At 34.2% G+C, this 55298-nt stretch overlaps 3 protein-coding genes across 7 annotated transcripts; 2 read left to right on the top strand and 1 right to left on the bottom strand.

Annotated features, from left to right (window-relative positions):
• Positions 1-6022: 6022 nt before the first annotated feature.
• On the bottom strand, positions 6023-10334 carry LOC129895199 (uncharacterized protein At1g28695-like). The gene is made up of 3 exons (XM_055970881.1): positions 10051-10334; positions 9542-9922; positions 6023-6828 (listed from the first exon to the last, which is right to left on the bottom strand). The coding sequence occupies exons 1-3, from the start codon at positions 10324-10326 to the stop codon at positions 6325-6327; spliced, it is 1161 nt and encodes a 386-aa protein (XP_055826856.1). The 5' UTR covers positions 10327-10334; the 3' UTR covers positions 6023-6324.
• Positions 10335-28425: 18091 nt separating this feature from the next.
• LOC129894374 (polyadenylate-binding protein 1) lies at positions 28426-40364 on the top strand. Its single transcript, XM_055970041.1, has 6 exons — positions 28426-28774; positions 28871-28973; positions 36460-36527; positions 37487-37678; positions 37761-37885; positions 39965-40364. Exons 1-6 carry the CDS (start codon positions 28628-28630, stop codon positions 40008-40010), a joined length of 681 nt encoding a protein of 226 aa, XP_055826016.1. The 5' UTR covers positions 28426-28627; the 3' UTR covers positions 40011-40364.
• Positions 40365-43403: 3039 nt separating this feature from the next.
• LOC129896369 (mediator of RNA polymerase II transcription subunit 31) lies at positions 43404-50592 on the top strand. 5 transcript variants are annotated; one of them, XM_055972248.1, is made up of 8 exons: positions 43404-43540; positions 43625-43722; positions 43960-44056; positions 44238-44316; positions 44707-44987; positions 45143-45206; positions 45323-45457; positions 50166-50592. In XM_055972248.1, the coding sequence occupies exons 1-6, from the start codon at positions 43503-43505 to the stop codon at positions 45153-45155; spliced, it is 606 nt and encodes a 201-aa protein (XP_055828223.1). In that variant the 5' UTR covers positions 43404-43502; the 3' UTR covers positions 45156-45206; positions 45323-45457; positions 50166-50592. The 5 variants fall into 5 exon arrangements, with proteins under 5 accessions (XP_055828223.1, XP_055828221.1, XP_055828224.1 ...); XM_055972246.1 differs by having other exon boundaries at positions 45140-45206; XM_055972249.1 differs by lacking the exon at positions 45323-45457 and having other exon boundaries at positions 43960-44002; positions 45140-45206.
• Positions 50593-55298: the final 4706 nt, after the last annotated feature.

Below are 55298 nucleotides of genomic sequence, written 5' to 3'. Positions count from 1 at the left end.
ATAGGAGAATTCAAACATAATAGCCAAATGAACTAAACACGCTTGTAGTCTGAAAATGCCTCTACTAAACTAGACAGAGCATAGGACAAGCCCTAGCTCATCAAAACATAATGAAGTACATAAGTCCTGAACATAAAAGAAATACATGAAGGGCGAGACATGACAGACTCGCCCTCGAATCTTAAGGACTCACCAAACAAACTAACTCTGAGTAGGACTGGATCTAGCCATGTGGATAAGCGGGAGCATAAGAGGCTTGGTTGGATAATATGAATATGCATTGACCTTATCTCATAAACTTTTATACTTTCTTATAAGTTCTTAAATGATGTTTTATAATGTATTGACCTTATCTCATGATTTTACGTTTACTTCATGTGAGAAATATGCATAACATGAATAATCAGACATAAAAAACATGAACATGTGATGCATAACCAAATAACTTGAAAAGCATGAAGTAAACGAAAAATCATGAGATAAGGTCAATGCATCATAAAATATCGTTTAAGAACTTATAAGAAAGTATAGTCAGTTTGTGGGATATGGACCGTAACCGACACTAAGACCATGTGAGCTATAATATAGAATCTGGTGTAACTCCTACACCGAAAAAAGAGAAGCTACTTGCCAAGGTAGACTCTGTATCATTAACATCATGAGCTATATATGGATCCACTAGCTAAGTCATTTAAGACAACCTATGGGGGAAATGTAGTTTGGGAATAGAGGTTGCTACTAGAAGCTCCCTTACCAAGCCTCTACCCCAAGCCCTCTCGGTGCTAAGTCAAATTCCAATGAAATAAGTAAAACATATCATAAGAAAAGGCAATAATCATATATCAATCCTCATTCATAAAGTATCATAAGAGTAACTCCTTAAATCATGATTTCATAACATCGTTACCTTCCTAAGTATATAAATCATGATTTCATTCACACTATGAGAAAACCTTTCACAATTGATTTGTACATACTTGAAAACATACTTGAAAAATCATTCATAGCTTTTGTAAAATATTCATAAATCCTTCATAAAGTTCATGATCATAATTCATACTTCATCATTGAAAATCTTTGACATAATGCATGGGTCCATGTGAAAATAATTGGAAATCGTGTAGTAAAGTAAATTCATGCATAATCAAGTGAAATAACATCAATTAAATCAATATAAAAAAGATACATGAAAAATTGACATGAAGCCCTCATTGAATTGGGTGAAATTGAATTGGAGAATTGAGATTCTTTTGGAACCCAATGGATGAATAGAATCCATTGGTGAATTCCTACATACCTAAATATCAAAGCCCTAAAAGCAAAGAAGATTTAAGAACTTGAACGTGGGAACCCTAGCTTTCCTTTCTTGAACTTGAGAGAAAATTAAAGAAGACGAGTTTAGAGAATTTGAGTATTTTGAGAGAATGAGAGGTAACATGGTATACTTTAAGGGTAAAAGGGATTATGGGGGTAGTTGTAGGTCTAAAACGACGTAACTTAGGGATTAAAAGAGTGTGAAAAGTCCAAAACACTTGTAGCTTAAAAACTGTCGGTGTGACCTATGGATGGACCTGTGGTCCGTAGGTCCTCATACAGTTCGTCAAAAGGACCCATAGCAACTCATTCCCAAAAATCAGGTTTATTGGAAAGTGCACCTTTGACCTTATGACCCATTTCCTATGGGTCATATAAAATTGTCACGACCCAAATTCGGGTGTCATGACACTTGTCCATTCCCACCAGACAAGTCAGCCTAAACCCAATAATTTTGAAATATAATGTGGAAGCAGTTTAAAATAGACAGATAATAGAAAAAAATGGAAGTTTTAGTCAACTACAAAAACTCCCAAAAAACTGATTATCACATGTATAAGCCTCTAATACAACGATAATGAAAATACATACAAGTCTCAAAACCTTTGTCACTCGAATAGAACAAAGTAAAAGTAAAGAGGAACAAAGAAGATCGCCAACATCAATAGCTACCTCTCAAGTCTCCCTTTTAAGCTTCGGATGAAGGAAAAGAGAACTGAATCACGGTTCGGACTCGGAACCTACACATGTATAGATTGAAAGGAGGGACTACCATCGAAATGGTACCCAGGAAGAGAACAACTAAGACTAAGCAAAGCTAATAGAATACAAGTACTTCTGTCATACCAACCGAACCCCTCAGACTACAACGTGCATAGAAATCAGCCAGTCTTAAAGTTCTAACAACACAAGTATACACATATATCATCAACGATATAGCTTAACTCTCAGTCAAATCACACCAATCAATAATTTAAATCACGGGACTATCAGGGGTAAACACAGTCCTCAAATGAAAAAAGATGTATGATGTAATATGGTGCAATGCAATCTCACGTATAGTGATGCATGTCTGTCCTAGTGATACACATCTGCTGACTAGCATAAAAGAACTCATGGGGGTCACACATTGATCATGTATCCACCAGAACCATTTACCTTCGGCATAGATATTAATCGTCAAAACTATTTCCTTTTGATATTACTGAAATCATTTTCATTCGGCGTAATCATCACTCGCCGAAACTATTTCCCTTCGGCATAATCCTCAAATTAATGTCCATCTCAATATATATTGGAACCAATGCAAATAGGCAGTGTTCATGTAAATTACAATGATGGAATGATATCAACAATAATTCATAACTCATGTCACAACAATCTATTCACGTACCCATAATTAATCAAAGGTTTAATCGTATCGAACACATCATTTTAACTCATCAAAATTTTCGTTTATTACCTCATTTCTTCATTATCAAGTTCAATCAAGTAATCAAATAGTCCCAAAGCGCTTTTCATTATTTCTCAACATACAAAACAAGAATACATGATCCTATAAGCTTAAATAAAGGTTTAGAAGTTCACTTGCCTCGAATTTACTCTAAAATATGTGCATTGCCCTTACGCCGATGCTCTTACTCAAGAAAATCTAGTCAAAATTGAATTCACAATAAGAATACGAGTCTAATGATATCCAAATCATAATTTTTTAAAATCGGATCAAAATCGACCTAAAAATCCGATTTCAAAAATAAAGGGCAAATTTGAAGATTTTTGGATAGAAATGTTCCCCACAACCCAAGGAACCTTTTGGTGAAAACCATTTTGAAAAAGGAGTTAAAACAACTCAGAATCATCAAAACATTAGAAATTTGGTTTCTTGAAAATTCCAAAATTTGAGTTTGAAGTTCATGATTTAAAGGCTAAAAAAAAGATATAATTGATGGGTCATAACTAATTTCAGAAGAAAATACTTACCTAATCGATTTACTTCAAAAACCCTCAAGGAATTGCCTCTACCGAGCTCTCAAAATTCACAAATGGGAAAAAATGGCTAATTCCCAACCTTTGGGGGAAGAACATTGTTCAGACACACTTTACTCTTTGCGATCCCAATGACCAACACCTCGCGATCGTGATGAGTCAGAGGGGTCAACTTATTAATTGACCCTCGCGATCGCAATGACTAGGATGTCAACTCTACGCATCGTGACTCACTCAAAAACAAACCTTCGCGATCATGAGGAAGAGTACGCGATCGCGATGAACAAAAGGTGATGCACCAGATGACAACAAAACATAGTAATTTCACTAAGTTCAAGTCCTGAAATAGACCCTCGGGATTCGTTCGAAATTCCAAGCACACAAACATTATATGCCTCTCTACTGATTTCGATGTTCTGGACTCAATGGAACCACTGTAATTTAAATTTGAGGTCTCCTTGACCCGAAATCCAAAAAGTTACAACTAAACTAACTTTAAGCCTCAAAATATCAAAACAAGATCAGGACCTCCAAAAATTCAACCAAGACAACTCCTACACCTACAATCATCCCTCAAATCCAATGAGTCGTCAGAATTTCATTCCGAGTATCGGAACTCCAAAATTTAACCAAAGCTAAACCTTGGCCTAAAACCCTTCAAATTTCCAACTTTAGACCTCAAATCTTCAATACAACTCTAATTTCAAAAGCGACAACTCATCTAAACCAATTTCCACATTTAGGAGCTGCTAGAATGGATGGAATTCCGTTCCGAGACTCGTAGCTCCGGTTGGTCCCAAATACCACTTTTGAACACTTTAAGCCTTTAAAATTTTAAAAGTCAACTTTTTCAAAGAATTTCCCAAAACCAACACCCAATACTTATAAGAAATTACTTGGGGCAACTATCGAGAGGCGAAAAATGATCATTTTGCAAAAATTTCAAAAAATGACTTTCAGGGTCATTATAAAAATTCTACGAGCCGTATAGCCCAATCGTAGAATCCATGTACCAAGGATGGCCCAACTTCTACAACCCTAGCCCTATAGGTCATAGAGACTCTTATGGTTCGTAGAACCCCATCGTAGAAAACATGTACCCTAAATAGTAGCTACTGGAATTTCATATTGGACTTACAAGCCAAGTCTACGTGTCGTAGAAAGTTACACGAGTTGTCAAAAGGATTCCTGGAATCAATCAAAAACCCAAAGTCTCTGAAGTCACTCTAAAGGTTGTCTCTACGGATCGTAGAACTTCCTACGGCTCGTAGGAACCCCTCGTAGAATGATCTTATACTTAGCCAAATTTCCAATCTTTAGTGCCCTTCCTATGGTCCGTAAGACTTTCTATGATCCGTAGGTCAGCTTGCAGGATTGACACCAAATCATGTTTCTGCAACTTTTCTCTTATTTTGACTTTCTAACTTCTCGGATCCTACATGTCCTTATCATCATCATTTTTTTTTATCATCATCATTTTTTTTGTAACACATATGATTAAAACTCACCACTAATGAAAGGATTATACAACAATTTGTATAAAAGAATTTCGTATGGAGTTTAACAAAGAAGCTCGATTATGATTTACTATTAAAGTTCATAATAATCGAATGCCTATAATTCAAAAATAAATTGGTTATCAGCTAAACTTATTTATACAAATCTTTTACACACATGTGACCAAACTGCAATGACTGAATGAAAACTTTTTTCATTCTGTTAAAAAGGTATCTTTCCTTTTCTTTTTTTTAATAATAAGCATCATATGCCTTTTCATGGTTTGATAACTTTTTCACAGATTTTTCTTTTATCTATTTAAGAAGATAAAAAATTCAGCGTTAATGGAGACAGAGTATTACCATGAATACTAATTTCATTCATTATAACATACTTCAATAAAATATCATTCTCTGCAATTTTCATTTTGAGGACCACAAATATAATTTTAAAAATATGTGACATCATGATTTTGTTGGTCCCATAATATCAAGAAAATCACTCTACTTTTTTTTTCTGAGAAAATGTAAATCTGCCCATTCTTAATACAAATTAAAATCACTGCCAAGCCAATGGGATTTCTTACGGGGATTTCCATGCTTGTTTGGCAAAAAAGAAAAACTAAAAATAATTACCCACTGAAACTTCTTATTGAAATATTTGTGATTAGGGCTGTCAAAATGGGCCAATTCAATCGAAAATTCTAAAAGATTAGCGAGTTAAATGGATTAGGACGGACTGACCCTTTTAATTAAAGGACTTATAAAATAGCAATTCAATCCAGCCTAAGCGGGCTATGGGTTGGGACGGGTTGATCATTTAATCAAAAGATGGACAACATTGACCTCTTAGAAAAGACTATCGAACATTGATGAACACAACACCAATACGTCAAAAATTCACATGTCTATGAGTTACATACTTTAGTGGAATACTTACAAAATGACATAATAAGCAAAATACAACAGTCAACTTTCATAGAATTCATCAGAACAACATAGATTACATGATCATTTTTTTAATAAACTAGACAACAGTCAACTTTTATAGAATTCATCAGAACAACATAGATTACATGATCATTTTTTTAATAAACTAGACAAGTAACAGTCAATTTTCATAGAATTCATCAGAACAACATAGATTACATGATCATTTTTTTCATAAACTAGACAAGAAAGGAGAAACGAAAAATTAGGCATAAACACAAAAGTATAAGAAGTCAAAGATTTATAGTTATAATAACTTCAATTGCCTAATTACTGAAGATTTGGCAAAATAAAACACTATTTAAAATATATATAATAAATATTTTTAAAATTCACTACTCACGGGCTGACCTCTAAGGCATCCGGGTTGAACCTATGAGGCTAGCGGGCCAAATGAAGTTGGGCTAAAAAACCTCGTTCTTAAATAGACTGAAAAAATTTAGCTCAATCCTACTTAGTTCAAGGTTTGAATTAGATCGGTATCACGGGCCAAACCCATTTTAACAGCTCTATAGTATAATGAGGCCTAAAATTTCCATTAAATTTTCCAAGAATCCCAACAATTCATATGCTGAGTCCATCCAGGTGTCGATGCCTGATTCGCAGGTGGAGCGTTGTTAATTCTTGTCCAATGATGAAGGAGAGCCGTTAGATCAGCCAACTTGGCACTTATACTCCGACAACAATTGGCATGAACGGTAGCAACAACGTTAACATCTTTACTATCGTCACAAAAGCCGCTGAAATAAAGGGTGTCCAAGAACCTAACACTAAGCCCCAATTGTTTGAACATTCCATCTTTCATTAACTTTATCAAAACATCTTGTTCTTTCCATCCTGTGGCATTGTCTTTCCCAGCATACCAAGCATCCAACAATGCTATGGTTTTGGTATTTGATTTGATCATGTAGAAGCCTGTGTTTATTGGGTTTTCTTCAGACCATTGACTTCCGTTGAACTTGTCTGTACTGATTTGAAGGTCTATGCTTTGATTTGAGTACAAGTTTGGAAATGGATTCCTAAGCCATAGCACATCAGTGTCCTGTTTATGTGAATAGATTAAAACAAGAGTTTTGACTTGTATTTATAATAAAAATGAGGTCATATAAAAAATAATTTAACTATCAGTAAAAAAATGAAATTAGTAACAAGTTACTATTACTTGAACAAGTTAAAAATACTATAAATGATGTAAAAATAATCACACAATACCATAATTAAGTGTATTAATCTCAAGATGAGTTTAAAATGTATAAAGCATTAGAGTGAGATTTTTTTACACTATCGAATCATTAACCAGTAACACATGTCTTATTTTCAAAGTTACAAATATCATATTTTGAGTAATATTTGTTTATATGACTTAAAACTCTAATTCAAGTCCAATAAACAACAACCCAAAAGAAGGAAAAGTCCAATAAACAAACTAAAGTGACACACGTCCCATGGTTTGTGGTTCTAGTGTGTTACCAAGGAGAAGAATTTAGGAGAAGCATCTAGAGGGCCATATTTCACGGCGAGATTATATAGAAATTCAATTGAAGTTGAAGTTAAAATAATTGAATTGTTAAAATATTTTACACTTTTTAAAAAAGAATATCAAGATATTATAATTAGATATTATTTTTTATTTTTTTCTAAGATTGACCTCTTTTTCAAATAAATCAAAATCCTTATTAATTATTGTCAAATTACTCTTTAAAATGATTATACATTAACTATGATAACTACTCCTGATAATAACTAAATAAAGGTTAAAAATGGAAGAATATTCTAAAATCATTTTTTAAATTATATAATTAAGTTAATTTGAAATATAAAAAATGTTTAACCAATTCAATTATTTTGAAATGGAGCGAGTAATATAAACTTTTGACTTGCTTGTAACAGATGTTAGATCTCTTGTGTCAGATCTCGATAAAAGTAGTACAAGCAAGATCCACATGAGTCTTGAAAACGTATATATTGGCGGTATTAATTAGAGGTGTCAAATGGACGGGTTGAGTTAAAATTGAGAATATTAAATCTGGTTGAAATAAAAATTGGTTGGGTTATGAACCGTCCAAATTTACTTTGGGCTCAATTGAGCTAAAATTCAGATTGGGTCATGACCCGCTCAATTTGATCCGCTTAATCTCAATAATTTTAACATATTATTATTTACCTTGTATAACCACAATTTAAATTTCAACTTAAGAAGATAAAAATAAAAATTTACAAATGGACAGATTAGTCCTAAAAGATATAAATAGATAGTAATTCATGTCTTTAATATGAGAACATACATTACACTCATGCAAATAAAGAGTCTTAAAACGGATTGAAATTGAAAATTAAGTTGAACTCAATTAAAGATTTTTTAAAAATGGGTTAAGGCTTGAATGGGTTGAGATTGAACCCAACACATAAAAATTTGAACGGATTAAACTAATTACCTATATTTGGACTCATTTTGACACCCCTAATATTAATTAACCAAGTCCAATTAATTGAAGAGATTCGACTTGTCTTCCCCCAGAACCATGTGCACATTTAACTGAATCTGACCACAAAGTTGTCTCGAAATCAAATTATGCAAGCTTAATAGTATTCTTCTCCTGGAAAATGATTTTTTCCACCTAACACGCTACTTCAACTTTGTCCACGCTTTTAGTCTACTTTTTCCATGAGAAAATAGAAAAAAGAGGATGAAACCAAACAAGACGTGACTTCTTTTTTTTTTTTGTATAAAAACCTCCAATTTTAACGTGTTCAACATTCCCAAAATCCAACGGCAGTGTAGGAAACCCTTAGTTTCCGTAAAGGGTTTTACTTGGACACATACGACAACAATATACCTCGTAAAAATTTTGCTAAGTGGGGTCTGGATAGAATAAAATGTACACAATCCTTATCACTATCTCGTGGAGATAGTGAGGTTATTTCTCAAGTGAATCAAACCTTAGTAAAGAAAGAAGAAAACAATGGAGAAAATATAACAATTAATAAGAAAAGCACTGTAAAGTACGGGAAAAAAAACAATAATTGTATATGGCAAGAATTCAAGGGCACAACTAATACTACGACAAGCACTAACAAGCTTAAATCTTTGCAAGTTAAGACAATAATCTCCCCCTACAAATCTTTTATTCTAATACGCAACCTCTATTAATTATCATTTATAGTCATGTCTTCGTTGATACGAAGAAAATAGAAATATAGTTTTGAGTTATTTGTTAAAGTAGGCTTGACACTAATATAAATACAGGTGCTTATCTATTTTCTTGTAAATGATGATAGTGGAGAATTTTATACAAATATTTCAAAGGTTTATTGTAAAAACATGAAATGTGTAAGAACTACGAAAGTAACTTACCATAAAGTTTGAACAGACCCTTAATTACTTGGTTAATTACACTGTACAGATTATCGATATTTGAGTCTCTAAGTAGTAAGTATTACCAGAAATTACGGCTCGATTGACGTGAAAAAGGCACATGCTATAGTTTTTAACGGCAAACACATTTTGACTAGCTTGATCACTTTCTTTATATTCTCCCTAGACTAGTTAAACTTTAAATTAATTTATTATTTCCCATTTTTCACTTTCATTTCCTCGAAATAGGTACTATATGAAATATTCATGATGCTACGAGCAAACGATCCTCTTTGGATTATTTTTCCAATTCAAGGATAGATATAATGTCCTGAAGTTTTTTGTAACATTGTAAATTCAAAAATTAAAAAAGAAATTTTGTAGTAAGACATAAACATACCGTAAAGATGAAGTTGTAACCTCGCTTAAGAACATCACTCAAGAACAATGTTCTTCTCCACATCATCTTGATAAAATCTTGAGACATGAACATTTTTTCTCCTCCAAAATCCACACCGTCCGTTTCGAGCTTGTAACAATGAAGGTGTAGAAATTTACAACGTTCATAAGAGGTTTGATCCATCGAAACAATCAAAAGGTGATTCACTAATTCCCTAGTCCCTTCTCCATGCCAAAAACCATCCAAGAATAGATCTAGCATTGCCTTATCTCCTTCTACGTATGCTTTATTTACAATTGTTATTATTACCGTTTTGTTCTCCGTTGACGCTCCCGTCAATGCTCGTTCAAGATCATCTTTATAATACACTGTCTCATGTAACTGCATACACGAATTCAAGATTCAGAGTTAGTAGTGGATTCAAAATAAATATAGTCCTATATGCACTAACTACATAAGAGTTATATATATGGAAAAAAAACTTAGGTGGAGATTTTATTTTTTTATACCGGTTTTGAGGGGTTAAAAATTGAGAGTTGCAAAGGGAAGGAGGAGGGGGTGTTGGTTGGAGAAGTCAAGAAAATGGAAATAAGAAGTAGACCAAATAACAAAATCATATACATAATATGGTGACTATGATCAATTATGAGTCGATTTTTGGTGTTATTCATGGTTGTAGTGGGGATGATTGATTTGCAGGGCTTAAGAAGTGATGTTGGAAAAAGACTTGTGAAGGAGGAACTTTGATGGTAGAGTTTTCTCAATGCTAACTTAGTGAACATCATATGTTCTTTTTTTATATGTAGAGCAATAAGAATAATATCAACTATGCTTGATTTATTGGACACCTATTATAGTCTAAGTGTCCACCAAGCTTTGACTCTTGTATTTTTTTATTTTTATTTTGGAATAAATAATGGCACAAACTTGAGACGAAATAAACAGCTGTCCCATATTTTTACTAGCTAACATTTGGCAGATACTCCTAATAAAATAATATTGACGAAGTTTTCTTCTTTTTTTTCACATTCAAAATTGTAGCATTACTTGTTAATATGATTCTTATTATTACCTGCAAACTATCGATTCAGTTCCTCCCAATTTTTCATTGTCTCCATTTTCTCATGTTCTTTTTTAAAAAAATTAAATCAGAGACACATATCCAACTTTAAAATTAATGGTTTAAATTTATCTAACTAAAAATAAACTTTAACCATAGTTAGAGTAAATTCTTTAAACAGTCGTCCATGTTTGAAAATTTGCACTATAGTATCACTTTTATTTCTTTTAGGACCACAATATCACTCAACTATTCCTATTTTTCTCAAAATATTCTCCTCTCTCCTAATGAGATGACATGTCACATTATTTTATTTTTCTTAACAATTTTTTTTAACAATGCAATAAAAACTTTGTTTAATGTCTCTATAAACAACTTCTTTTAGCATCTACTCATTCTTGAATTTTATAAAAGATAATCAAATTTTAAATTAATATTTATTTTTTATTTGTCAATATTTTTAAAAATTAATTATAAAAAGTTACTAACTTATTTATTTGAGTACATTAAAATAATATTATTAGTACACAACTTTTTTGTTATGATATATATATATATATATATATATGAATTATGATAAGCTACACTTTTAAGTTTTACAACATATTCCGTTGAACTATTATCAAGGCAAATTTTTATTTTTGATTATTTACCTTGGACAAAAATTAAATACTTCATTTATTTTAACTTATTTGTCGTAATTTTTTTTAAAACTTTTTAATTTCAATTTTTCACATGACAATGTTTAAGACAAAAAATTAAAAAATATTTTAGTATATTTGACATATGTTTAATTTATAATCACAAGATTCAAAAAAAACTTTTTTATTTTCTTGAATTTTGTGTCAAATTAAAATAGTAAAAATAAATTAAAATAGAGAGAGTAATAAATAAATTACTACAAAATACAAATACAGACATACAAATTTAATGCATGATTAATCTATGCATTTCATACCCGCGCAATGCACAAATATTATAAAAATCCATAAAGACAAATATATTGATTCAAAATTCAAATATTTTATTTTAATTTCAAATTTTATGTTAATTCAAAAAAAATTATCTTTATATTCAAGTTAGAGCAGATTGATACGGTTGGAAGAATATATAAAGATAGGACTCTTTTGAGTAAATACTACATATATGAACTCTTACAGGATGGAACCTATAGTTCAATTTCAATATGAATTATTATTTTTTATAATTTTTTTTAGTAAATAGTCTACGACTAATTAGTCTGTGAATTTTATTTTCTTACATTCTTTACTTATATTTTTTTATAATTAATTTTGAAAAATATTGACAGATAAATAATAAATATTGGTTAATTTTATTTCAAACTTTGATTACCTTTAAAATTCAAGAATGGGGTAAATGCTAAAATAAGTTATTTATAGAGACATTAAACAATCTTTAATTTTATCGTTAAATTTTTTTGTTAAAATAAAATAAAATATAACTTACATAAATCCCATAGTGTAAGGAGCAAATTATATTTTATATCTACTCTTTCCTTAATTCCAAAAATCCCTTATTTTTGTTGGCTTACGAATACATAGCATGCCTTCCGGATACATTAGTGCATGATACATTGCCTTTTAAGATTGTTTCGTTAATTAAGCAAATAAAATGTGAAATCTAATTAAGATCCCATAATACATGTTATCACGTAATTGAAACAACTAATCAACCCTTCCCATCTCGTAATAGCTTCAACGAATTTAAATTTCAAATTTCTTCAAACAGCGCATTGAAGATACATCATTTTCAAAATTTCTTCAAGCAGCCTGTCAGCCAGCCTTTCAATTTTGATTCAAAACTTTCAAAAACTGCAGATACATCACATCAATGATTAAAACAAGACAATTTGACATAATTATGTATCAAATATGTAACAAAACAATGAACATGATACATAACAACGAACTTGTGTATCATGATATGTGATACATTCACCCCAATTCAGAATAAGGCATTCACCAACCCATACCAAATGCAACAACATGATACATATTAAACTAGAAAATTTGACATAATTATGTATCAAATATATAACTATTGAAAAAGATAAAATTTACAAAAGAGAAAAAATTTGTAAACTTGTATATCAAATATAAAACAATGAACATGATACATAGTCCAAAGATACACATTGAATATAACAAAATATACATTACTATGACAAAAGATGTAGGTATAGATACATTACATCATAAGATAAATGTACAAACTAGAGAATTTGACATGGCATCCCATTAGAAGAGAGGAATATAGTTTGAGAAAAATAGGAATAGTTGAGTGATATTGTGGTCAGTGGCAGAGCCAGAATTTTTTCTTAGGAGGTTCAAAATTTGAAGAAGTAGACAAATGAACTAGTTGAAGAGGGTTCAACACTACATATACATAAAAATTATTTTAATCATGTATAAATAATATAAATTTCTATCGAAAGAGGTTCAGATGAACCTCTAAGTGGCTCCGACACTGACTGTGGTCCTAAAAGAAACATAAGTGATATTATAAGGCAAATTCCCAAACATGGGTGACTATCTAATGAATTTAGTCCCACAGTTAGGATCATAGATTTATTGCATATGTTTTTTCCAATTTTTTTGGTAATCTCACAATTCTAATTTCTATCTATGATAAAAAAAAATTAAAAAAAATAGGGAAAAAGGCTTGATATACTTCTCAACTTTGTCATTTAGAGCCGATATGTCCCTCGTTATGAAAGTGGGTCATATATATTCATATTGTTACACAAATGGCTCACATATACCCTTTTCCTCTAACAGAAGTTAAATAATTAATTTTAAATTTATTTTTTAAAGTTTTTATTAAAAAAATAATACATATAAGGGTATATTTGATTCTTTTCACACATCAACGGCTAATTTAAATTTATTATTTTGATGGTCAAACTTATTTTTCTCACTACTTTTCTTGTGAAATTTATTATATTTGTCCCAATTTTTTTATAGATAAAAAACTAAATTACAATATAGCAGTAAAAAAAATTAGTTTTAAATTATAATATAGCCGCAAAAAATAATTTTAAATTATTTTCTTACTTTTTTCTCTTTTTTGCATTCACACTTCATTTTTTTTTATTTCTCTTATTTTTACACCAAAGAATGAAAGAAAAAATAAAATAAGAAATAGAAACTCAAATAATGATAATCAAAAAACTTAAAAAATTATTCATGTGTGAAAAAAAAATATACCCCTAAACTTTTCTATAAAAAAATTCATGTATGAATATATTTTATTTTATTTTACTAGTCAAGCGTACGTGTTTTGCACGTATGTATCGCGTTAATTAATAATAAAAAATATATAAAAAGAATAAATTATTGTGTGTATGATATTATTAAGAACAAAAATATAAATATAATATTCATTTAAATAGTAAAAAGAACATTATTACAAGATGAAATAATTGGAAAAGAAAATTGGACGCCTTGATGTCAGGACCCCGACTCCGCCGTGACTGGCACGCACACCAACCCTCCGGTGGGAGAACCATTCTAAACAACCCAACAATAATAATCACAAAGTATCCCAAATTTAAAGATGCAAAACAGGTGTAAAACCAGAATAAATGCTGAGTTTCCATAAACTCAGAAACCAACTAGTTATGAACCCAGATTATGCGGAAGTAAAATACATCCTAGGAACTGAAAGTCATCCGTACCAAAATTCTAACCAATTAGCAGTATAGGAAAGGAGAAACACTCCCAAAATGAAGTGATAATACTAAAACAGTTGTCTGAACATCTGAGTTCCGGACGAAGAAATACGATAAATGAGAAAGTCCAGGGCAACATGATAGAATAACTCACCCTTAGACTTAAACAGGATTTGTATTCCTCTAGGCGAGGTCTCTCTGCATCTGGCTGAATATGCCCTGTACACCGAGGGACTATTTTTAAGTCGAGATATAATTGTTTGTTTGCTTGACTGTGTATGGCTGTCATGCTCCTTTAGCAAGTGGCTCAGTAAGGCCAGCTTTGGCCACAGTTTTAGCAATAGGTGCCAGTTATGCCCCTTGAGTTTGCGGTGTGACACCCGTGTTATTTGTTTGGAAGAAGGATAGGTCACTCCAAATGTGTATAGACTACAAGTAATTAAATAAGGTCACCGTAAAGAACAATTTTTCAATTCCAAGGATAGGTAATTTGTTTGACCAATTACAAGAGGCAAGTTACTACTGAAAGATTGATCTTTGTTCTGTTTATCATTAACTAAGAGTAAGGGAGTGTGATATTCTTAAAATGGTATTTCGAACAAGGTATGGTCACTTTAATTTTGTAGTTTTGTCATTTGGATTTGATGAATCATATTTTCAAGCCATACTTGGATATGTTTGTAGTGGTATTTATTTATGACATTTTGATTTAATCTCAAAATGAAGAGGATCATATGGGTCACTTGAAAATTGTGTTGCAAATATTGAGAGAAAAGCAACTATTTGCCAAGTTTAGTAAGTGTGAACTCAGGCTAAGGGAAGTTGCATTCTTTGGTCATGTGGTGTCTGGTGATGGGATTAAGGTTGATCTAATGAAGACAGAGGAGATAAAAAATTGGCCTAGACTATTATCTCCTTTAGACATTAGAAGCTTTTTAGGCTTGGCCGGATACTATAGAAGGTTTATTGAAGGGTTTTCGTCTATTGCTTCACTTTGACTAAGTTGACTCAAAAGAAGGTAAAATTTCAATGGTTGGAAGCATGTGAGAAGAGTTTCCAAATATTGAAGGATCATCTTACATCGGCTCCTATATTAAAATTGCCCGATGGTGCGGATGGGTTTGTTATTTATTGTGATGCCTCACGTGTTGGTTTGAATTGTGTTTTGATGCAACATGGTATGGTTATAGCCTATGGTTCTAGGCAACTTAAGGTGTATGAAAAGAACTATCCAACCCATGATCTTGAGCTTGCGGCGATTGTGTTTGCTTTGAAATTATGGCATCACTATCTTTATGGGGTGCATGTTGATGTGTTTACCAACCACAAAAGCTTGGAATATGTATTTACGCAAAGAGACTTAAACCTTAGACAAAAGAGGTAGCTTGAAATCCTAAAGGACTACGACATGAGTGTGTTGTATCATCCTCGTAAGGCAAATGTTGTAGCCGATGCTCTTAGTTAGTTATCCATGGATAGTGTTACAGATTTTGAAGAAGGTAAGAAAGAATTGGTTAAGGATGTTCATATATTGGCACGTTTAGGAGTGCGTTTGGTTGACTCTAATGATGGAGGTGTTCTTGTACATAATGGCTCAGAATCATCTCTTATGGCAGATGTTAAGGCTAAAATAGATAATAATCCGGTGTTGGTTAACTTGAAGAAGTCAGTTTTCAAAAAAGCCATTGAGGCTTTCTCTCAAGGGCGAGATGGAGTACTATGTTACCAAGGTAGTTTATGTGTGCCTAATGTGGATGGACTAAGGGAACTGAGATTGAATGAGGCCCATAGTTCTCGATATTCAATTCATCCAGGATCCACCAAGATGTATCACGATTTGAGGGAAGTGTATTGGTGAAATAATATGAAGAATGACATAGCGGAGTTCATGGCTAATTGTCCTAATTTCCAAGAAGTGAAAGTTCAGCATAAAAAATCGACAGATTTAGCTTAAGACATTGAGATTCCTACTTGGAAGTGGAAAGATGTGAATATGGACTTTGTAACGGGTTTGCCTCGTACTAGAAGGGAATACGATTCTATTTAGATTATTGTAGATTGAATGACTAAGTTGGCACATTTTCTATTGGTTAAAACTTTCTATGATACCGAAGACTATACTAAGTTGTACATTCGTGAACCTATGAAACTTCATGGTATTCCTTTGTCAATTATATCAGATAGAGGAACTCAATTCACTTCACATTTTTGGAAGTCATGTCAAAGAGTTCTTGGTACAAAAGTTAGGCTAAGTACCACTTTTCATCCTCAAATCGATGGACCAGCGGAAAGAACGATCCAAACTTTGGAAGATATGTTAAGGGTGTGTGAGATTAATTTTAAAGGAAGTTGGAATGAGCATTTTCCATTGATTGAGTTTGCCTAAAATAATAGTTATCATGCTAGCATACAAATGTCTCTGTTTGAAGCCTTGTATGAGAGAAGATGTAGATCCACAGTGGGATAGTTTGAAGTAGGTGAGATGGCGTTGATTAGTCCTGATTTGGTAGTTAATCCAATGGAAAAAGTGAGGCTCATAAGAGAAAAATTGAAGATGTCTCAAAGTCGTCAAAAGTTCTATTCGGACATTAGAAAGAGAGAGTTTGAATTTGATATGGACAATTGGGTGTATTTGAAGGTTTCACCTATGAAGAGTGTAATGTATTTTGGTTAGAAGGGGAAGTTGAGTCCTAGATATATAGGACCCTATAGAATATTGAAGCATGTTGGTAAAGTGGCATATGAGTTAGATTTGCCATTTGAGTTGGCTATGGTTCATCCGGTATTTCATGTGTCAATGTTGAGGAAGTTTGTGGGTGATCCAAACTCTATTGTACCATTGGAAACTGTGAACATCGAAGAGAATTTGACTTATGAGGAGGTTCCAATGGAAATGTTAGGACAGCAAGTGAAAAGATTAAGGTATAACGATGTTGCGTCCGTCAAAGTGTTGTGGAGAAGTCAGCAACTAGAGAGTGCTACATAGGAAGCGGAAGTGGATATGATAAAGCGTTATCTATATCTATTTCCTTTCACTCAAGCCTAAGGTACTAATTTATTCATGATACAATCGATTAAACCCTTACGGTTCAGTTCCATATGTCATTCATATGCATGCATGTTCATAAAAGTTGATTTTCAAAGCTATGTTTTATGTTAAGTTTGAAGGTTTTATGTTCTATGAATTTTAAGGCGTCCTTATATTCATGTTGGGTTGCTAGTTCTCTTTTCATGTCTTTTCAATGCTAGTTGAATCTCATTCGAGGATGAATTTTCTCAAGGAGGAGATATTGTAAGACCTCGTAAGATGAAAAGTCAAACTAAAGAAAATTTTCAAAAGTCAACTGATCCCAAGTCTACGAGTTGGTCTATGACTCGTAAAGACTTTTACAGATCATAGAGATGAGTTATGGACATGAGTTCGAGCTAGAAAATTTACTAAGGCAAGATCGAGGCTGACGAGTCACTTGACGACTCGTAAAAATAATGATGACTATTAAAGACGAGTCGTGGTAAAACTTTAGAGACCTTCAAACTTGCAGGTTTCTCAGACCTTCAAACTTGCAGGTTTCTCAGACCTTCAAACTTGCAGGTTTCTCAGACCTGCAAGACAAGTGGTTTTGATGACTCGTAAGGAAGACTACGAATTATAACCACGAGTCATAACTAAAGATCATAGGCCCTTATTTCAAGGTTCCATTAGACCTGCAGGACGAGTCTAATCGATGACTCATAGAAGTGAAAATGAGTCGTAGTCGTGTAGAAAGTTCAGAGACTTTTTTTAAGTCATTCTCAGGGCCTGCAGGATGAGTCAGTCCTACGACTTATCACTGCTTCTAGAATTCGTAGAGCCAATTTTAGAGTTGCCTGACTTGAAATTTAATAAGGGGTAATTTGGTATTTTTCCATATATTGTATGTGGACATTTTCAAGGACTAGATTCATTAAGTATTATGTCCTAAATACTCCTAAATTCTTTTCTTCCCTCATTAATTCTCCACACAAATTTTAGAATTCTCTTCCAAGGTTCCTCAAGAGTTCATCAAGCTTTGGTTAGGTTTCTTCAAGATCAAGCCTTCTTTCTCAAATTCAAGTCCAATTTCAATCAAGGTATGTATGAATTGATCCATGAGTCCCTTCCACCTATGGAGACCAAGGTTTCTTTCAAAAATCTCATGAAATCTCATTACTTTTGAACTCCAATTTGATGAATTGTGTTGGGTTGCTTCAATTACATTTTTAATCATTATTAATGATCATTATAAGTATGTTTCTATGTAAATTACATTATTTTAAGTTGAATTATGAATGCATATGCATAAAATTATTTTCTATGATGAATTATATAAAGTATGAGTATGAAGTTCAATGATTTCAAAGTATTCTATGGTTTTCAATCAGAACAATTATGTATTCAAGTTTTTCTTCTAAATTGAAGTATGAATCATGACTATGGATTTCAATTATGATCAAATTATGATATTCATGCAAGTTATGAAGAAACGTGACTTAGGGCCCTAAGTAATGACCTAGGAACTTCATGATAGAAATTATGTAAGTATGATTTGTAATGTTGAAAGGGCAATTCTCACATTGCAATTATGTTATGAAATGAGTTGCTCTATGAATTTCAAACCTATGATCATGTATATGATATATGATCACTATGATTTTTATGTTATGTATGTATCCGTGGGATTTGACTTAGCACCTAGCGGACTTGAGGTGGAGGCCCTACCAGAAGCCTTAGTAGCAGCCTTTTGTCCCTTAAACTATGTGCCAACATAGGTTTCCTTCATGTCTTAGCTAGTGGATCCACATATAGCGGGATAAAGTCTACCTTGGCAAGTAGATTCCCCTTTTCTTCATTATATGGGGAGACAACAAAATTTTATGTTATAGCTTGCATGATTTTATTGTCGTTTATGGTTCCTATCTCACATATGTATATGCTCATTATGTTATTTTATGATTTTCAACTAAGTCCTTTAAATGCTTTGATCATTATGTTGTCCTCACGACTCTACTGATCCTCTTTATTATGTATATTCTTGATCATTGCATCTTATTTTTTATATTGCATGTCACACCCACATACTAAGTACATTCAAATGTACTAAGGCATATTTGTTGCCTATATTATCTCATAATGTAGAGATTGAAGTTGAGGATCACACTCGTACACATGGTTAGTGAGCTTCCATTCCGACAAACTTTTGGTGAGTCCTCATCTATCGAGGACTAGATATGAGTTGGTTATTATTGGACAAAACATGTAGAGTCTATGTATTCGAATTTTCTTCCTTTTTCATTTTATGTTAGACTCTTCCTTATGTTATGTTCAGCTTTATTTTACCTTATATATGCTTTATGATATGTCAAGAGGCTTGGTTGGAGCCATTCGGGGTTTCGATCTCCGTGTTATGACTAGCCCTAGGTCGAGTCATGACAGATTCCATGTTTAAGGTTTAATTGATCTCGTGCCTTAAAGCTCAAATGATTTCTAAGGTTATATCTACCATCTTGTATGGGTTAGGGATATGAATTCTAAAGCTCTTACTCTTGAGTCAGTTTCGATGGTTACTGAGTTTTTGAAAGTATTTCTTGATGATTTTCAGTATTGATCTTCTTCCCGATACTCAGCCTATTTATATCCCTCCTTATAGAATGGCTCCGGCGGAACATAAGAAGTTAAAGGATCAGTTAAAGAATTTGTTAAATAAAGGCTTCATTAGACCGAGTATCTCTCTATAGAGTGCTCCGATTCTCTTTGTTCGAATGAAGGATGGTTCTCTTCGCATGTGTATTAACTATCGCCAGTTGAACAAGGTCACAATCAAGAATAAGTATCCCATCACAAAGATTAATAACTTGTTTGATCAACTTCAAGGAGCAAGTTATTTCTCAAATATCGATCTTCGATTAGGTTATCATCAACTTCTAGTGAGAGAATGTGACGTTTTGAAGACATCTTTTAGAACTCAGTATAGTCACTTTGAATTTTTGATTAAGTCTTTTGGACTAACAAATGCTCCCACAGCTTTTATGGATTTGATGAATACGTTGTTCAAGAAATACTTAGATATTTTCGTTATTATGTTTATCAATGATATTTTGATCTATTCTCGGAGTAAGGAGGAGAATTCCAATCATCTTAGGACTGTCTTGCAAGTTATCAAAGATCATCGGTTGTTTGCTAAGTTTAGAAATTGTGAGTTTTGATTGAGGTTGGTGACGTTCCTTGGCCACATTATCTTCGATGATGGTATTCAATTACATCCTAAGAAAATCGAGGTGGTAAAGAATTTCCCTAGACCTTTATCTCATTCTGGTATTTAAAGTTTCTTGGGCTTAGCCGTTATTATAGATGATATGTGGAAGGATTATCTTTCATTGCATCTCTCTTGACTACTTTCATTCAAAAGAAGGTGAAATTTCAATGGTTTGAGGCATATGAAAAGAGCTTTCAAGAGTTGAAAGATCGACTTACTTCTGCTCCGATGTTGACTTCACCAGAAGGATCTGATGGTTTTGTGGTGTATTGTAATAATTTGAGAATTGGACTTGGTTTCTTTTTTATGCGAAATTTAAAGGGACAGCCTATGCTTCTAGGCAACTTAAGGTGCATAAAAACAACTATCTAAATCATGAATTGGAGTTAGCGGCGGTTGTGTTTGCCTTAAAGATATGGAGATACTATCTCTATAGTGTCCATGTTGATGTATTCACCAACCATAAGAGTTTTTAATAAGTGTTTAACCAAAAGGATTTGAACCTTTGATAAAAGAGATGACTCGAGTTGTTGAAGAATTATGATATGAGTGTGTTGTACCATCCGGGAAAGGCTAATATGATTGATGATGCCCTTAGTCGGTTGTCCATGAATAGTGTGGCATATATTGATGATAAAAAGGAGTTAGTTCATGATGTTCATAGACTAGCTCGTTTGGGTGTTCGCTTGGTTGATTCTGATGATGTTGTTGTTGTTGTTCAAAATGGCTCAGAAATGTCCCATGTGGCTGATGTTAAGGCAAAGCAACATAATGATCCGATTCTTGTTGAGTTGAAGAAAATGATTTCTAAAAAAGCTATTGAGGCTTTCTCCCAAGGGGCAGATGGTGTACTTCGGTATCAAGGTCGTTTGTGTGTTCCTAATATTGATGTCTTAAAGGAAATGGTATTGTCCGAAGCTCATAGTTCCCGATATTATATTCATCCATATCCACCAAGATGTATCGTGATTTAAGGGAAGTATGTTAGTGGAATGGCATGAAGAGGGATATTGTGAAGCTTGTAGCTAAGTACCTAATTTGCCAATAAGTGAAGGTTGAGCATAAAAAATCGAGAGGTTTAGCTCAAGACATTGAGATTCCTACTTGGAAGTGGAAAGAATTGAATATGAACTTCATTATGGGTTTGCCTCGTACTTGTAGGCAATATAATTCTATTTGGGTTGTTGTGGACCAAACGACTAAGTCGACACATTTTCTTCCTATTAAGACTTCCTATCTAACTGAGGACTATACTAGACTTTATATTCGAGAGTTGGTTAAGCTTCATGGTGTTTCGTTTTCTATCACTTCAGACCAAAGTACTTATTTATATCTCAGTTTTGGAGATTATTTCAAAAGAGTCTTAGTACTCAAATTAAGCTTAGTACAACTTTTCACCCTCAAACCGATGGTTAAGCCAAATGGACTATTTAGACTTTGGAGGATATGTTGAGGGCTTGTGTAATTGACTTCAAATGGAATTGGGATGACCATTTGCCATTGATTGAGTTTGCTTATAACAACAGTTATCATTCAGTATCCAAATGGCTCTATTTGAGGCTTTGTATGGTAGGAGGTGTAGGTCTCCTATTGGATGGTTTGAGATTGGTGAGGTTGATTTGATAGGGTCCAAATTAGTGTGTGAATCTATGGAGAAATTTTGACTCATTAGGGAGAGGTTAAAAACTACCCAAAGTCGATAAAAGTCTTATTCGGATGTGAAAAGAAGAGAGATTGAATTTGAGGTTGATTATTGGGTTTACTTGAAAATCCCACCTATGAAGAATGTGATGTGTTTTGGCAAGAAAGAAAAGTTTAGTCCCTGTTATGTAGACCCATATCATATTTTGAGGTGCTACGGCAAGGTAGCTTATGAATTGGATTTGCCTTCAAAATTGCCATCAGTGCATCTAGTGTTTCATGTCTTTTTGTTGAAGAAATGTGTTGATGATCCTACCTCCATTGTATCATTTGACAACGTCCATGTGAAAGAGATTCTATCATATAAGAGATTCTAGTTGAGATTTTAGATTACCAAGTCCAGAAGTTGAGAAATAAAGAAGAAGCATTTGTGAACGTTCTTTGGAGGAATCAACTAGTTAAGGGTGTTACATGGGAGGCCAAAGCCTATATGGTGTATCATTATCCTCATCTCTTTCCCTCCGTTCTGACTTAAGGTATTAAGTTCCTTCACATTCATTCCTTCGAATTCATGCATTTCAGTCACTCACATGTTTTCGTATGCATGTATGTTCAAGAAATGAGTTTTAAAGTCATATTTTAGCTTGTGGTTAATTATTCCTTGGTGTATGCATTTTTATGTGTTGTTGCATTCATGTTGGGTTATTATTCTCTATTCCTACTCTATTTATGCTAGCTTAAATCTCATTCGAGGATGAATATCCCCAAGGAGGAGATATTGTAAGACCCTAAAAGTTAGAAAGTCAGAACAAGAGAAAAGTTGCAAAAAGTGATCTAGTGCCAGTCCCACGAGCTGACCTACGGATCGTAGGAAGTCCTACGGACCATAGGAAGGTCTCGTAGGAAGGGAACTGAAGGTTGGAAATTTTTCCAAGTATAGGATTATTCTATGAGGGGTTTCTATGGACCGTCGAAAGTCCTACGATTTGTAGGGACGACCCATAAAGTGACTTCAGAGGCTTGGGTTTTTGAATGATTCCACAAAGCCTTTTGACAACCTGTGTAACTTTCTAAGACCCGTAGACTTGACTCATAAGTCCGATATATGCAATTCCAGTAGCTACTATTTGGGGTACATGTTTTCTACGATGGTGTTTTATGAATTGTAAGAGCCGCTACGATCTGTAAGGCTAGGGTCGTAGAAGTTGGGTCACCCTTTGTACATGGGTTCTACAATTATACGACCCGTAGGAAATGGGTCGTAGGGTCAAAGATGCACTCTCCAGTATTTCTGATATTTGGGCATGAGTTTCTACGGGTCCTTTTACCAAATCGTAGGAAGACCTACGATAGGTCACCTATCATGGTATCGAAGTGTGAGTAGCCAAGCCTATGCAGAAAAGGGAGACACTGCGCCGGATAGTTAAGTAAATTCTAAGAGCATCCTAAATACAATTGATGTAGAAAAAAGCAATGTTGTGCCGAATATCAAGTAAAAGTTGAGTTCATCCTCGAGGCCTCTGATGCTGCCAATAGAAAAAGAGTATGTCCTCGACGCCTCATAAGTCTCAAAAACCAGTGTATCCAAGTGATACAAGTGGTACGACTCTCTTTAAAACCAGTTCAAAAATAGCAAAAGTTTGAGAATGTGCCTTCTCAAAATAGTAGTGAAAATGAGCATGTTATCACCAGCATCAAACAAGGTACACACAATCAAAAATGTAATATTGAATCTTACTACTCTACCAAGACAAAGGAAACTGACCTAGGATGTAATCGCTCCTCGTACCCGGCCTCGGTCCCAACAATATAACACTAGTTAATAAGGCATCACAAGCCTATCGGTAAACATAAAGAGAAATGTCTCAGAATCAAATAGAGGGAGAAATATCTCTAGGAACAATACCTTACCCTAAATATGTCACTCCAGCTCACAATCAAGCACCGCTAAGCCAAATCAACAGCTACGACGAGCCATTAAGATCTCCGACACTAGTATAAGGTACACAATTCTAAACAAGCCCTATTAGAAGCTAAGCCTAACTATAAGGGAAATAAAGCACATGCTAAAGCATCTAAGGCTCAAACCTAGCCTAATACCATCAATATCAATTCTAAAAGGGATAATAACGCTAAGTCAATACCACAAACAAGGCCCATATCCTAAACGAAGGATTTCATGAGACTATTCTAGTCTAAGGCTCAACCGAGAACCAAGAAGATGGAATAGAAGGAGGCAAACCCTATACTCAGCAAGTACCAACCTAAATCACATGTAATTCATACTAAATAGTATCGAATAAAGCTCAATCCAAGTGGAAGACCGTAGCCTACCTCGAAGGTGATCACGCGCGCTCTGAATCCACCAATTTGAAGCTTTCCATCTCTGAATAACCTCCAATTATCACCACGCTAATAAAATATTGATCACAATGTCAATACGGACGTTGTGCAAAATCACATTAATCCTAGACGGACCCAAAATCGAATCTAAAATAAGATTGTAGGACTCTCATTGGGAATCCTAAAATTGACTCTATGGAAAAAATAATTGTACCTTTCTAAAATTGTGTCCCAAAATGGAACACAATTTGGAATAATTCAAAATCATCCCATACATTTAAATCACCATTAAAGCTAAAAAGGGAGAGAGGGCAGTCCCTTTGGGCATGAAATGACCTCACTATGATGTTTTTTGAAGATTTTCGAACACTCCAACACGTATCCATGATCCACATGAACACCCACCACTTGAAATCACCTCAAATAGAGCTAAGACGGAGGAGATATCACACTTTAAAATTGGATAAATGAGTTGAAATACGGTTCTTAAGACAGTCGTAGGTGTTGCAAAAGCGAGAATTAATGTCACTAAAGCGAAAGGCTTCAAAAGTGCCAACCTCGCCAAGTAAGCCTTGGATGCTAAAGAAAAAGCCGCTTAACCAAGGCTAGGTTCGCTAAAGCGCATGCCATGCAAGCTGGCTACCGCTAAAGTAGAGCCCTGGCCGCTAAAGCGTCGCTTGCTTAAGCGAAGCCTGGGCCACGAAAGCGTCTATCCATGAGCTGGCCAATCCCGCTAAAGCGATCTTTTGGTCACTAAATCGAGGACCGTTTAAGAGGTACTAGGGTTGCCAGTAGAAGTTGCACCAACATCATACACCAGATTTTCAAGCTAAGTCCCAACGGACTCTGCTTGGGTGCTTGAGAATGGTTCGGAACCCCATGCACACAAATGAGATATGCTACCCCGCTAAATTCGATGTTCTAAACTCAAGGCGTAGTCAAAATTTCAATTTGATATTGTCTCGATGAAAAGTGGGTCCCACATCCAAATGTCATTTTGGCCAATTTTACAATAAAGCACGGAATGAGCTTGGAAGCCGCAGAAACCACACGAAAGATTGTTCTACACCAAACTCGATTTTAGAGCTAATTGCACTGACAAAATTTCAATCAAAGCACGTTTATCAAGAATCAGACCAATGTCAAACTTAGGCGAAAGCTTGAACACGAAAACCCCTAATGGCTGAAAATTACATCGAAAACCTCGAGAAGCGAGCCAACCCTGTCACTAGCCTAAAATGACCCTTCCATAGTTGATAAACTATCAGAATCCCATTCTGAGGCCATTTTCCTAGAGTTTTGACCGAAATCAACAGTTCAAACTCCAAGAGCTCCAAAAACAAAGAAACTGGCATAAAAACAAAACGAACGATCAGGTGATCGAACTCATAAATGACTTGGGATCGCTACAGAAAAGCTTTAAAATTTGAAAATATTGAGAAACGAATAAAATGACTTGGAGGATCATTACATAGAATTATTAAAAACACGATTAGAAATATTCAAAATAGAATTTCTTCTCGAAAATACATATGATTACCTCATGAATCACATGTCATGAGGTAATCATGTCATTATTCCCATAAATCATAGATAACATAAAAAGCTACAAAAATGATTAAACTGAAGAAAAAGGATCTAAAGCACAAAACATTCATGCAGATCATTATATAAATCATCTTCTTTTTTAGTGTGACTACTCAGGTAGAATATAAAAGAAATCATTGTTTTGGCAAGGATATACAAAAGCGGCTATGCAATGGAATGATGAACTACCAGATCATGAGCAATGCTGATGACATGAGTCGTTCCCTTGATTGCTACATTTACATGATATGACAAGAGTATAACATGATAGTTTTCTAGGCTAAAGAGAGGGAATCAACAACATTGATGAGGTTTGATTATTCAGGTAATAGTGTATATATAGAGCAAGCTTAAAAACACAACTTGCAAGGAGATTAAGGAATTTAACCGATGGAACTGGATAGAATCCGTTTGGAAGGATCTTATATTGATGAAAAGGCGATCAAAATGATTTCACACTTCCATAACAAGCTCACTCATGATGAGGATTCGATCAATAGTTTATTTATCATCCTCCGAACAACACAAACATTTGCTTGCTAATCTTATACCTTTCGCCTGAATTTTTTTCATTAACTGATTCTGAAATCCCCGCATACAAAGTTTCTCTATCCTTAGTTATTGCTTAGTAGACAATTGACCATATGATTTGGGAGTCTAATTTCAATTTTTGATTTCAAATCAACATTAGTTAATGAAATCTTCATAAAATTTCAACTTCTATTTTAAAGCATGATTTGAAATCTCAAATTCTCCAAAAAGTGGGACTTGGAATTCCAAATTGTGATTTCAGTTTTTTAAAATGTAAAATTTGACTCATAAGTTTATATTTTGTAAAAAAAATATCCATCATTTTAAAGTTTGCAAAAACATACTCACACTCGACGTGAAAAGAAGTCCATATCATATGTAAAGTTTATATTAAAGAATAACTAGTTACTATTTTTGTTAATATTTTGGACTAGTGGATCTTTGTAAAATTATGTGTATTTGAAAATTTGTAATGCATGTAATTGCAACCATTTATTTATAAAAAGATTATGGAGATATGTGATTTATTAATGTGGCGCCCAAAGACATTTTTATACCCTATTTATGAATTATGATTTGATTATTTGGTAAGGACTGTATAAGAGTTGGAGAAGTTTTGATAATTTTCACAAATTATGAAATTCTTATATTTATATATAAAAAAATGCAATACAAAAAATTTAAATTACATATCTAAATAAATATTCCAACTTCAAATCAACTTCAAGTACATTACATACAATATAAGAAGTTGTTATTGATGGCTGGTAGTATTGAGCATAATGTTTTTGTGTGGTTTCTTACTTGGTAATAAAATATAGGAAAAAGAACACTTACACAACAAAAAAGTAAAATATTTATCCTTAAATGCTCCATTACTTTCATACCCCATTTTTATCTTAAATGACATACATCTATTTTTATTTCGCACGTTGACGTCATGCGCCCACCCTTTTGTCCTCGCTGATACCATCACTATATATTACAGTATATGAATATACTTTGTTGGTATCAAAGAGTAACTGTGTAGTGTCTTCATTGAATGACTGTTTCTTCTTTCTTGATACCATCAAACTATAATAAACTCTAGCGGTATCAAAGAGTAACTGAGCAGTATTTTCATTGAGGTTTGTGTCAATCCTTCGATGAGATTAGCAATAATGCATGATACTATTACGGTATATCTACATACTGTAATGATAGGTATGTCTCAATTCTTCGACATTTTAATTTAAAAACGGTTAAAAAAGAGTCATAATTGAGATACATTTTTTTTAAATTGTAAAAAGAGGAAAAAAAATAAAAATTACTTAAAAAAAGAACCTAATCCTATATGACACCGATCAGGGTATCAATATACCAACATAATATCACAGAAGATTAATTTCAGTCCTATATAATGCCGATATGGTATCAATATCCTAATGGAGAATCACAAATGACTAATTCATAGTAGTGATGCTAACGTCACAATGCACGAAATAAGAAAGAAAAAAAGTGAGGTAAGCGGATAAATAGTTTGAGCCACTAGTCCATTAAGCCTAAATAAATTGAGTTGGATCTATTTTTAGTAAATAATTTCACAATTGAGTACATTTTGCATAGTTTTTTATAAAATAAATGTAATTGTTAGAAAAAGAAAGAAAAAAAATGGTCTGTTAAATTTAATTTTTGGATATAATTTTAACACTTAATTAGAGTAGTTGTATAACCAACTGGACCATACTGGTTTATTACCCTTGTTGCCCCCCAAAAGTTAACCGAAACAGCGTATTAAGGAGTAAAATATAAACGATAGTTTCAACTCGTCATCCTCTCCGTCGATGACCGACCGACTTATTCCCCCTAATTCCAATCCCCGTATTTGAAAACCTAGAAAAATCAATTTCACTCCTCCGCCGTCTGCCGGCCCTACTTCGCCGTAAGGAAACACTGTGTTATAATACAGCTAGAGAGAGGATATGGAGCACCAGGACAATGAATACGATGATGAGCATGAGCATGAGGTTTACGGAGGAGAAATACCTGATGAAGAAGGAGAGATGGATGCCGAATATGATACATCTGCTGCTGCTGCTGATGAATCTGAGGATGACCCTAATGCTAAGGTTCTTACCTTTACGAATTTGAATTTGAATGAATTTGTTTATTTTAACGTTTTACTGGTAGTTTAACCCTGATTTATTTTATTATCTGGTGTGTAGGAGTTAGAGAATATGAAGAAGAGATTGAAGGAGATTGAGGATGAAGCAGGTGCTCTTCGCGAAATGCAGGCTAAGGTCGAGAAAGAAATGGGCTCTGCACAAGGTTTTACTCATTTGGCAGTATTTTTCAAATACTTTGCACTACTCACATGTCTAGAAACTCCAATACCAACTTAAATTAAGAAATACCCCTTGGTCCTTGCAGTGCCAAGCCAGAGACACTCTCATTACACAATTTTTTTTTCTTCTTTATTGTTTTAGAAATTGGATAAAAGAATCTGCCACTGATGGGTGGATCAAATTTATGATCTCTGGTGTCTCTTTATTTTCCATTTCTAATTTAGTTTATTTTTCCCTGTAGCGTGGATCAAATTTATGATCTCTGGTGTCTCTTTATTTTCCATTTCTAATTTAGTTTATTTTTCCCTGTAAGTAGTGGCGTATGCTCCCTTTTATAAAAAAAAGAAAGGTAAAAAAATGTAGGGGCTTATATGGTCTTATCGAGGTGATGGAGAAATAGTAATTATTCTCATGAAAAATATGATGCTAACAAAGAATTCTCCTTTGCAAGAGATAGAAGCATGAAGGTGGTTAGGTGTTTATGCAGTTGACTGTGTATTAGGCATTGGCATAGGTTGTATTGCTAGTGCTGTACAACTAAGCATTGCATTTTCTTTTTGCTCTAGTTGATAACGCACACAGCATATTGGTGAAATTTTATCCAATTATTCATTTATACTGCTTCCTCTCAGTACTTGCAAGAGGTCTGCAGACTAGGCTAGTTAGTTGCGATTAGTGTGGTCACAATTGCTGATTGTTTGTGACCATACTGTTAAGTTTCATAGCACAGAATCATCAATTTCAGAATAAAAATTTTCTTTTAGTTGGAACTTGTAACAGATCCCTGAAACTGCAAACAATATAATAAATAATTAAAGTGAAAGAAATACGAAAAAATCTAAACATTTAGCATTTTGGTGAAGAAAACTTGATCCAAGTGCGCAGGTCTATTGCTGGGATGCAAGTTTCAAAATTGGGACGAGAGCTCCATTTGTGGTTAATGAATAATGTGAATCAGCAAAGGAACAGTTTTTATATTTAATTATGTTGAGTTTGAGTACATCATGTTTGGGTGGGTTGCTTCTGTTAAGTTTTTGCTAGAGCTTGATCTGCTTCCTGCTGCCTGGAGACTGTAATCCGTCTGAAATTGTTATTGAGGTACTTTTTCTTTTTTATAAAGTAAAGGATTTCATTGCAGGGGCATCAGGAAGATGCCAAGTTGCAAAAGAAATAGACTGTTTGCTCCAGTACAAGAAAGGTAAAAAAAAAACACATTTCTAGCACCAGTACATGGAGTCTAAGCTAAAACTACAGAGCTTACAAAGTCTAAAAACACGTCAACACTATTAACAGGTGTGAAAAATTCCAACTGAACAAACTAAGAAGACATTTAGCGTTAAGAGAGTAAATAGACACCATTAAAGCACCTTTGATTCCTTTCATTCCATATTACCCAAAAAAATGACTGTCATCCTCCAAATGGTCTTGATGGATTTGTCAACTCTCCAGAATATCCACTGGTGTAAGACTCCTTTATAACTTAGGCATGCTCCAAGCATCCATGATTTTGACCAAGGGGATTCATCATTTTAAAGAAGTGAACAGCAAAAAATTTCGTTTAACTTGTTCACCAAAAAAAATTAATCTTAATGTAATGTCAAACGGGTTCATAAAAAAAAACTAAACATAAGCTAAAGTATCATTAAAAATCAAATTAGCAATATATTAAATAAAAATTAATTCAGTGGTACATTATTTTGAAGTAATCTATTTTTTTCCTCAAAAGAAAAATTAAAATGCTAATGGAAATGATATTTAAAGGAAGAAAAGGCAAAAAAAGAAGAAGATAATCATCATTTAATTTTAAAAAATGAACTAAGGATGATTGCATTACAAAATCTAACTAGAATAGAAATAAGATACTTGTTGTGGAGGATATTTGTATTACTGAGACACATAAACACACACATAATAAGTATTTTTATTATATAACAAATATTTTAATAGTGAAGAGTATTAGGAAGAATTTTTTCAAGAATTAAAGCCTATGACCATTTTTTAATTGGAAACGTAACTTGTGGTACAAAAAGACCTTGAAAGAAAAAGTTCAGAGAGAACAGGAAATGAACTCGTGACCTTAAGGAGATTAAGAAACCCCCCCGCCCCCCGACTGCAGAGCTAGGGCTATTAGGTTGTGTTAAGGGGGTTCAAAACATAATATATATAAATATCCTTATATACGTAGTGTAACTTTTCGACGAAGGAGGTTTACCGGTTCGGAACCCCCTCCCACACCTGGATCCAAGAGAGACTGTAGAGAAAAAAGAAGAAGTCCTAGATATCAGCTGTGATGGGCAATGAAAAAATAGTTGACACTTTCTAAATTCTGCTTTCAGAGATAGCGTCTGTTGACAAGGCTAATTTTATTTCTGCTAAGATTGTCTTGAGTCTGGCATGCATTGTTGAGTTGCAATTGATGGGTAGGCAGTTCCTCTTCTATAGATATGTTAACGTAATCACAGTACCTACTTAATGCTGGTTTTGGACATCAATGATACTTGCCACTTCAAATAAAAGAAATGGAAACTAAAAAAAAAGTATTTTCTTCATGAAATAGCACCAAGTGGTGGAAACTGTGCAAGTACACTGATTGACTTTTTCCTTCCTACTATAAGCATCTGTGAAGTCCGAAGAGTGAAAATGATTTGTGTTTTTCAAGTTACTCCAAAAGGCTAAAATCTTTAAGCAACTAAATTTTATACAATGAGTTGCAATTGCTTTTCCTTCAAAACATCTTGAGTTTCTTCGCTTCCAAATTGTCCACGTTATGAATAATAGAACAGTGTACACAATGTCCTGGGTTATTTCGTTGTTTGACTTCTCCAGCTGCTTATGACCTCCTTAAGATGATGGTATATGAATTTTTTCTGTTTTCAATATTCAACCGTCAATATGCTTGAAGAGAAGTACAAAAGTTTTCTGATTTTGCTGTTTAGAAAGCTCAAAGAAATATTATCAAATAAAGCCACAAGATTCACATTTCAAGTCTTGAGCATAAGAAACTCTAGCTTGACCTTTGACAAGTATCAGTTAATACAATCTGATTTTTCTGATGGTTAGACGACTTCACAATTGTAATCAACTAATATATTTTAATAGATATTGTGCTTAGCTAGGTAGCTGTGAGGAAGTAATATATGTTTCATGAAGTTTGAAATATAATTGTAAACCTCAACCTCGTGAATTATTTTGAGGTTCAATGGTTTATCTGTTGACGAACTATTCTTGGAAGGTTTTATATGCTAATTCAAAGGCTCAAAAACTTGTCAAAATTAGATTTTTGTTTTGACTTCTCAATTTGTTTGGTATATTTTTTAAAGAGTTGTTATTTGCAGAGCTATTACACATTTCAATTTGGTTGGAAAAGATTGTTTGAGTATGCGATCCAGTTTTTGGGAAAAGAGAACTAAGTTATGCTAAAAATGATTGGGATTGTATCTCTCTGCTGCAATTGTGGTTAGGGAACTCTTGGTTGGAATTAACTTTATGGATGTACTATATTTAGTTCATGCTTTGTTTAGTAAATCAATGGTTATTGGTGCAATTTTCTATTGGCCTTTTGACTTAAATGGATCTACTCACTCGAGGAGCAAGATGAATAGTCCGATGGTAGTGCATGTTGTGGGATAAAGATAGCTACATGGTCGGTGCAGCAACAAGCTAAAGTAGCGGTTGCAAGGATTTTTTTTTGCTTTCTTCACTTGAAGAAGGTGGGATTAGATGGTTGTTGGGTGGAAAAAATCCTAGAAGCCTTTGACTATGTTTATGAATGAATATACGCTTGCTTGATTAAACAAAATTTTATTTAGGTGTTGCAAGATCCTGTACTCCTTGTGTTTTTCGCTTTTCTACTCTTAAAGTTAAAGCTCTTCTTTTGAAATTTTTATTGTGTCAATGCAATTCAATTTGTTGATTCGAGTAAGTGGTGATATTTTGTTATTTATTGTATTTTCAGAATATAAATGAATTCTTATTGGTAATTGTTGAAACCCCATTAACCCTCTGCAAGCAGAAACATCTGAAACCCTTCTTTGTCCACCAGCACTCAAGCCCTTAAATTGGTCCACTTTGACCAAACTTTTTTTTGAACCGGTAAAGTAGTAGGAAACTTTGACCAAACTTATTATGCCCCTTTTGTCAATGAGATGATCAGTAATGAAGATTCCATTATTGTCTTGGGAAATCTATAATTTCACATTTGCCTAACGTGGTCGAATTTCCTTTTGTAGAACGGGCTTAATTCTTTCACTCTAGCTTATTTATTTTTCTTTTAGCTGGCTGTGTTGGCTGCAACAGAAAAGCGAATTTAATGATGCATGTTATCCTGGAATTCTACTCAGGCACCTACAAGAAAATCAATTAAGGACAGTAACTTTTTGGTCCTGATAATGTTGTCACCACAATTTTGAAGCTCATTATGGCTTCAATTTTTTTTTAATCCCAAACCTCAAGGCGTTAACCAGCTTTTGATTAGCTATTACATAGAGGCAAATCATTGATTCCATCCGGAGAAAGGCTCTGTAGTGGTAAGGATGTGTCCATTACAAAAAAAATTTATTATTACTTGAAACATGGAAGAGCAAACAAAGGACTAGGTATTACAGCGGCTTTCTCTTACCCCAAATGGCATGCGTCTGTTTCATCTTCAAAAGTCTTTTCAACCTTAACAGCTGGCTAAATGCTGTGGGAAGGATCATTTTGGGTTACCTTATCTTGGTCTTCTCATTAGTTCAAGTGATATATGTGTTTGGATCTTCATAAAAAAGAGCTACATGGTTGGAGAAGTGTGTTTCTAGTGCCTACTAATTTAAGTATTTTCCTAATCAATGTATAAGATGTACTAAGATTATTTTCTTTGGTTCCATCATTTTCTTAAAGATCTCTAGAATTTCTCATGGAAACAAATGAAAAGATTGGCTTTCCTCATAAATGCTTGATCTTCTTTCCTAATTGAGAATAAATTCCATGTAGCTTCATAGTAGACTCTCTTTTTGTTGCAAGTTTAGAGTCTTACTAGACATTCTTTTACATAATTTCCAGGAGTCTGAGTTTGAAGGGTTGTATCTATGAATGGGTTTTCCAAATCTTTCTTGTCACAAAGTCTGTTTTAGTTGCTTCTTACTGCGAAACTGAGAGTTCTTTTCTTCTCAAACTTGGAATCATCTAAATAAGATACCAGTATATGAATGCCAAAACTGTAATATCTGTTGTTTGGGCCTCATGATTTCAGACCAGGTAGATCTAGCTAGAACAGTAATAGCTATAGGAATTTTTACAATAACTAGTTTCGGAGTTTCTCCTGCATTTCAACGGTGGGACTACTTATTCTTGCATTGTGGAAAAATTGTCATTTGTGAATAGTGATTCCATTCCCCCAGTATTGGTTATGTTATGAGGAGCTTGGCTAATGTATTAGTGTAATACATTCGTGAATGAATCTTCTTACATAAATCCCAAGTTTATCTTCTGGTACATTGTTAGTTTGATGACAAAGTTATCTACCTGAATAAATAAGTATTTATTGCAATTTTCTTTTATGTCTTTAATATACTTTAAAGTACTGTCATGCCAACTTGTCTCCTTTCAATTGGTAAATGGCTTTGACCACTTGTCTTCCCGGAGAAAATTGATTTCTTTAAAAGATTCCTCCGTTACATCTTCATTTATGTCACCCTATATAAATTAGATGTTCTTGTTGGTTAGCTAAAACTTGGTCTCTAGGTTCGCTTCCTTCATCTTTTCTTTCAATCACCTATAAGACGAGATATCTTTCAGGAAGATGACTGGAGAAGTTCGCTGCTTTGAACCTAGGCGATCTTTGTGGCCGATTCCAGTGCCTAAGTGTGGGCTTTTGTTTCTACTTTTTTGCCTTTTTGCACTCTGTTCTTTTAATCTCAGATTTATCTAGAAAAAGAAATGTATTTCAAGGTGAAAATGGTTTTTGCTTGTTCTTCTTTCTTTGATTTATTGGTTTCTTTTTGCCTTCCTCTTTTTTGTGTCTGTTAGCCATATCCATCCTGTAATAGGCATGATTTTCTAGATCCCATCCTCTTTCAGAAAGTTTTTTAGTTGCTAATTTCTTCTTGGACACAAGGAGCTTGTCATTTTGTCCGGTTTCTTTTTGCCTTTCTCCTTTTTTGTGTTTGCCATATCCTTCCTGTAATCAACATGATTTTGTAGATCTAGAACATCCTCGTATAAAATACTTTTAGGTGCTAATTTCTTGTTGGACAGACTAGCTTATCGTTTGACTTGTCAAAGGAAAAAAACTATTATTTGGCCCATGAATTTGTTTATAGTTGATCGCTCGTCTGTTTCTTGTAGATAAAATGTGATTCTGGTAGAGTGTAAATGGGAAATTAGGCTGCACCGATTGGGTATCTAGAGTATTTGATAAATTGAGATGGAAAGAAATGAATTAGATCAAACTGTGGTCGATAATAAGTGACACATTTGGCTTGCATTAGCTATCTATTAAAATTAGGAAAATGGGGAAAAGGAGGACTTCTTTTATTGTAATTAATGTTATTAATTTGATACTCATTTCATGATGATTGTATGAGAAACTCAGTGCTATAGGAAGTCATTATTTTGTTGCTTTAAATGACGAGCAATGGTAAGCAATGGGTTATCACCTCATGGGTGAAGCATTGTTTTTATATAGAGAGACACAAGTGATTCCAGCTAGAAGCAGTTGAGTCTTTGAATCTGCCTATAGAAAGAAAAAATAAGACATTAATATTGCCATTATTGTACATCGGGTGATAGTAATTGTGATTATAATTGCGATTTGATATTATAATTTCTTAATTCATAAATGTTACATGATCTTATCAAAGAAATTCATATATGTTACGTGATTTTTCTGTTTCCAGTAATTGGGCGCTTCCCTCAAAAGAAGTGTGAGTGTTGCTTCTTGCCATTTGCTTAAAGTTTTTGTGTGTGTATATTATGGAAATAACCTCTAACCTCTCTACCTTCAAGTTGGGGTAAAGCTACATACACACCACCCTCCCTAGACCCCAGTTGTGGGATTACACGGGGTATGTTGTCGTGGTGGTGGTGGTATATATATATATATATATATCAAAAATTATTAGTTAATGGTAGCTTTTTAAAAACATGAGTGAAACTTTAGGGTGCTGAAGGTCTCGCAATTCTCTTGACGCATAGAAGAGCAGTGAATGTGTTTCACTTATTGTAGGTTTTGGACTTTTGTTTTTGAAGAGTGTGTGGATGTGTGTGTATATGTCTGTCTTTGTGTGTGTGAGGAATTTTTTTCCTTCAATAGCAAACCCCATCCTCCCCCCCCCCCCCCCCCCCCAAAAAAAAAAAAAGGGGAAATCCAAACAATCTTCTGTGGTTTCTTGTCGTAAATGTTAGATATTTGAAGTAAGGAGATAGACATTGTCAAAATTGCTTATGGGGTATTTGTTGTTCATAAATTGTGCTTATGTGCATGTGTGCAGATCCAACTGCTTCTGCTAGTCAGGCTGAGAAGGAGGAGGTGGATGCGCGATCCATATATGTCGGTAATGTGAGATTTATCGCCTTTACCTTTACATGTAAATTTGTTTTTCCCTGCGTGACAAGTTTCTACTTATAGCATCATCCTGCTCTTCATAAGGCTTATATTGTGTTAATCAATGACAAGAATTAATTTATAGTTTAACCTTATCTGATTATTTGCGTTCGCATTTTAATCCAATGACAGAAACTACAGATCACTTTATTGCTTAAAAATTGGCTGCCTATAGTTTTTTTTTTCCCTTCTATGTTATATATTAGTTGTTCTTTAACAGTGTAAGATGTAACTTTAACAGGAACTCACCTAGAAAGCAATAATATTGTCCGCCTTTCTAGAGCAAACTTATTTTTCGCATTAGTTGTCTAATTGCTTTACTTTCTGATTTTTTTTCCCATTATGGACACAGAAAATTGGTTTGTTGCTCTTCTACTTGTTCTTTTACTTTTGTTTTCTGTTTTACTTTCTCAGTTTTTCTCTTGTAGCCTTAGCTTGCAATTTGTTGTGTGCAGAAGAATGTATACTTCGGATAAGTTTGTCCAGTAATGCATGACAGGATAAGGCAACACTTTAGATTGCTAGGTCTGGATGTTCCACTTTCGGGATTAGTTGCAGCATTTTGCCGCTAGGTTGAGTTACTGTATTTGATAGAGCCAACCTCACATTAAAATCACTAACTAGCAAAAAAAAAAAAGAAGATATTGTTACCTGCACGTCTTACAAAAGTAACACCATATCATGTTAGTTAAAAACATCTAAGGTGCCCCTCATCGTTAGTCTTTGGATGTGGTTTGATATTTGTAATGCTATATTCGTTATACTCCTTATGTGACTCAAGCTTTTGGGACAGGATATCTGAAGTGAGGCCACCCCCCACCCCCCCAAAAAAATGCGGACCCCCATCTCTTGTGAAAATGCTTAGCATAATATCATTTGAATTTTTTAATTTTTATTTTGCATTTCAACTTCAGGTGGATTATGCTTGCACGCCTGAGGAAGTGCAACAGCATTTCCAGTCTTGTGGCACTGTTAACAGGGTAACTATCCTGACTGACAAGTTTGGCCAACCGAAAGGTTATGCGTATGTGGAATTCGTTGAAATGGAGGCTGTTCAAAATGCACTTCTACTAAACGAATCAGAGCTTCATGGGCGGCAGTTGAAGGTTCATAACAATCATCTTAATGATTTATCAGCTCTGTTTCACCTTCTAGACCTTCTACCACTCTTTTTTTTGTCATGTATAGGTATCTGCCAAGCGGACAAATGTTCCTGGTATGAAGCAATTTCGAGGAAGGCGATTTAATCCTTATGCAGGATTCCGCCCTCGACGTGCGTTCGTGCCTGGCGCTCCAGCCTTTCCACCTTTTGGGTAATTAACAATGATGCTATCCTCTGCAGAACCTTTATTTTGGTGTGCCAATATATATATATGATACTTCTATATTCTCCCATCTAGTGCTCGAGAGAACCCCTCCCCTTGGGTCTTCTTCCTACTTCTCTTTTTCGAGAGTTGAGGATTTGAGTTACATCGCCTGAACTTTTGGTTCCATGGATAGTTATGGTTTAGACAGTTTCAGAATGCAAGAGTGGTACTGTTTTATTTGTTACATGGGGAATTTCTTTTTCCTTTTGCTTCCTGTTTCTTTTCTTTTTCTTTTTGTCTGGGTATGGGGGTGCTTAGAAGGTGAATCAAGATATGAACATTTCATAGTGCAACTTGCCACCCTAGATGCTAGATGAGCTACAAAATCATGAAAAAAGGTCAAGGAATTTTCGACAGTACGTGACGAGTTAGATCGGTGGTTTTGTATTTGGGGAAAAGGCTAAAAATATTTTTAAAAATGCATTGCAAAAGAAAAGGAAAAGGCATACAACCTTGTCTCTGTCAATCTTGATCTTTCTTTGAAGTACAACCTCCCCTTCTCTACCCCAACCCAAAAAGAAGAGGCATCAAATTGTTAACTTATCCAAAACAAAGTGGATCTTTGCTTGACCATTCTTTTGGGGCTAGACATCTTTCTGATCTCTAGGATCAGGAGCAAAGAGGTGCAGGGACAGAGCTCAGAGCAGTTTCCATCCTTAACAATAATATTGTCCTGGCCCTTGTCACTTCACTAAACATTGGGCTAAAGCTCAGGTTTTCTCCGTACTCTTCGAATTTCGTTTAAGTTCCATTATCTGTCAGTTTCAACTTCATATATCACTCAATTTCTGAGGAAGTCAAGTTGAATATTAAGTGGTCCCCCAACTTGGATACCACCTATTCTGAATGCCTTATGGGGTCTGCACTTGCCACATAATGTACTTGAACACGCATTTGTTTGAACTACACTGTTTTCCCTGCCTACATGAGCAGTAGTCCAGAGCTCCCTGCCTCCCAAATAAAATGAAATCTTGTGTTGTCTTTGGTTGGCTGAGTGTTTAGGCTTACTGCCTTTGAACGAAGTAGGATGCTGGGTTTCTCGTAAAGCCAGAGCATGTGCCATGGTAATTGTGTTGATCTGAAATGGTAACTTTTGTGTTTAATGTTCTTTCCAAGGAGTTAATTCTTTCTGTTGGTATTTTGACTAAATATGACCTAAAGTCCTACACTTCTGGATTAGCAGCTCAGCAACTCGAACTTGTCTATTTTCAAGTTTATCAGTGTGCTTCAGGAGATGAACCTAGGGTCTCGTCTTATTGATGGAAGGGACAAGTCAGCAGTTGACTGAAATAAACTAGATGACTCCTATGTCTAATCTATGTTACATAATCACAGTTACATATGCCTATCTAAAATGCATCACTTGACTTTTTTTAAGACGTTGCATCACAACACTTGCAATGCATTCCACGGCCCCTTTTTGTACTGGCAGTCCATGCCAAATCAGCTGTTTTTGTTTTTGTAATAGTAATGCAAATGTTAGCAAGTAATACAAGTTATCCTTCAGAACTGAAAAAATAGGTGTTGCATCATTAAACTGCTGAACGAGAATAATATAAAAACTTACTTGTAGGGTATTTTGTTGCAGTAACACATGCCAACTTATATTGGTTCAACATATGTTGTTTTTAAGATTTGTTCAGTTGACTTTATTTTCTACTATCCTTTAAGTATTCCTGATAGGCTGGTACTAATCTTTTTAAATATCAAATAGAACTGAAATTGGTTGGAATGGTTTATGCCCTTCAGAACAGAGAGTTGAACTTCCCTAGATTTTAATGGAAGAGTAAATTTTCAGATATTTGTTGATCTGGGTTACAGTGTTCCTAATTAGCATGCTCTCAATTTGCCCTCTTTGACTCATCACTCTTATAAGCTATAATATAACAGCTATGTAATTTTGGCTCTTCTGTTTTATGTTCACTGTTGTTGTCGTGTTTTGTCTTCTCATGATTCAGCTGATGCTTGCTTGATTATTACATCAAACTTTAGTTAACAAGTGTTGTGTTACCTTCTTATTTGCAGAAGGGTTCCAAGGTTCAGACGCCCCATCCGCTACAGGCCATACTAGTGGATTTGGATTGCTGGCCTTCCCGAGAGAAGCATGGGGTTCGCTTTGTGAAAGAGGCATCTCCGTGTTTTACTCTCATTGGTTTCCTTTGGGAGGGCAAAGGATGTTATAATTCAAATTTCCTGTACCATTTAAGTCATGAGCTGACATAAATTTCAGCTCTGTGGATGATGTTTTAGGTTTGTGGGGATACAGAAGTTTTTTCTGTTGCTGGATTGCTCAGGTGCTTGCATTTTGGGCAGCAAAAGGAAAAGACAAAACGAAATAGATATTTGGTGTAGATGGTTATATTCTCTTTGAATTATGTCCTCTGATATTACGGGGGAATGAAAGGTGTGTTTTAAGTTTGACAGATGTATAATGTGGTTTGGTCACTCTCAAGCTCCTCCGCTCTCCCGAACCTCCTTGTCTCCCAAGTTAAGTTCAAATCCTAGTGGCGGAATTCATCTGTGGCCTTCTAAAGTTGGCACCAACTTTCACTTAGACACCTCAACTAAGCTTTGTTCATTTTAGACACCTCAAGTAAGGTCTCGATTTGTCATTTTGACACTTTGTGTTGACTTGACACATTGCGTGTGCTGTATCCATTTCGAACGTGTTGGGCACTCTTAAGCTCCTCCTCTCTTCCAAACCTCCTTGTCTCCCAAGTTAAGTTCAAATCCTAGTGGTAGAATCCATCTGTGGTCCTCTAAAGTTGACACTAACTTTCACTTAGATACCTTAACTAAAGTTGATACTAACTTTCACTTAGATACCTTAACTAAACTTTGTTCATTTCAAGTAAGGTCCTGATGTGTTATTTTGACACTTTGTGCTGACTAGGTACATTGCGTGTGTTGCACTCATTTTGAGCGCGTGAAGAGCGTTTTTTTTTAAATATATATTTTTTTAATATTTTTTATTGTTCTTCTTATTCTTCTTCTTCATTTTCTAGACGTTTTCCTCCACAACTTTGGACCTTGGTAGGAGTAAGGTCTGCGTACACTTTACCCTCCTCAGATCCCACGTTGTGGGATTTCACTGGGTTGTTGTTGTTGTTGTTGTTTCCTCCATAACTTTGGACCTTGATTTTGTAATCTCATTGTCATTGCCTAGATCTAGTTTTTGTTTTCCTTTCATTATTAATTAGTAACTGATTTTTTTAAAGTAAAGAAGAAAAAATTATGTCTTTGTAAAATAAATTTTTCAAAATAGTTTCTTTTGATAGTGTTTCTTGAGAAGACAATATGGGTGGGGAAGGAGTTGGGATTGGGGTAGTTGAAGGTGGAGAAGACGACCTGATAGGGCGGAGGAGGGGTTGGGATTGGGCTGAGTGGAGGTGGAGTCGTGGTGAAAATGATTGGGTGGGGTGGGTGAAGAAGACGACTAGGTGGGGGGTGGGTTAAATCTTTTTTTCGAAAATTACTTTTTTTCGAAGATGAATTTCTTCTTTTTTTAATTATTATTTGGATAAAAAAAATGTCACATGTCATCAAGTTAATGGCCATTTGTTTTTACTCAAAAGTTATTATTTCAAAATTATTTTTGATATATGCCACGCGTCTTCATTTAATTGGCCACTTTAATACATAATCGGCAAGTGTATTACATACACTTTAGATATTTGGGTGATTGTAAAAAAAGTATCAAAATGAAACATTGGAACTTTACTTGAGGTGTCTAAAATGAACAAAGTTTAGTTGAGATGTCTAAGTGAAAGTTGGTGCCAACTTTCGGGGGCCACCGATGAATTCCGTCAATCCTAGTGGCTACATGCAATGAGACCAATGGTGTTTAGTTTAAGCAAAAGGACTATATATCACATATAAAGAGTAAATACAAAACACTTTGATCTCGACGGAGATGAAGATTTTGTAGTGTGTGGTAAAGCGCCTGGTGAATAGAAAACGCACGAACATAACATTTGAAGTAGCCCCAGTTAGTAATGGCATAAAGGGGAGTTGAAAATAGAGGCCGAATCAAATCGACCTTTAAAATCATTAAAATACGATTTCATAATTTAGGCTCAAAATTTTTCACTTTCCATATTTATTTTTGGCATGGTATCTTGCACCTCGCGTATATAATATCTATATTCAATTGTGCACAGAGACACTATTAAAGCACCTTTTTTTGGAGAAAGAATTGAAATAGAATGAATTTGAATTCGGGACATGAATTCAATGGTGAAATAGCGTGTAAATATCAAAAGATATGTAAGAATTTACTTCGAACTAAAATCATGAAGATTGCCTCCAAAATCACCTAAAATTTATACTTTTTAGCCCTATGACTAAAATCACAATTTCCACATTTATAACTACCAATTTAAGCTTTGAAATTATGGTTATTAATGAAAAATGGTCAAAACTTAGTTATAATCACATACCCCAAGTTCATACGAGAAACACTCATCGAAAATCGCTTCAATTGGAGTTATGAATTTATCTTAAGCCTCTGAACTGTTTCAATATGGTCGGAGTAATGTAAGTGAGTATACGAGCCTTTGAACTGTTGTGGACCCATTTTCACATCAGGGGATCCGACTTTGCAGACTTTTTTTCACATATATAACATACCAATACCAATAATGACTAACTTCGCTAAAAAGAACTAACTTCTCATGCAAATTCGAAAGTAACGAAACGTGTAGGGTTTCTCCATTTGGCCATAAAAGGTAGAAATGGTTTATGAAGAAAAAAACTTGACAAAAAGTGTGTGGCCATATAACTTGTTATTTTTTATAAATATTTTTGGCAAAAACTTTAAATTCCCCAAAACTAGAAAAAAATTAATTTTTGAGTCAAAGTTCTAATTTTTAGAAAATTTTAAAATTTTAAGAATTAACTCAATTTTTTTATATTTTATAAAATTCCCCATCATTTATTAATCCCAACTTAACAAGCTTGAGAAAGGTACTCATTCAACTCATATGCTGTATTTCTATTATAAATGTATTTGCTGTTATGACTGTCAAGTGTGTACTGGTATTGTTTCATGGAACTTATTAAAAAGTAATATAAATATAAAAATTGAATGTTCGTTTGAAGCTTAAATTTCTGGGTTTAACTTTTAGCATGAAACATAAATTTATGAATATTTTTAAAATTTATAAATATAAATTATATTTCGTTTAAAAAGACAAATATTTTTTTTTTTTAAAAAAATTATAGCCAAACACCCAAAAATAGGTGGAAATGACGAATTTAGCTCTGAGGGCGATTGAATTGAAAACAACTTATAAGTTATTTTCAATTTTTTTGAATGTTTAATTACTTAAATTAAAATTATTTTATGTTTAAAATAAATCCAAACAAATAATTATTCTATTTGTCTTTAACTTATCTAAAATAATTTAGTAATTAAAAATAATTTATAAATTGTTTTAGATAAGCTGTGTTGTATTTTCGTTTAGCATATGCATTAGAAATTTCAGATTAGTTTTGCTCTAATTCCTGCGTGGGAACTGCAAAACGGAGTTGAGAAAAAGGAGATTCAGTTAGGGTTTAGCAAATGGCTTCTACATCGAATCCAGACAGCCATGAATCACCGTATGCATTCATCTCGCCTTTCCTCAAATGAATGTGCATCTTCCCATATTATTAATCAATTGTTTTCTCTGTTCCAATTTGCAGGCAGAAAAGCGTCTATAAAGATCCGGATGATGGGCGCCAGCGTTTCTTACTGGAACTCGAATTTGTTCAATGCCTCGCTAACCCCACTTATATTCACTGTATCTATCTATCTATCTATTCCCTTCTCTTATTTAAACATGATAATTTCTGGGTATTTCTCAAAATGACCAATTATTGTTAGTTTCATGTTATATATGCTGTTGGATAGTTCATTCTTCTTTATTATGTTTTAAGTGTGTGAATTGCATTGTGTTTCAATAGGACACAAGTCAAATTTGGATGCAAAAGCATCAATTTTTCTATCCCCTTTTGATTTTGTATTGATTCTGATGCAGATTTGGCTCAGAATAGATATTTTGAAGATGAAGCTTTTATTGGGTACTTGAAATACCTCCAATACTGGCAACGACCTGAGTACATAAAGTTTATAATGTAAGTCAGTTTCTAGTATTAATGTATGATAATAGTTGTGTATGTTCTACTGCAACTTTTTAGATGCAGTTCAATTCCATGCTTTATTTGGTTGATGGTCCTTGTTCCTTTTCTATTTGCTGTGGACTATGGGTATCATTAACTAACAGTGTTGGTCTTCCCTTTCTTGATGTTAATGCAGGTATCCGCACTGCCTATTCTTTCTTGAGCTTCTCCAAAATCCAACATTCCGTAATGCAATGGCGCATCCCGCCAACAAGGTATAGAGTGTATCATTTGTTATTGTGGTTTCCTTCTCCACTTTTGCCATTCCCTTTAGTTAGTTAATACTGTCTGCCACTATAAAGAAAGTTCGTTGCACTTTGTGTAGACATAGTTTCTGTGGACTTTTAATGCAGCCAAAGCACTTTATAGTAGATCTTACTTCATCGTCTTAGTCATTTTCCTTATTTCCTTTTCTAAACTTTCTAGTAGTTTCTTAGTATACAACTTATAATTATTTAACCGAGTAGTCCAGGTTAATCCTCACCCCCGAGTACTTATCATCTCACTTCGCTTTTTATTGTCTATTGCACTTTGTTTGCCAACCTAAAATTCTGGTTCATAAATCTATGATAGGATCTGATTTACATGTTTGTAACAACTATTAGGAAGTGGCACATAGGCAGCAATTTTACTTCTGGAAGAACTATAGAAACAACCGGTTGAAGCATATTTTACCACGGCCGCTTCCTGAGCCTGCAACTGCACCACCAACTTCTGCTCCACCTGCATCACTACCATCAAGTGTAGTCCCTCCAGCTGCTCCACCTCCTGCTCCTACACCTGTTACAGCTGCAGCTCTTTCCCCAATGCAGTATGCCATCCCTCCTGGATCTGGTCTTGCCAAAACCGACCCAAGGAATGCTTCTGTTGATCGAAGAAAGAGAAAGTATTTCCTCTCATCTTTTATTTTTCTCTTACTGTGAAAAAGTTAATGCTTGTTGCTGCATGATCTCTCTTGTTCTGTTTTCATATTTTAGGGTTAGATCTTTTGACTTAATGTTTCTAACATAGTTAATGACTTGGTTAATTTGGTTTTAGCAGGAAAGAAGGGTGATTTTCTTTTACTCATGACACAGACATTGAACCAATTAATTCATGGATTAAGGTAATACATTTTGCACGCCATGAATTCATTTTTAGAATAAGTATTGCAGTTCCTCCTTGGAAAATGCATTTATGAAATCCTGTTAAGAGTGTGATTTGTTGTTTATTGAATTTTAGAGTCCTGAACAAGTCTCAAGCATGACCAAGGACCTCTGATTTCTTTCTCATGTCAGAAAACATAGTACTAAAGTTTTGCGAGAGATCAACCACACATTTTAATTGGGTTCTCTGGGATCAAATTTATTCTATAAGGTAAAATTGTTTTTTCCCAAACCAAGTAACCAAAACATAAAGGAAGCAGCCTGCCTTTCAACTCTTCTGGGTGTGCTCATTGTAGTTTCAATTGTTTAATTTCTTAGGCTTTTAGTTCAGACATCTGGTGATAGATGACTGGATAGCAATAACCATCAATGAAGTGAAGAAGTTATTCCAATCACCATATTAACACATGAACTTCAGATTTTGATGCTAAATGAAGGATCAGCTTCACCAGTGTGGTCCAAGTTTAGAACCATGACCAAACATTCAGTGCCATGATGTTGCTCAGATCTTATGTGTCATGTTTGAGTCTACCAACGGTACATGACCTAAGTTGGAACCTAGTTGTTTTTATCCTACATGTATTGTCGTTATATTCCAAGTTAAACATCCTCTATGGGCCTGCTTAGGGTACTAAGTGAAGATTTGAAGTTCGCCACTTTCTTAAACTAGGTCTAAGAACGCTGCAAAAGTTTGACCTTCTGTTCATATAGAAATGGGTCTGTTGAAGAAGTTCGGTATAAAGGGAAAGTTTATTGTGTTCAGAAATCCAAAAAGAAAGTAGCACAGCTAACTTGTCCTAAGTAATTTGGGAGCACCAGTGTATTAACTTGGTGAAACTCCTAATTGTTGAATTAGTACTTCTTTAACAACTCAAAACCAAGCATGCCTGAAGTGCATTTAATTTATCTTTGCATTCTCTATGCACCTCCGGTGCAACTCTCTCATCCCTCTAATGGTGTCAGAACGATAAATTTTACAACAACAATATTACCTAGTGTAATCCCACAAGTGGGGTTTGTGAAGGCGGAAAGACAATTCGATAGACTCTTAGCTCAAGTGAAGCATATTGAAAACAATAAGAAAAGATCATATTGTAAATAATGGAGAAAAAAATAGTGGCAACCACAAATAATACGATAAAATAAGCAAAGAAAACAAATGGTAATAGTAAAATCGAAGAATATGATAGTATGAGAGTTACTAATAATAATATTGATAAGGGAAACTAAACAACACTCTATTACTTACTAACATTCTATTCGAATCCTGGACCTCATTATTCTCCTATCGAGGTCATGTCCTCGAAAGTTGTAGGTGTGTCATGCTTTTTAATCACCTCTCCCCAATACTTATAAGAAATCCTACCTCTACCTCTCCTTAAAGCTACCATCGGTCTCATCTCCCTCATCTTGTCTATGGGGCCGTTCCCACCTTGTATCGTATATCTTCGTTACTGATCCTATATGTTTTAGTATGACCACACATCTATCTCATTATCCTCATCTCTGCTACGTGCATCTTTTAGACGTGTGAGTTCTTGACCAACCAACACTCCGCTCTATACAACCTAGTTGGTCCAACAACCACTTTACAAAACTTATGTGTAAGTCTTGGTGACTCATTCTTATCACACAAGACAACGGATGCAAGCCTCATTTCATGTGTGACATCATCATCAATCTTTCATTTCCTTGTATAATTGATCCAAGATACTTGAAACTTCCTCTCTTGGAGATGAGTTGAGTGTCAATCTTCTCTTCCACATCTGCCTCGTGAGTTACATCACTGAACTTGCACTCCAAATATTGTCTTAGTCATACTCAACTTGAACCGTTTCGATTCCTAGGTCGGTCTCTAGACCTCTAGCAAACTCAACATCTTTCGATGCAAGTTTAAGGTACACATACCTTTAATTTTGCTTCGATAGTCTAACATTGGTATCAGAGCCAGGTTTCAATGTCCCAATCTGCATCTTTAGTCCTTCATAAATAGCACTGTTTGCTTGAATAGTAATCAGAAGATGGTACTTGAGACACCTATGTTCTTAGTTGCTTAAGCATTGTAATAATAACGTATATGTTGTTTGTATACAAATTAGAAACGGAATTACCTGTTAAGAAATCATGAAGGGTTACGATTTTGCAAAGTAAGTCTTCAAAAAGTCTTGCTTCTCCGAACCAAATTTTGTTATTTAAATAAGATGAATCTTGTGATTTTTTTTGGAGGAGAACTATAGTGTAGTGCCTTAACTTTGTTTTATGGGAATGAAAAAGTACTAGCGCCATTTACTTTAATAGAAAGTTGGTCCTGCTTTCGTGTAGTACTTTTGGGGAAAGGGTAAAATCCATTCACATCTCGCATGTATGTGATTATGTTTTTATTGATAAAGTGTGTCGAACAAGTCGCGAGATTGGCTCTCTCACATGAGCAATCGTCTCTTACGTCGAGGAACATGAAGAGATGAGTTCCACCACCATATTATGACTTGTTTTATAAAGACATATGTGAGTTTCTCTGAGAAGATGGATTAGAGGATCATTGAAGACCGAAACTCAAGTTAGACATTTCGAGAAATCGAGACCAAGATCTGTACAATGTTGAATGTCTTAAAGAATGAAACACACACCAATATAAGGTGAGAACATTGTAACACGTGTTTCATACCATATGTGCTTATTGATTGATGGGTTGATGAAAGAATAGTTCCCTGCTTATTCATTATATGAGGCCTTAAAAGTTACATTAACTTTTCACTGAAATACCCTTTGGCCTTCGACTATTTCTTGAAGTTTCAATCAGTGTTGCTACTTTAGCATTGCACTAATAGCCATGAATGATTCGGCAATGCAGTGTATGTCTAGGAAAGCAGTTGATTTGAAACGACTAGATTCAAGTAGAAAGGAAAGATGATTAAAGTGAACAATTTAACTTGTATACACAAGCCAGCTATTGCATTAACTATATAGGTGTCAAGTGTAATTGTGTGTATAAACATGAACTCGAATTCACCTCTTTTGTTTTTTAAGAGGACGAGGGATCAAATGAGTAACTACTGAAGTAGTCTGGGGTATTCTGAGTAATAGTATCCTCATATTAGTAGTGAAGTCTTTCCACATGTGATTGGATTCCTATGTGGAGCTTGTAAAACCTTATAGGTAAGCTCTTGATGCTCATGGGTTGCACGGACTATTTGTCATATGAATTGGGTGTCTAGTTGATGTCGTATTGGCTTGAGTCTTGTCCACCATGTGTAAAGTGGGAGATGTTAGTTTTTGGGTCGTGGGTTGCCCATGTGGACCAGCCCAACCCGACAGTTTCTGTAAAGAGGATTAACACAGATTTGAAAAAGGGTGGGAATAGTTACATGGTAACTGCTGAACTGCTACATCCACTCTTTTTAAAATTGTGCTTCACCCTCAGGTAGAAAAAACAGAGAAACGAAAAAAGTAAGAAAGGAGAAAAAGATAGAAACTTTCTTTCTCAAAAATTGACATCAAACAACCAAAGAAAGGACATATAGTTTGTGATATTGTACTCCGTTTCCTAGAGAGACGAAGTCGATTTGGGGCAATTCCAAGTTGGTAGCAAATTCAACATCTTCTGCTGCAAGTTTAAGATACACATATCATTGATTTTGCTCCGATGTTCTAACATTTAGCCTCCAAACATCTCCATAGCACTTCCTTTGGGACTTTGTCGTATGTTTTTCAAGATCGATTAACACCATATGTAAGTCTCTCTACCGCTCTTTATACTGCTTCATCATTCTTCTTACGATATGAATGACTTTTGTAGTTGAACGATCCGACATAAAACTAAATTGGTTCTCGATAATAGATACACCCCGTCGCACCCGTATCTCCACAAGCCTCTCCCAGACTTCCATAGTGTGTCTAAGCAGCTTGATACTACCATAGTTGTTGCATTCTGAATTTCACCTTTGTTCTTGTACAATAGATACCGAAATCTGATACTGCTGAAATTTTCAATACCGTGTCATGCCTATCCCTGCGTAAAACAACCCAATTAGCCACTCCGTGCATGCTTTAGCTACACTCTTACAAAATCTTCCTCTTCATTCAAGAGTTTATGGAAGTATGTCTGCCATCTTCTACTAATACTTGGCCTTCCTCGTCTTTGATGCACTTCACTTGGTCAAGGTCACGGGCCCTTCTATTTCTCACCTTGGCTATTCTATACAACTTCCTTTCCCCCCTTGGCTTGTAGTTAATTATTTTCCCTTCAACTCTTCCAACTTTGTATTCTCAAAGTTACAGGTACGGACTCCCAATGGCCTATTGTCTTTTTTCCAGAAAACAATGGGAAAGGGGAACTTAATCCATTTGGCTTGAAATGGGTAGTGTCACAATTTAGAATTGGTACAACCTAGATCTATTGTCCTGAAATTAAGTGCAGCACGCAAAATTGTGCTAGTTGTAGCACTTCCACAAACAGAATTCCAAGGATTTCCATGTCATCACTCATCTGTTTTCCCTTTTTGGTCAAGTGAAGTGCTTCATCATATATATTTATGAATTTCAGTTAGAAATTATGCTGTGTTTCCTTCTCTCGACAAGATGTACTCGTTCCTGTATATTTAACACACAGTTCTCCAACGTAAAATCAAGTGTTCGGCTTGTACATTATTCTTTCTGGTTGGTCAAATTGACCTACTTGCGACTCTCTGACAACTCATTAAACTTATATCTGCTTAAGAGGAAAAATGGGTTTACTCCAATTGAGCACATGATGTTTTGTCTTGATAATGTCAATTCTTTAAACTTAAGAATGGCTTTTTGGCTTCTATAGGAGCATTACACTGAACATATCACTGTGTTAAAATATTCCAATCTGCATGCATTGGTTCTTTAATTATCCTATAACAGCTAGTGGATTCTAATTTCACAATTGCTTGTAGGTGATCATCGATGGAATTAGACCACCTCCTACATGTTAGAAGGGAAGCCCATCCTGTGTAATTGCTGCACACAGTTACAAGAATGGAGCTTGGCAGTTGTATACTGTGATCTAGTGCATCACTACTCGTTGAATCTAGTTTCTGATGCCATTATTGGTTATGCACCTTTAATTTTATGAGTTGTTCGTCACCCCAAAACAAAACAAAACAAAAATAGAAATACTAGTTCTTCCTACGGGTCATCACTCATCAGCTTACTCTTGCTGTGGCCTGTGGTTCTGCTGAAGCTAATAGTAGCTAGCTAAACCTTGGAATTGTAATACCATCAAAACATCTATTTCTCTTTTCTATCATGCTGGAGAAACGCATGCCAGTAAATAGCTAATTATTGAATAGGTGTTAGCTTAATGAAGTCCATTACCGCTGAGGTATTCTTGTGCAGTCTAATTGAATTACAAGTGTTTTCTTGACAATGCTAAGCTTTCCCTCAAGTGGGTGGTGACAATTTTGACCCGAATTAGTTTGACCCTCCACCCCCCAGTAAAGAATTTGTATCCAATCTGCCCAAATGAAATATGGATTAACCTGTTTGAAAATTTGTTGGTTTTCAGTGGCAGATGCAAGTGATATTGCTTTCTAGAGTGCTTGAGTCATATATGATGGTTGTCCTTCTTGTTTACTTCACAAAGCAAAGTCTGGGTTTAACCTGTATCCTTTTTATTCTTTTGGATTAGTTTCACATGTTTGAGATGTACTACTTTTAATTTGATACTTTAGGTATTTGAGCATCATCCCCATTTTCTCTTTTCTTTATGAATCAACTCCAAACCATTTATTCAGTTGTGAACATCCATAAAATTCAAGCAATAAAAACAAAAAAGTTCAGAATTATTTGCACAACTAAAAACATTAGAAAGTGGACTAAACTAGAACCTACATACCCAAGTCGTGTGTTCAATCAGACAAGCATAATACAATTGATTTATTTCTTATTTTCTTACCTTTTCTTTTTTCAAAGTTCATCTGATGAACAACAACAACCCAGTGAAATCCAATATCGTGGGGTCTGGGGAGGGTAAATTGTACGCAGACCTTACTCCTACCAAGGTAGGACGGCTGTTTCCGAGAGACCCTCGGCTCAATAGAAGCATAAAAGAGGTCAGATGAGTTCAAGAAGTTTAAAGTGTTATGAGAAAGCAAGTTTTGAAAATGACACAGATAAAATAGAATAATGAAAGTATAGAGAGTAATAAATAATAACGGACATTATAGCATAAGAAATTATATTGCACTAATGCGCCTACTAATAAGGGAGAATAACGAGACTTTGTACTAGCCTTCTACCCTAATATGAGTCCTCCACACCCTCCTATCTAAGGTCATGTCCTCGGTAAGCTGTAACTACGTCATGTCCTGTCTAATCACCTCTCCCCAATATTTCTTCGGCCTACCCCTACCTCTTCTGAATCCATCCATGGCCAACCTCTCACACCTCCGCACTTGGGCATCTGTGTCTCTTCTCTTCACATGCCCAAACCACCTTAGTCGCACTTCCCTCATTTTATCTTCCACCGAGACCACTCCTACCTTATGCCAAATAGCTTCATTTATAATCCTCTCGCTCCTAGTATGCCCATACATCCATCTCAACAATCTCATATCGGCAACTTTCATCTTTTGAACGTGAGAGACCTTAACTGGCCAACACTCCGCCCCATATAATATAGCCGGTCTAACCACCACTTTGTAGAACTTGCCCTTAAGTTGTGGTGGCACCTTCTTATCACATAGCACATCGGAAGCGAGCCTCCATTTCATCTACCCCGCCCCAATACAATGTGTGACATCATCGTCAATCTCTCCACTGCCTTGCATGATAGACCCAAGGTACTTGACACTACTTTTCTTTTGGATGGCCTGGTCACCAAGCCTAACCTCCGCGCCAACCTCCTGAGGTGTCTCACTGAACTTGCACTCTAAGTACTCTGTCTTGGTCCTACTCAGTTTAAATCTTTTAGACTCCAAGGTATGTCTCCAATCCTCCAGCTTAGCGTTAACTCCGCTACGAGTCTCATCGATTAGGACTATGTCGTCTGCGAAAAGCATACACCATGGCACCTCACCTTGAATTTGTCACGTCAATCCATCCATCACCAAGGCAAATAAAAAAGGACTAAGAGTTGATCCTTGATGTAACCCCATCACAACTGGGAAGTGTTCTGATGACCCTGAAAAACAATTCAGTATAATCCTAATTTCAATACGACTTTCTTTACATCTTTTTTTAAAAGTTCTTGAATTTCACTTTGAACTTCTTGCTATCTTAAATTATGAGTTTTTGAAGTATGTTTTAGCTTTCACAATTTTCTTTATTCGATTCTTGAAATCCTAATGCGATTCTTATCCGTATGTTGGAAAGGAGATGAGAGTGAAATAAGTATATGGAGGATTAATTTTGGTCCATAGGGAAGTAGTAGTCTCATGCCATTAGATTTAACAATCATCTTCTATAGTAATATTATATTATAATAAAATAATATTCTACTTTAGCAATAAAAATAATAATATTTGGATAAAGTTTAATTGCATGTTTTGAGACATATTTAGGGGACAACTTATGTATCTTCCCTGTTCTTTCAACTATATTCGAATTAGGTCCACAAGTAAAAGGTGCATGCCACTTTGTTGAGTTCAATAATTGGTAGAGAGTAGAGTTAATTAGATCTAGGTTCAAAATATAATGTATCTTCCCTAGATACCACCCAGATACAATCCCCTTTCAGCAACACTGCTCCAAGCTCCTTAGTCAACGTTGAACTATTACTCCTCCGTTTTAAAAATAATGATTTTTTTTTTTACAATACTTTAGTTTTAATATTCCAAGTGACATGTTTTAAGGGCATAAAATTAAATGATATTTTGATACATTTGACATAATTTTAATGTAAAATCACAAAATTAAAAAATCTTTTTTATTTTTTTAAACTCCGTATCAAATCAAACTAGATCATTCGTATTTGTTATGCTCGTTTTCCGAGAAAAAAATCCTCTCCATTACTATTTTGTACGTTACTCCTCATGAATGTTGTAGTGAATATAGGCCCCGTGTACAAATGAATATGAGAGGCTAGTTGTCATATGTTATTTGATTGATTTCATCTGATTGGACAAAATATTTTTCACAATTTAAAGAAATGGTTAAAGCTAATATATTAATATTGTAAATAATTAAACTTAAGAGAGAGAATTTAATCATATTAAATATGTCTGCAGAAATTAATACATTTCAGCTTTTATTCTTTCCTTTATTCATTGGTCAAAGATTTAATTTAATGAAAGGCTCTACTATATGATGGGAAGATTCATCAGTACTGGATTCTGAATCTTCCCCAATAGTGTACGTCCTGAAAGGTCAATATTATTTACGGAAAATGACCTAAAATGCCTTTGAATTATTAAAAATAATATAAAAATACCCCTCATTTATCTATTGAGCCTAAAATATCCTTGACATTCACCTTTAGGTTCAAAAATGATTTTTTCTTTAAAAGAAAAGGAAATGAGGGTATTTTTGTACCATTTTCAATAATTCGAGTGCATTTTAGGCCCTTTTCCTTAATTAACATTCTGTTAAATAAATTTTGATTTATAGTTATTTTTAAATAATTAAATTGTAACCAATGGATGGCCGCCACGTGTTTAAAAGAATTATTCAAATTATTTAATTAAAATTTTGTTAAATAAATTTTGATTTATAATTAATTTTAAATAATTAAATTGTAACAAATAGATGACTGCCACATGTTTAAAAAAATTATTCAAATTATATAATTAAAATTTTGTTAAATAAATTTTAATTTATAATTAATTTTAAATAATTAAATTATAAAAAATAGATGGCCGCCACGTGTTTAAAAAAATTATTCAAATTATTTAATTAAAATTTATTTAAATAAAATTTGATTTATAATTAAATTGTAACCAATAAATGGCCGTCACATGTTTAAAAAAGTTATTCAAATTATTTAATTAAAATTATGTTAAAGAAATTTTAATTTATAATTAATTTTAAATAATTAAATTGTAAACAATAGATGGTCGCCATGTGCTTACAAAAATTATTTAAATTATTTAATTAAAATTATGATAAAGAAAAGATTAGTTTTGAAACTAAAGACGGATGCCAAAAGCATTAATTTTATCAAAAAAGAAAATAATGTGTTACTATGGTCGGTGGCAGTGAAGAAAAATGTAAAGCAATTTGGCAGTTTACACAGTATGCCTTTTAAAAAAAAAATATTTTAAGAAAATATTATTATATACTCCTTTTTGTTCAAAATAAATGAATTTTTTAAAGTTCAAAAATGTATTTTTTTCCCCCTAAAATTACCCGTCTCTTTGATGAAATTGTCAATTATATCTCTAAAATTATTTTTTTTTTAAAAAGGGGCAATTTCAGAAACCTCTCTTCAGGTTTCGCTCTGTAACGATCACTTTTCTTGTGGTTTATGATATTACGCATATCTATATATGATATATAATATTATTAGCTTATTTGTATTGATTTATTTTTAAATCATTCATTAAATAAGTCATTTTTAATAATACAAAGAAATTAATTAAAAGAGGGATAAATTTATCAAATCGTACTTAATTTATATTTATTTTAAATAGATTTAAAGAATGATTACAAAAAAAATAATCAAAATAAGTGAGATAGACGTAATATTATAAATCACAAAAAAAGTGAGTGTTATAAAGCAAAACCTAGAGAAAGGTTTCTGAAATTATCCCCCCAAATGTGAAAACTAACAAAGAAATAAATTAACTCTTAATTAATGCTACTAACTAACTTTATTAAGGAACGCGCAACAACTTCAAAAATTCATTTATTTTAAACTAACAAAAAATATTAAATAATGTTATAGAGATAATGTGACTTGTACAACAAACACACCTACTTGAATCCTTCAAGCCCATCTCCTTTTAAAAATAAATTAATGAAGAGGACTTTGTCAATGTTTCCGCAGTCTCACAAGGAAATTTGACATTTATACCCGCAGAGGTAATACTACTACTTTCATAATATTCCAACCCACAAAGCCCAAAGCTACCGGAATCTTCACAAGCCAA

Source organism: Solanum dulcamara, chromosome 7 (genome assembly GCF_947179165.1).
Source record: "Solanum dulcamara chromosome 7, daSolDulc1.2, whole genome shotgun sequence".
Lineage (NCBI taxonomy): Eukaryota > Viridiplantae > Streptophyta > Magnoliopsida > Solanales > Solanaceae > Solanum > Solanum dulcamara.
This window is presented reverse-complemented; position numbering and strand designations above follow the sequence as displayed.

Excerpts from the sequence above, each read along its gene's own strand:
- LOC129894374 (XM_055970041.1), top strand. The coding sequence starts at position 28,628 with ATGGAGCACCAGGACAATGAATACGATGATGAGCATGAGCATGAGGTT. Across the intron at positions 28,775-28,870 it reads AGGATGACCCTAATGCTAAG|GAGTTAGAGAATATGAAGAA; the intron begins GTTCTTACCTTT and ends TCTGGTGTGTAG. Across the intron at positions 36,528-37,486 it reads GATCCATATATGTCGGTAAT|GTGGATTATGCTTGCACGCC; the intron begins GTGAGATTTATC and ends TTTCAACTTCAG.
- LOC129896369 (XM_055972245.1), top strand. The coding sequence starts at position 43,503 with ATGGCTTCTACATCGAATCCAGACAGCCATGAATCACC. Across the intron at positions 43,723-43,959 it reads TAACCCCACTTATATTCACT|ATTTGGCTCAGAATAGATAT; the intron begins GTATCTATCTAT and ends ATTCTGATGCAG. Across the intron at positions 44,057-44,237 it reads GAGTACATAAAGTTTATAAT|GTATCCGCACTGCCTATTCT; the intron begins GTAAGTCAGTTT and ends ATGTTAATGCAG.
- LOC129895199 (XM_055970881.1), bottom strand. The coding sequence starts at position 10,326 with ATGATGTTCACTAAGTTAGCATTGAGAAAACTCTACCATCAAAGTTCC. Across the intron at positions 9,923-10,050 it reads TTTTTAACCCCTCAAAACCG|TTACATGAGACAGTGTATTA; the intron begins GTATAAAAAAAT and ends TCGTGTATGCAG. Across the intron at positions 6,829-9,541 it reads GTTACAACTTCATCTTTACG|GACACTGATGTGCTATGGCT; the intron begins GTATGTTTATGT and ends TCACATAAACAG.